We start from the raw sequence: 66,629 nt of genomic DNA, 5'->3' as shown, positions 1-66,629 counted from the left end.
CTTCTAGTTCCCACCATGCGTGTTCCCACTTGGTTGCATGGCGAAGACAGAAGACGAGCAGCAAGACGTTGTATCCCGCTTTACTTCGCTTCTCGCTTGTCGCTTATACCGCAGCCCCGGGGTAAGAGGCGATCGTAGTCCGAATCCATCACAGGATCAGCCAGCAGCTTAGTAGAATCCTAGGGAGATGGCATGCTCGGGTTCTGTGCTCGTATATCTCTTTCCTTGTGTGAGCTGATCCTCCTAGTGACCATGTGTATGTGTTGTCGAGGTATCATACGTCCGAGATTCCACCACAATTAGCAAACCCATACGCGCCACACCGTCTTGTGATGGCGATGGCCTCACTCGGAATCACCTGACACTGGTCTAGACAATCGTACAATTGTACAATCCAACAGTGATACTTGTGTGCGCATCATCGACGTCACCCAAGCCCTAACATGACCCTGTCGATGGTCATCGGGCGCATGCGGCATCTTCAACCTAACCAGGGGCAACGGGCAATTTTTTTCCTTCGTTTGAACCACTGCGCAACAGAAAGAAAGCAGAAACGATGGGGAAAAAAGTCAAAATAGGGCATGAAGCAGCAAAAACCCCTCCTCTTCCCTCCTTCGCGTCTGCAACAACATGCAATGCCATGCAAGTGCCCCGCCATTCCGTAAGGTGGAATGCGGTAATGGTAGGGCGGTTGCCATGGACGCAAAGAGTCGGTGAGGAGGGGCTTTCGCGCTGCGCCTGTCACATTTGCGGTCTGGGCCCGGACTGCCGGGAACAGAAAACAGCAAGGAAGGAAAAGAAGAACAACAAGGCGGTTGCAAGAGTCAATACCTATTTTTGGCCAAAAAAGGCTGTCAGTCCCAACGGTATTGGTCGAAGAAGGGCGTGAGCTTTGTAGAATGGGCGGAGTGGACGAAGGTGGTGGTGTATGATTGCTGGCCCGGCAGCATCGACCATGGATGAACATGGGCGGACTGCATGGCGGTGGGCATATAAACGAATAGACGTCAGTGAGGGCATCGTCAGTGGATATTCGATGCGTGTTTCGATATCGAGGGGGTGGGTGTGTGCGATTCGAAGCTCGCCGTCAAATGGATGCAATGCGTCGGAGGTGTTGGGTTAGGGGAGCAATACCACAGACGCCAGTGACCGGAGAGACGGAGAGTCGAAGATGACGGGAATGAATGAAGCAGTCGGGAAGACAATGCAAAATGCGGTGGACCCCTGCCGGCCGCAGGATTAGGGATGCGGATGCGGCCCTCGTTGTGCAGTAGCGTCCCCCTCCCAGCGGCCCTGGCCGTCCGGAAATCGACTTGACTGGCCGTACGAGCTGGTGCGCCGGAGGAGGAGGAGGGGATTTTGTCAAGTTCGCAGTGCGACGTGTTCATTGACACCCAATCAGGACCAAGGTCCTCCCTTGGGTGACCGTAAGGAGGGCTCCGAGAAAGTTTGATAGGTGCAACAGATGGCCGACAGCCTTGGTCTGTTGGACAGCAGTGCAGCCGGAGTCGTGAATGTTGGGACGGACGACATGAGGCTTTCCATAGCGGGCATCTCTCGCTCTTCCTTCTCTCACTCTCATCCTCCCACACCGCGCGCGCAGACCGCACATTCTGTACACCTCTTATGGTGTATCATGGCCTGCTTTGATGAGCACTCCTATGAGTCACTCCGCAGCGACCGTCCCATTCCCGCACCTGGTGCTATGACATGGTAGTAGGGCTGGCATGATGGGAGAGTGGTCTTGAATGAGGAGAGACGGGGAGTGAAATGAGACGTGCTATTCTCGGTGAAAGACGAAAATTTTTCACATCGATGCCGGGTAAAAAGCAAATTACAGTACGCACACACAGAACATTTGGCGCAACCTGTCGCATGGGCACGCATGGCACCTCGGGAGTCTTGGAGTCAGGGCACACGCGCACACACCCGACACTGACACTAGCCGACGGGGGTCAACAACGACAACAATAATAATGTGCAGGGAAGCATCAAGTCTTCCGCCTGCCACTATACGAATACATAGCACGGTTGAGAAAACAAACAAACAGACAGTCAAGGCCACGGTCAAGACTGGGGGCCACGAGCCACTGACCGAGTATTGCGGCCCGCGGTGAAGTGCAGGTAAAGGGAGGGCCATAGAGCTGTGCGATCTTCTAGAACAAAATAATAGTGAGAAAAAGGGTATTATTTTTTCTCCTTGTGGTGGGATGAAGCGAACCTAGCAAGCGAGATCCAAGATGCACCGAAGCCCTGTCGTCACAAGCCAGCGCCAGAGCGTGCGCGCGGCATCTAGCCAGACGGCTGGGTGAGAGTGGAGGAGAGACAAGGTCGGGGACTCAGAGAAGACGTTCAATGCTGGAGAAGGGAGACGCTGGACCGGTGTGGGACCGTCTCCAACTGCAGCAACTGCAGCAGGGGAGCTGGAGCAGGGTGTTCGAAATGTTGCAACCTCCATCAACTCCACCCGGCACGCTAGGAACAGTAGCCTGTGTGACGCTATCTCGCTCGCTATATGCCTGCGATGCAGGGAGCAGGGGAAAGGGGCGTGTAGGAAGAAGGGCATCAGAAGCCTGTGGCCTGGCAATATACTCTCTAGACGAGAGAAAAGGCCCATCTTCCCATACAAGTGGCTCGCACAAACAAGTGACCTGTCGATAGATGGAGCAAACCGAGACAAAGGTTATACGCGGTCAAGAGATCGGACTGAGGAAGTCGAGTACTGAAGTCCTGACCGTTGAGACCGACTGTATGAGGTACTATGGCTGGTGAAGTACGGATATGGTTAACGAAATGAACGTGTAAGTCGACCTCGGTCAGTCCTAAAGATGCCGGGGTGCCGGTGGCCATCGGTGAGAAACGAACTAGGGCTTGACTTGATGCCGGTTGCCTCTGAAGTAAGATGTTGCTGGGAGCCTCAGTCAAACCCAGGAATGCTGATGTTGAATTGGCTTTTTTTGCCGCCTGCTCTCGGGTGGTCCCTTTCATTCGGACGTGTACGGATAGTCAGGAAGTGAGTCGAGGTAGGTGTTCGTGAGACGACGGGTGGGAGATGCGAAGGATGAGCACGGACGAGACGAAAAGAGAAAAACAGACATCGGCCGAGACATGAGGCTACTTGGTTCAAGACAAGACAGACACGACGCGACTCAGGTCGTCCGAGGGCTTGTAGGCCAGGCCGAGCCACAACAACGGTAGTGCATATGCGTACGAAAGCCATGGCCGATGAGACCGCGGCGGCAGTTTCGCAGAGTGAGGTGAGTCGAGTCGATGCAAAGACTCATGGCATGCGCTGCCCTATCCGTACACAGCGCAGCGCATCGGGTAAAAGACCACATGGACATTCCAGGGGTTCAAATCGTTGCAATTGTGATCCCAGGGCGCCTGTCGCCTCTATTGCTCGCATCGCAGCGCCTGTCCGACCCTAGCTAATCCTCGACTAAAGCGCGCGTAGGATCGAGGTTTTGGTTTGCTTCAGTGGCTGCATTAGCTGGGCTTGCGACTAGGACGGGACACATCAGGGCATGTCGCTCCCGAAGGCTGACAGACGCAGAGCCGTAAACGCCCTTGCAATCCCTTGCAGTTCTCCGAGGGGACCACTGGGCTTTCTTTCGGTGATCAGGAAAAGTTCGAGTTTATTGTGAATCTGTGATAGCCAAGTGAACACCTCTGTCAATGGGTGTAAGTGTGGATAGAGTTGGTGATAACCAGCCTCATGCTCCAAGGAGAATCCTAGGACAATCCCTCCGATAGTTTGTCTAGGATGGTATGACGAACACGAGGTCAGGACTTTTGCTGTAAAATCCAGCTTGTCGACGGTAAATTCTGTTGGCACCCAATGCTTGGGTTGAGCAGCTGCTTGGGCCGCAATTGACCAGGGTCATGGTGCACTGCCTCCTGCCTGCCAATTGCGTTGCCCTCTGAGATCAGCAAGATCAATAAAAACAAACGAGGATGCAAGGTGAGAAACCAATGAATGTGGGCGAAATTGTAGATGCCGGTCAAAAATACCAGGCCCGAGAGCGACCACAATTTGGGTACGTCGGCCGGTGTGTAAGGAGCGAGCCAAGGTGAGACAGGACCATCGCCGGCCTCTCAACCAGCCACCTCCCTCCCCCTTTCACCCCTTGTCGACAGCACGTCCCAGACCAGGGGTGAGGGAGATATTTGACCGAGCACACCGTACACCGGCAGTACTTCACCGTACACCGGGAAAATTGGTCACGGTGGACGAGGTGAGGTGAGGGCGCCTGGAGGCTGGGACGGCCACGTCGCAAGCAGGGAGGACGCCATGACGAGCTGGTGGCGGACGGTCTCTAAAAGGAGGCAAGCCGTGGCGAGTAACCCCGAAATTCGAAGGGCGCTACAATCAACAGGGTGCGCCTGGCTGAAATGCAAACTTCGTCGGTAGTAGTCGATGGAGGCATGAGTGGCGGCGGGCAACGGGGAAGGTCTTCGAGTTCATCCGGAAGGCCCAAAGTTGTGGATTTGACTCCAGAAGGCTGGCGGGCTAGAGGAAACAAAGGGCTAGCGACTGGCGATGTAGTGCCGGTTCTGGGCCACTCAGTGGATGGAGTTAACTGAGGTCATGGCCAATGGCTCTGGAATGAATCCCATTCGATGGAACAGAGCAAGGAGAGTATCCACATGCGTCGTCCCTGGTCGCCGCCGCCGGTCTTCCGTCCAGTCGGTTGGTCTGCGATTTGTGTTGACGTCGAGTCAGCGCCGGCCTGTTGTGGAGTCTCGTGCAAGCAGTGCCGTGCGGTCGGAGCTGAATACCTGGCGAAAGATGGGCGCTGAGGAAGAGTCATTGAGTGTAGGAATACGGGCATAGAGACAAGAGGATGGAGACTACTACGTAGAAAGGGTGATGGACAGGAGGAGGCAAAAAGGCTGCATACGCACTGTAACTTACCATGCCAATAAAGTGCATGATTGCCATTCACGTTGGGGATGTTCTCGGGTTCATCCCAGCTGTGGCGCACACTCTAATGCAGGGGCATGTAGTTGGTACGGATATTCGTATCGACCAAGGTCATCTCGTCCGAAGATGCGGCCACCCGAGCTTCTGGCTGGGAGTCGGAACGAGGCAGCTTTACCAGTGGATGTTGAATGTTGATGTTGATGTTCCTAATGATGTTTGCCGGGAGAATTACGTTGATATCCTGAGGTGGCACCCGACGGTGGTTTACCACACGAAAAGGTACGTATATTTGGAGTATTGATAAGAGAAGGTGCACAACGTGACTCTTTCCTTCCCTTCCCTACTGCCTGTCTTTTAGTTCGTGCTAGTCGCCTCCTCCAAGGCAGGTGAGGGAGGAGTCAAGGTGAGGAAGGTGAGGCAGGCGAGGTTCACAGCAAACCTGGAAAGAGCAAGCGCGCTGTACTGTAAGACTGCTTCCAATTGGCTCTTAACAGGAAAAGCGTGGGAGGGCAGGGAAGGGACGGCTGGCCCAATGTGATTTCCGTTCTAGAAAACCAAGATGGGGCCGCCTTGCCGATTCTGGCCATCACTGGGCTCTTGCTGCATGTTCCGCTCTCCCGTCACCCCGCGTTGGGGGACTTGGGGTGCATGTGATGGGCGAACTCCTCCACTCAATATGCGAACCTCCGCAATGTCACTCCGTCACGCATCGTTCCCTCCCAATCGTCATGCTCCATATTCTATAGGTGCTCACCCTCACGTTTGACGGGCGCTTGTTCGCCAGTCACTTGACATTTCACGTTGGCGAAGAGAGGAGCGTACAGGCTGCAATAGATGCCACCCGTCACCTGCCATATCACACTCCAAGTCTCCTCTTACTGGTGAATCTCACGATGGTGTGAATATGTGCACCTCACTATCAGCCATCTATCCCCCAAACTTGAGCCTCTGCTTATCTTTCCCTCTTATCATGCACGCGCCGACTATCCAGCCAGAGTTCCAGGTGACTAGCGATGCGGGGGAATTGAAGTGGGAGGAAACAAGCAGCAAATGGCATCACAGCACCGGATCTGAGAAAAGTTGCACTTTGATGCCCGTCATCCCCGAAAGCCACTCGTACCCCTCCCCCTCCCATGCCAACGTGATCCATCATGCATGCAATGCCTGGGTAGGGCTCAAATGTGTATGAAGTATCCGTAGGTATTCGTACCTTGCTTAGATCGTTGACGCAGCTTCAACCATCAGAATGTTCCTCATGTTCACTTGCCTCTGACTTGCTCCTGCCTCATGCTTCTTGTTTGCTGTTCCGTACCTTATCCCGTGCCTGCTCTACACGATAGCCTCGTTTAAATACAAGAACGCTCCCTCTGACTCCTTCCCTTCTCACAGGCACCGCGACTTCCTCAACCCTTGCTTCCCCCTGTTCCTTCCTTTCACCTTTCGCCATCGACGGCATCCCCTCCGTTTCTTGTACTCACGCTCCGTTGGTCCGTTTGCGACTTCGTCATCCCCAGGACACGCACCTGATACGAAGCAGGCGAATGACGGCGCCGCCGCCTGGTATCTTTGTCACACAACTCATCCAAACATAAAATCAATCCGCTGTTGCACCACACAGCCGGCACATTTCTCCAGAGAGCTTCCAAAGTCGTCTTGAGCCATCGACTGACCAGGCTACCCAGTTTCGACTGCGCTCACTCGCGGTCGCGACAGCAGTCAGCACCTAGTCAGCATTCATTGGCGTCGCACCGGATTACCAAGCGAGCGGCCCGATAATCCAAACCCCAACTCTTAGCTTGTTCGCGTCGTTTGGCGTGCAACCACCAACCGTTTCTATCGAGTTCCAATCTTCCAAGTTCCACCCCATACGGATACAAGACACCACGGTCCGAACTTGCTCAATTCGAGCAACGGGAGATCTCGTCTGCCATCAGGACCGAAGCATCGAATCAACCGCGCCTCAACGTCGACCAGACCAGACAGGCGTGCAGCGGCCGGGGTTCGAGGAGAGGATGAAAAAATTCTGATCTATCCTCCATGGTCGCGACCGGGATTCATCCTTCATCAAGCCCAATACCCCCGTCCTTCTCTACTACAACGGCCAACCTTGCCTTGCTCGTCCGAACCGCCTCACCGAGGGCGCACGGAGCACTAGTAGCAGGCAGCACCCGGCCACGACCACACGAACATTATCACCACCGCCAACTTCAATTACACGCACCAGCCTCACCCAAAGTAATTCGGGGGCCGATCCTCTTCTTGCCTCTGGTCGGGCGGATGGTCAAAATCAGCGACAGCTTACTACTGTCGTACACGACCCCTTTTTGAATCCCATTGACCCTTTGTGGAATCCCGTCGACATTGCAACGCCAAATCACCAAATCATCTCCATACCAGCAGTTGCATTTGAGTTTTCCAGGCCCTTTCGGCTCGTCGTCCGCTGGTGGGCTCGTGTTTCGGTGGCCTTCACCTTGACACGGTGTGATTCACCCTCGGAATCCCAACAATTGCAACCCTGTGTTGGACGATCAAGGACCAAACTGCGGCCAGCCGCGTTGCGCCAGGGGAACGAGAAAATTTTTCACCTAGGACGCTCTAGCGGCACTGGCCCGGTGAGATTCCCCCGTGGCACCGGCACCGTTGGAGACTTCCCCCCCTCTCTTTTGGTGTGGTGGAAGCCATCTCCAAAATTCAAATTCCACGCCTGTTCGTGCGAAGACCCAATTTCGCTTACCTGTCACCGGTAAATTTACCCACACGGCAGCGCCTACTTTCACAAGGATCGCTGGGCTTTATCTCTGGAACTTTTTTTTTTCGGTGCCCCTCGCCCCTCTTGCTCATCCACGAACAAGTTGCGCCCGGGGACTAGGAATCGGCAGCCGGGGATCCCACGGACGTTGGTGTCGACTCATTGAAACGACAAGGCCTCCCAGTCCTGAGTCCGCCTGTGTGGTCAGGGTGTTAAGCGTTCCCAGCCGTTAGGGCGCCGGAGTCGCTATCAGAAGCGGTGACCGGATTTTGATTCTAGTGTGGCTAATCTCAGCGTCAAGGTGTGAACATCGATCTTCACCTTTCAGCGGACGAGGGCCTGCTCTGGCTCATTCCCATTCCACCCCTGGCGAAGGACCAATGTGGAAGGTTGAAATTGGTACATCGATCAGAATCAACCTGGGCCGAAAGAGAGGAAAGAAAGTGTGTGTCACTGCCCGGTGACGGTGACTCGAACAATCAAAAAAGCAATCAAAGGGGTCCAGCGCGCCAGTGCCCAACGTTGGGAATCGAGTTGCTACTTGCACAGGGCGACTGCAGGCAAACGCAAGTGGCCTGGACGACGAGGTGCATTCTTCACTGCCACCCCTTATTTCCACGGACGTGCCTTTGAGGTGCGATCGTGTGTGTGTGTGCGTGTGTCTCCTATTTCCAGGAGCTTCTCTCGAGTCAGCAACAAACCAAAGCGCGTTTAGGTCAAGCTGTGCCACGAGTACGCTACACGACGGTAATTGACATATTCTGACCGGGCGCGTGGCCAACCAGACTGGAGACATCATCATCATCATCATCATCATCATCGTTTTGCAGCAGTAAGCGTCGATTACGACTACTGCAACTTTTTAAGCCCCAGTAAAGCAACCTAAGCTGGACTGCGCATTGGTGCGTCGCGACAGCTGGCTGAACCACGGACTTGACGGGCTTGGACAGTCTGAGGATCTGAGTCGCCGCTTGCTTCCGCGCGATTTTGAACAAACGCACAAACGAAGGACGAACAGCGACGCAAGGCCAGACAACGGGCTGTTTATTGGTCTATCGCCGAGAGGTGAACAAGCCAGGGAGAGAGACAAGCACTCACTCAACGTGTAAAAGGGGTCCAGTCAATACCGGACGGTGTATTCGCGCGGGTGGCTGGTGTTGTAGAAGGGAGCACCCAGCAGCAGCAAAGCATCAGCAGAAGCCAACGGCTTTGCCATCCTCTTTCTCTTTGGGAGCAGCCATCCACTGTTCTCGATCACGTAGCATCTATCTCAGCGGCGGCCAGACCGGGATCCCGAGGTGTGAGTAATCCCCCCACTCTCCCTTTACTCACCACAGGAGCTGAACAAGCAGAACAGCGGCGAGCACGGAGTACTTGGTTAAAAGTAGAGGAATAGGGACACCCCTCCCTCTCAGGAACTTGTCGTCTGTGTTCCCTCCCAAGAGGGGGCGCTCTAAATTGGACCCAGGTTCCGTGTCCTCGTACGCTAAGGCAAGCCAGCCACCCCTGCCACCCTTGTCCTTCTCTGCAGCAGGGGACAGGGATCAGAAAAGGGAGCTGCTTTGGTTCCTCCGGCTAGGCCACCACGCCCCGGTGCGAGACTTTGGACTACCACCCCCTGTGGGCCTTTTTCGCGCGCATTCCCACTCCTCCCTTCTCCTCTCCCACAAAATCACACCAAGTAATTAAATACCACGCTGCCCTCACCACCACTCTTGAACTTCTCCTCTCTTCTCATGTTTTTGGCTTCTGCCATTCAATGAATATTCTTTGACACTCACAGCTTCGGCTTCGGCTGCCAATCACTTTCAAAACAACCTCAGGAAAGAGACGTCATTCGTTGCTTCGCTGGCTCCCTCCGAGAAGCCTCCAGCAACTTCCATCCAAAAGACACTACCGACGTCGAGAAGATTCCTTCCCGCACTCGGTAATCTGGTTTTGATCCTTGGTCATCGAGGGTAACCTGCAGCAGTTATATCAAACTTGGTCATGTTCGGGCACAGAAGACAACTTTCCTCTCCTCTATCTTCCGACCGCATACCAAGGTGACTTACTTCACCTTTTCTTCGCGCCTCGACACCGGCGCGACACCCTGGCCCTGGAATCAACCATCCGCATCGACACACTATACCGACATTTTGGGGGGAGACGTGAGAACTAGCAGAAGAAGCTGCTAGAGAAGAAAAAGAAGAAGACAGATTTGAAGAATATCGTGGACGCCTCCCATCGACGACGCCACAGAGAGCCATCAGTCAACATGGCCTACCCATCCCCCTACGCATCTACTCCCAGCGACGAGTACTACTACACCCGGGAACGGATGCAGTCAGCAACGCCAACCCCATCCCCTCGTGGTCCCGCCAGCTACTACTACCCGCCCGGATCAACCCCCCAGCGCCCGGCAACCCGCGCCCATTTCCGGAACGCCAGCAGTGGCTTCAGCGAGTACAGTCCCCGTCCGCCGACGGCGTCGCCTCGATACACGAGCGATGGCTACTATGCCACGGCAAATGTGAGTAGTGGTCATCATTCGCGCAAGCATTCATGGGCCACTCCGTCGCACGAACCGCGCGAGCGCCGATCTTCTTTTGTCTATGTACGGGCCGCAACGCCCCACGGAGAATCCGACGACGAGCTTATCGAAGTGGATGGCCGTACTTACTTGGTGCCGGGCAAGTCGTCACGGGCGAGGAGCAAGAGGCATTCTATTCAGGAGACTTATTACTTTGAGGACGGAGGATATCCCACTGATTACCGTTCCCACACACAGAGCGGTTTTGCCTACATTGAGCGCGATGTCCCGGCTTATGAGCCTCGACCCTCCCGCACCCCTGCAAACACCCACTCCCGCCGTGCCTCGACTTCGGTTCCCCAGAGGCCCTCCACCGTTCGCCCCGGTAGCAGTTCTCAGTCCTCCAAGAAGGCCCAATCCCAGCCCGAGACCAAGAAGCCCACACCCCCTCCTGTATCTCGCCCGGCCAACGAGAACGACGCCAAGAAGCACAAGATCCCCCCAGGATATTCACTCAAGAACTGGGATCCCACCGAGGAGCCCATTCTTCTTCTAGGCAGTGTCTTTGACTCCAACTCCCTGGGCAAGTGGATCTACGACTGGACCGTCTACCATCACGGACCTGCCACCCCCATTGCTGATATGGCAGGTGAGCTGTGGTTACTACTGATCCAGCTGGCTGGCAAGATCAAGCGCGGAGAGGAGACCATTGAACGCGTGCGCAGCACTGAGAAGAAGGAGATCCTCGATGACTTCATTGATGCTGGTGAGCGCCTGACTGACAAGCTTCGCAAGCTTCTTAAGACCTGCGAGGCCCCTATGCTCAAGGCCAGCAAGAAGTCGTCTTCTCTCGGCAAGAACGCTGGTGTCCAGTTCGTCGAAACCCTGTTCGGTATCGAACGCGAGTTAGACAAGACTGAGCGATTCATGCAGGGTGTTCGTCTCTTCATCCTTCGTTTCGACGCCAACTGTGATGATATTCTCAAGAACCCGGCGAAGTAAACGGACCCTCTCTCTGGACACTTTCCCTTGGTCTCCTTTCTGTCTATGCTGCCATATTCCATGGACGGAGTTACCTTAAGGAAGCCTACGGATGAACCATCGGAGCCGAACCTCTCATCACCCAAAAAAACAACAAGAAAACCCAATATCGAACCGACGGATGGAGTTGCCAATTGTACGATTAGGAATCTGTTTCCCGGATCTCATTTTTTTCCAGGGAGTTTCCTCTTCCATGTCACTGAAACACGACGGATTTGGATTTCCCTCTATTCATCACCATAAACATAATATGGCGCGAGCTATTATGCATCGGGGATACACACCAAGGACTTTTTTCTTTGCGATACCCAAGATACCACACGGACCTGAACCTACACGGGACGAGAACGACACGAACGAACGAACGCACGGCATCATCGACCTTGTGTTACAGGGATGGACATCAAAAGCATGCTTTGGTTGCGAAATGATTACCACGGGCGACTGGAACACGTTTCAGTCATGGAAAAGGACAGCGTGCTTGCGCTTTTATCAGGAATGTTTCATTGTTTACTGGGCTTGGTTCTTTGGAACCTCGCCATCGCAAAGCTTGTGCGCACAACAGGGAAACAACAGTTATGTGTAATATGGTCGTCGATTTGCAAGGATGCAGCGACGACAAGTTGAATTTTATTTAGACGGATGCTCCGGATCTGATTGCTTGCTTTTGTTCTTTTTCTGGTTTGCACTACCGCATCCACAACACGCCGCACTGGAAGCGCTGCTCTTCACTTTTACTTATTATTGTTCACACGTCTCGATCAATTCGAGAGACGAAACGGTTTTCCTTTCGAACTGGCAGGAAGATAACGGAGGAGCTGGATATACCCCTTCCTTTCCTTGTTACTGGCTCCGTGGGTGAGGCGAGTCTGAGAAATAGTTGCAGAAATCAATTAGTATCATTCTTAACATCTGTGCCTTTTATGTTTTGCAATGGGACATGTGTGGTCGACACCATGGTGGTTGACCACGAGCGATGAGAGTGACATGGGCCGTGGTCGACACCTCCGTCATCTTCGCGCAACATCTACTACCAGGGTCCTGATTTCCCACGTGGCTCCTCCAGGGAAAAGAACCAGCGAGTGAGAGCCATCGTGAAAAAAGAGACCCTTGCTCGTCCGTGCGGTTCCTTGGAATTTGGCGGACGGTGGTTCGATCGTGAGGACAATTATGAGGTCATTTTCGCGACCAGCCACCCTTGTAAAACTTGTAAGCGAAGGGCTCCGCGCGGGGGAGGGAAGGTCTTTTCATGCGACTAGGGCCTTGCCATGCGCGACATCACGCGGGGACGATGTCTAGACTAGGTGACTAGGTATATCGGAGGCTGACAATTGTAGCATGATGCGGCGGCGTGAGCGGGAGAGGGGAGCGGACACGGGATCGTGGTCTGTGGATTGTTCATCCGGTGTGTGCCCTTCTGAAGATTTTTTTTCATGATGAGGGCGTGAAGATTAGGGTTATGAGGAGTGTGAGACACTGAGACTGAGACTGAGACTGAGACCGAGACTCTGAGAGAGAGAGAGAGAGATAGAAATGTCAAGTCATCTGGGCTGTGATTACTTGCATATCATCAAGCCCCCGTCTGGTTTCTTCAATTCCACTTTTCCATGTTTGACCTTTTCTTGGTGTGGAATTCTGCCCTCTGGATCTAGGTAGCCTGTACATTCTTCGCGCAGCAGCAGCTCTTAGGCGGGGAGATATTCGTTGTCTTGAACTCAATCTGTCTCTTGTACAGACACGCCGGGACTCACTTGCTTTGGAGACTCTGGAATGTGTCGGGTTGGGGGCTTGGAGAGCTTGGAGAGCTTGGAGAGCTTGGAGAGCTTGGAGAAACAGAAACCATGATTTGGAAATGTGTCAATGTTTTGTGTTAAAAATCCCTCAACGGGCTTGCATGAGTTGGTGTCAAATGTCTCTTGTTGATGTGTTGCAATGTGTGAGGACTGTGAGACTGAACTATGAGACTAAAGTATGTAAGTGTCTTGACTCGATGCCACGGAGTCAGCCAGCCAGCCTTGTTCTGATGAGTGGGAAGAGGAAAAGAGTAAGACGCGTCGTCCGTCGGGAGGTGTCTTCCGACTAGCAGTGCATAGGCAGTTTTGAATCAGAGAAGGATGAGAAGAAACGGGTGGGCTTTGCCGGACTGGTTTGTATTCGATGCACACGCTCCGGGTCTCACGAGTTGCGGGAAACACTTGTTTTTTTTTTTTTCTTCTTCTCCTGCCAGCCTGTGTTTCTTCCTCAGGGACCTAGGTAGGCCAGCGCATAGGGGTCTGAGCAAAAGCACCTCATGGAAGACCAGACTGATGGATGGGACGGGAGGGAACAAAGACCGGCCTCTTTTTTTTTTTTTTTTCAAATTCAGGGTTCGTTTGGGGGGCACGGTTACAGTGTCAGAGTGTCTGAACTCTTGAGGTTGCAGTGGTTCAGATGCTCCTCTCGAAAAAAGGGTTTGTTTGCACAGCCGGTTTGCTGGGGACGTGCGTTTACACTACACTGGGGCCCGGGAGCATGGGGGGCTTTCAGGTTTGGACGTGAGGATGAGACGGACGATGACGGCGCGTCTGTAGAGTGTGGTCACGGCCACGGGTTGAGTCATGCTTCTGTCACTATGTCTGCCTACTTTGGCCTGTTCGTCCGTGTAGAGGATGATGGCGAGCGTGAAGATTTGCACGAAGTTGATGAGACTGAGGCAGCGCATGTCATGGGAGCAAACTTACCTCGGGAAACAGGAAAGGTCAGGGGCGACAAAGCAGAGAAGGTGATTTCTCAGGATATCACATCTCAGCAGTACACAGACTCAGGTGATGACTCCTGGTGATGGCTTCTTTGCTTTTTCCATACTTTTTTTTTTTTGGTGATACATGCAAGTGATTGAACGGCATCTCAGGCAAAAGACAGAACGCCGAGACGAAACAACGGCGGCGACGGGGGAGGTTTAGGGGGGCGTTTAGCCGTTAGCGTGGGGCGGCCTTGTGCGGCAAATACTCGCTGTTAGGAAAAAGAAGACGCGCCGGCCGGCCGGTGTGGCACACCTCCTGGTCCGGGCGGGGGTTTTTTTATCGGGCGGTGGTGTCTTCTAGGTGTAGTAGAAGCCATCTCTCGGTTGGTTCTAATTTGAGATATAGCCATCAAATGGACAAATGCTGGCTGGCAAGTAAGAGCGCTCAAGAATCTGGCAACTAAGGTAAGTAGATCTTGGTTAGATATTCGCCCCCCTTGGAACGAGGGTACTCTGCACTGTCTGCAGCTATGTGAACTTTGTTGGAAGGAGGATAGCTGGGGATGTACCGATAGATGCGGTGGGTATGGTAGCACACCGGCCCCTCCCTGTCACGGAGGGGGACCATAGGCACCGAAAAGGTGAGCAGGGGAATTATTCAGGTGGGATGGGCTCTCTCGGTGTGACGAAGTGGTGATGGAGGCGCCCTTGTTACTCCTCGTGGCGGGCGTCTGGGCGGCTGGTCGTTTGCTTCCTCCCCAAAATCAGTCTACTTTGAGCCTGGGTACCTACATCTAGGATGATGATTGTTTCCTCCGAGGGGAGGGGGCGTGCAAGTCTCAGGTGGTTGGTTTGCGTGGTGGTTTGCGTCCAACGAGGAAAAAGGAATATGGCAAGGCTGGGGAATCAGGGTGGCCGGCAGGCCGGTTGGAAAGACGGGCAGGGAGGATGAGAAAGATGTGTGTGTGTGTGTTATGTTGTACCGTAGGGATCTGGTGTTGTAGGTACGTGAACGTGTGAACATGGGAGATGGAAAAGTGTGCACCAAATCCAGGTTCGCTCATGTCGGGCTCAGCGCTAATCTCGCCAATCAGCGGCGCGGGAGGTGTGCATGGCGTCGGCAGTCTCAGTGATACCACGTTTTCCCCCTCTTGGGATGGTTTGCTGCTTACTTTTGGTGTGCTATCTGTGTTATAGGTAGGTAGGAGAATAGCTTGCTCCCCAGGTTACAGCGGTGTTCTTTTCTTGGGCGCGTCTGTCGTTGACGGGGGCTGATGTTGTGACAAGTCTCAGCATGGGTTACGTTCATGAGTGTGACGAATCTACTTTTGGCGTTTGGCGATGCCATGTACCTGGGGGTTAAGAAGGCACCGAGGTACAAGAGGTGCGTGAAAGTGCAAGGTACTCCCGTGAGCAGGCTACGACACCCAATGTGACGGTGGCACGGGTGGCTTGCGTTTACCTTTTCGCCTAGCGAATGATACGATGACCGCGTTTGGTGTTTGGTGTGATTCGAGAACAAGTGCACATCTTGGATCGGGGAAGAGGGTAAGGGGGATCGGCGGTGCGGGCGGGATTGGGGGCCAAGATGGGCCGCGCGCGAAGGGGCCCGTTGGTAGCCTTACGAGGCGGAGGATTGTAGGATGGCATGATTCCGAGCAGAGTTGTGACGGGTGAGTGAGTCGCTCTTCATGTGAGATGGGTTTGTGAGATGAGACTCATGTGAGATGTCAGGTGAGAGGCGGGAAATGGCAGGTAGGCAGGCATCCGTACGTGTCTGAGATGGCGGCCGGCTGACGATCGGAATGGAATTTGGAAGGATGCTGCTCCTCCTGCTACAGAGCCAGTGGGAATTTAGTACGAAGTGCTCGAATCGTTGGTTCAGCTCCCTTGCGATTGTTTGATGTTTCTGAAGCTCCCTTGCAACGGTGTTGGTTGCTCACATGAGGCTGAGTAGTTGCGGAGAGACAATGGTCGTCAGCGCTATGGATCCCTTGATTCTTGCTCCCTGTGGTTGATGAAGAACTGTCATCCGCAGGTGCCCTCTCTAATTCTCAGCAAGTATGATCCGAGTCAACCTCTTCAAGCGTAATGCCGGATCTAAGATGTTTCCGAAATCTTGAGCACGCGCTGAGCCATGATAGCGTCAAGTCTAGCGGCCCATAACTTCTTGGAGGAGGTTAAAGTTGCAGTGAAATCGGGGGCCAGTAACAGACACCACGTGATCAGCCTTTTTGTGAGTGTCCAACCACAGGTACGTGTTGTTCCTGCCTCACAAGTAAATTGCTGACACACATCGACTCTGGGTGGGTTAAAATCGCAGTGAATTGAGATCGGTGCAGAAGATGCTAACATGCCAAGCCAAGAAGGCGGGAAGGTCGATGGCCCATGACCCATGGCAAGACCCGTTTGGACCCGTCAAAAGGAAACAACGATGTGATTGAAACGAGGAGGGGCAGCAGCAATTGAGGGGTCAGTTTGAAAGGTGGGAGTGGAGGATGTTATGATACTGCCTTTCTCGTCCTTACTCGTCAGATCACCCATGGCTATCATTCTGATACTGCTTTCTTGCTACACACCTCTGCCATAAGGGTTCAATAACTGCTGCTAGTCCGTCATTCAAAGGAAGCAGTCAGAGACATCGCGTCTAGCTCAGCCTCTGTCAGACATCAAGTGGGCATATCCAAACACACCCCGAGATTGACCTGAATAAGCTGACCACTGCTTTACCTTGCACCACAGGAAGCCATTCAGCCCAGTCATGAACGGACAGTCTCACTGGTACTACCCAATAGACAGCGGGATACTCAAAAAACAATACATTTGGTGCGATCGACAAGCCTCCCGACTGGCTCCCAGCGCACATCCAGCTCCCAGCAACACCAACCGCGAGTGCATGAGGTGGTGCAAACGCACCAGTATGCACAGCGCGGCACAGTCAACAACCATCGGCGGCTCGTTATTTTTGGGGATTCGATAGACACCTCCTTCAACCCTCAGGATGTCCAGACTCTGCGTCATTTCTCACAGCGAACCCTCCAAAATGCAACCCACCACACCCCTGGGAACCCAGGCAAGGGTAGCCCATGAGAGGAAGAAACGCCAGTGCTGGTAGTGCTGTGTCGGCCCGTTCCAACTTGGGACCGTTCGTCGCGACTCTTCTTTACGGTTTACCTTGTTTTAGCGACCTGTCACTGGTCATTAATCACCACGAGTGGTAAAGTCACCTTTGCCCGGCCAGTCATCCTTCGCACTCCCCCTCCCTCTGCCCACGTTTCCCTTGCTCTCGCAATTCCCTTTTGAGGTCTCGATGAGGGCCTCTGGGCATGCTTCGGTCAAGATTTGAGTCAAGCAGTTCTGGGCATGCTTGTCTGTTGGTCATACGAAACTCCGCCTGTATAGCGGCCCGTTCACTTACCCTCAGCACGTTGTCCGATGTCTGGAATGAACTGACAGTGCGCGTGACATTATGTCTAGGTATCTCATCACGACTTCCGTCTCTGCGGCTGTCGCGCCGCCGTGTGCAATCTCACGCTATCATAGCGGACGGCTGTGCTGACACACGGCTGCTCACTGCGTCCTTTTCCTCTCCCTACCCGCCGGGATACCACGGATGGCGTCCGTACGCAACCAACGAGGAGGGGGTTTCGAGACGACCAAGCGATAACCGGGAGGGGGAAAATGGAAGAGAGAACCCTCACCCCGCTAGCATGCGCGGGAGGGGCGGCCGTTGCGGAGACTTTGTCCCATCATCATCATTCCTACGAATACGGATACCTACACTCTCTTGCCTGCGTCTCTCGGTCTTCAGCAACAGCAGTGATGTGATGCAGTAGCAGCGACGTCTGTCTCCTGTTGCTGCACAATTACGGATCCCCTTGGAGTTCACTCCATCCATTCTAGCCGCAGCCTGCAATGATGCCTCGCGCTGCCATGCCATGCGCTGCAACAACCAGATGACGGCCATAAACCCTGTTTCTCACCCGCGCACCGCAGTATCACCAAGCAGTTCATCTCGAAAAGACCGCTGCCTACTGCGTCAACTATACCATACTCGCAGACATCTGCACTGGTCACCCAGGCCGGGAACGATGCACGCCATGTCCGGCCGATCCGGCAAAGGCCATCATCTTCTTCCCAAATCCCTCCCCCTCTTCCCCTCCCGCCCATACCCATGGCCCGTTAAACCCGGGCGACTCTGTTCCGCAACGTGCTCCCCACGCCGAAAAACGGCTTGCGTAAGAAACCTCTTGCATGTGCCTAAAACGAACATGGGCCACATGGGAAAACAGACGAGCCCGGCCAATGATGATGCTTCAGACCCCCAAGAAAGGGGAGCCCTTGGAGAGGGGGGCGTGAAGAATCTAAATGTACCTTATCGACAGGGGGTGATGAGGTCCTCACGCGTCCTTTAGCTTGTATTCCGTACCGCCGTGCCGCAGCCTACACGCCCCGGTCTGTCGTTCTTCTGCTTACCCCGCGCATGCATATCCGCCTTCGTCTGCTTGGTCCATAACCGCTGCACAGTGCGTTGCATTGGACGATGTTCTGCCCGGCGCAGGACGGCGGGAGAGGTTCAGCTTCGGGGGCCGAGGGATCGTGAGCGTGCAGGATCTTGCTGCCTTTGGTACGGGCCACGGCCACGGCCACAGCCAGGAGTAAGGTCGGCCGCCTCCCCCTCCCTTCCGATGGTGAGTGCCGTCTGCGACGTTGATCGCTGCAAGCTCTTCCTTCCTTCCCTTGCCGTTGCGGAGGTCTCACCCCGGCTGGGCAACGGACGGCCGGCCGAAATGAAAATTCCACGATTCACGCCGGGTTGGACTAGGTACAGTCTTCATACAACTGCACAATGACTCAATGCTGCGAAAATAGTACACACGATGGGCGTGGCTTGGAAGGCGATAGCTGAAACTGGAAACGAGTCTCTTCCTAGTGGTATCTCTAATCCTCTAGGTTAAACACCAGTCATCGCCGGCGGCATTCCATATCGATGCTAAACCATGACGCCAGCTTCGCCAGCTCGGCCCTCGACTACGGGAAATCGCCCGGTCTCATCACCGGCGCCGATTCCACCCAGCCACTGCCAGCACCAACAAATGCGGACTCACGCGTCGAGCAGTATCCGTGAACCAAACACCCCCCCCCCCATTGACGAATCATCTACACCCGCCGTTCGCTCACTCGCTCTACTTCCACACACTCGAACTCTCCGCGCCAGCCTTCTTTCCCTCCTGATATGTCTCACTCAACGCGTTATACAGCCCCTTCACACGCTCCATCTCACCCCTCCAATGCTCTCTCTCTCCCTCTTCCTTAATCTCCTCCACCAAATCCCCTAGACTCCTTGCCGTGAAGAACTGGTTTGTCCGGTTGTACAACTCCCGCCGCTCCAACGCCGCCTCCCCCTCCCCCTCAGCCGGCACGCGGAACACCTGCTGCAAGATATTGATATCATGGGGAATCGCGAATAAATCGCGACTATCCTCGTAGGTGAAGAGGTAATACACCTCCCTGAACCCGGACCAGGCAATGCCCGAGAGGCAGAGGGAGCAGGGCTCGTGGGTGGCGAAGAAGACGCAGTCGGTGCGGGGGGAAGGGCGGGTGGCTGGGTCGGGGAAGTCGCGGGTGAAGAAGGTTTGGATGCAGTTTATTTCGCCGTGCAGGAGGGGGGAGGTGCGTTCGTCGTTGGTGGAGACTGTGTAGGGGGATAGGGCGGTCCCGGAAAGGTTGGAGGGGGAAGACGGGGAGGAAGAGAGGATTGCGGCGCCGAAGAGTTTTGAGCCGGAGGAGACGCCGGCGGCTGTTAGGGGTACGATGCGGGTTTCTGTGAGGGAAAGGAGGGAGGAGAGGACGGTTTTTGGGTCGCGGGTTGGGAGGGGGGTTTCTGTGGCCATTGTGTGTGGTGATATCTTGTTTTGAGTTTCAAGGTGTTGAGTGGTGATGGAGTCAAGTAAGTGTAGATGTTGCTGGGGATGCTTGTGAGATGTGTACAGTCAATTGTTGGCCGTTGGAGATTTGTCTACGCTGATATGGAGCTGGGATTGGGGCCGCGATTTTATCAACCCCGCGACGCTTATCGCAACCCACCAGATGCTCTCCGTATGCGCATATCAAAGGTAAGGCAATTACTTTAATGTGTGCTTGAGTGGGCGCCGACCTCCTACCATCGGAGGCGTCCGTAGCGCGGGATGGCGGGATGGGGGTATGCTGTTTCCGGTTGCGGCGGGCTGAGGCGGCGACCTCCGATCGTTGCGGTGTTCAAGGGTTCGGAGGTGGGAGATGTTCCGAGCGCTAGTCTGCGACTGCAATTTGGTTTGGGAGTGAGAAGCTGAAAGTTGTTTACGCGGCGTGCTTAGGGGATTTACGTGGAAATATCTGCAATTGCTGAGAACGTGTTGGGTTTCGGTCGGGGATGGTGGCCGAGCCCGGAAGCTGGGGTCCACTTGTCGCCGGTCTCCGATCGGAGGCCGCGGGGGGTTGTAGGTGGACATTGCTGGGGCAGATTGGTATAAATTCAATGTTTGAGCCTGACAACTCCAACTCCCAACCAGAGACAGCCTGCGCTCCTCGAGGCATGTACGTCAACTATCTCAATGTGCTCGAGTTGGTAAGTAGTGCTCTCGCATTCTCAACGGCTACCTACTTGCCTACCTAGTACGAATGCGATGGTGCATCAAGAGTACCGTAGACCGCACGCTAGCCATTTATGCTAAGTGGTATCCTTGGTATGTTTTGCGTGGAATATATCACGGAAGATTATGTATGGGATCCGGTGGATTGACGACACGAAGTTACTCCCCTCAAGTCAAGATACCTTATGAGATTACGGAAACTTGACGGGCTGGCGATTGACATCGTCGAAAGCTTGGCTTCAAACACAGAAGCAAAGACACGCCGATGAAGTGCGTTCTTTGTGTTGAATTGAAATGTGCTGGGCAGGTGTTCCAAATGAAGGGGGCCTAGAAAGCTAAACATAAAGGGCGTTTGTCAAGCTCGCGGCAGGTTTGAAGACATACCCTTTCCGGGCCAGACAGGCAGGTCCCTCCAAGGAATAAAAGGTGCTAGCCCGTCACGCAAAATAGACTCTGATTCTAGCCATCATTTCTGAACATGAAGGATGGTGCCCTGGAATCTCTGTTCCTCGGGCGATAGAGCCATCTGTGAGGAGGAGATGCTTCGATGCTCATGTCTCAATGTCTAAGCACCGGAACTGTAAATGAGCTATGGTCACCGCTGGACCACAACTTATAGCTGGTCTTACTGCTGTCTAGAAAAGTTGACAAGCTGCTTGAGGACGCAGCAGAACCAGGATCGGAACGCATCGTTTGCCATTGGCGGAGATTGACGCGGAAGAGCCAGCAGATGAGATAGTGGCTGTCTTGTTTTGGTAGGGCCCTCGCGGTGAAAGCTATGGCAACTTGTCAGAACAGCTGCCATCGACTTCTCGAAGCAAGGGACAACGTATTCAATACGGATTATGCAATGGACGGTGATGAGATGGATAACTGAAGCGGCAACATGTATGCCAGAACGATGGGGTTCAGCGCTCTGTTTTCCACAAAGCCAACCGTTAGAGTCGGAAAGAGCAGAAATGCAGCAAGTTGCCCTCATTGCGATGCACTAACGCTCAAGAGCAAGCATGAATGGTGGGCAAGGAGGTTTCATTGAGCTCATGGTGGTTCAAGTTTTATTGGCAGATACTTCTCGCCAGGCAAACCTGTCTCGCTCCTGGCGTTTGGCATGCTGTGCTCATAGAGTGAAATAGTATGGGCCCAATATAAGAACTACTGAACAAATTGGCACGTGGTACTTCATCGGCGTCTCCTGTCACAAGGCTTGAGCGGTTCTTTGGGAAGTTTTCTGTCTTATCCACCATCTCGTGTCGCCATCAGAATTTAACTCAGATCCCAGACGTCTCTCTGGAGGCGGATACCATATGGCACCTTTGTGGAGCTAGCATTGCCAAAGATGTAGCAGACATCCCACGACGCGCCATACACGTATGGTGGCCTGCATCTTCCATCTTCCAATAATCCAGCTAAACAATATTCATCGAATGATTTCACATGAGTTGAAGGAACCGCCGGGAAGCGAGTGGCCCACTATATTCCCGATTAGAGAGCTCTGACTGGTCAATGGCAAATGACTAAGCGTCTTCTCAGTTTTCGTCCCTCATCCGCGAGCTCATTGACGCCGTCTCATCGACACCCGACGACATCATCAAGAGCGAGTAAGTCAGCGGAAAATCAGATTCAGTCCTCGTACCGAAGACTCAATGCATTATATACGGCTCCTCCGAGCACCAACGCTCACGCGCGAGGAGAACAGGAAACACCCCTGGTCCCTCAACGTCGTCTTCACCATCACAACCGACCTGGGCGACTCCTTCCTCACACCAGAAGATGATGACCCCGTGAAGATCAAAGTCTCCGCCGGCTGGGAGCAAACAAGACAGGAACAAAGGGACCAGTCGCCGAAGAAGCAGAAAGGCGAGCCCATGATGCTGGCCGCCGAAAAGGTCTTGCGATGGACCCCCGGTATGCGCGTCCTCAAAGCCGACATCCCAGCGCAACACCTGCCCGGACGTGGACCCCTCCCCAACACCAGCGGTCTCGGTCCGCTAAAGGTACGCATACGCGCCGAGGGAGACAAATCAGCCGACACAGCAACGAGCGTCAGTTTCGCGGGGTACGAGAGAGAGTGCGGCAAGATCTTGCCTCTCTGGGCTGACGTACAGACGCCAGGCTCGGAGGCGCCCACGACGTGCGTCCGGAGAATTGAACACGGTGATCGCCCGCCGGATCCGGTATTTGAAGTTGAGGAGGATATTGGGGAGAGTATTGCGCGGCATATCTGGGATGCTGGGTTGATGGCCGTTTCTGGCCTTTGGCAGGTGAACACGCGGGAAAGCTTCGCTGCGGAGAAGCACCCGTGGCTCATGAAGACGTTTCATAAACTGCTCTTCGAAAACGGGCCGGTGAATATTCTCGAGCTAGGCTGTGGCGTTGGGATCTTGGGGAACGGGCTCGCGCAGCTCTTGTCGGGTGCGGATCCCAAGGGTGAGGGTTCCGTCCTCATGACGGATTTACCTGAAGCTGAGCATCGCGCTTGCGCGAACATCGAGAGGCTTGTGGCGAACGGGGTAGCGGCGATTCATCCGCAGTACGAGAACCTCGACTGGGACGACGGGCGAAAGGGAGTATTTGGGCCCTTGGTCAGCGCCAAGACGTGGGACGTCGTCGTCATGAGCGATTGCACGTACAACGTAGACTCGCTGCCTTCTCTGGTGAATACCTGGACGGCGATCCACGTGCACAACATCTCGACAAGCTTGAATGAGTCTGCGAAGACGTGGGTGTACATTGCCTGGAAAAAGCGGCACCCGGACGAGAATGAGTTTTGGAACCAGGTCGATAGCCAGGGGTGGACTCTACACGAAGAAGATGTGGTTGACTTGCCCGTGCTCGGCGGCGAGACGGAGAGGATCTTCACGTACCTCTTCAGCATGAAGTCTACCAAGTTCGAGCTGGATGAGGAGAAGGGAGTCTGGAAGTGCTCCTAGTCGCCAGCATCAGGCCACTTGGAGAGAGATTTATTTCTCTGGCGAAGCAAAGGGGTCCCTTCTGACGGTACTCAAGACACCGTCAAGCGGTGAAGGCGGGATAAGCATCGCGTACAGCGACCGTCGCGTTCGAGGTGAGAGCGACCATCGCGGTATCACACAGCTCGAAACATGCGTAGGTCCGACCAACGACCAAGGTAACAGGCTTCATGTTCAATCACAATCGTCCGGCCGCTTCTCGACAGGCGGAGACAAGCGGACATACGCCTCGATCCTCCCAGAAACACTGCGTTGTGGTGGCTGGATACTCCACGCTCCAGAGATCCCCATACGACACATATGCGAAAATCAAGTCGATCAAATCTAGCGACAACTACAATAAGCCTCAGTAATAGACAGGAATGCAAGGCATTTCCCCACTAATACAGGTCTTCATGGGTCAACACACCCCAAGGAGACTGGCTGATTGCTGCAGGATGTGATACCGGCTTGGAGGCCTAATCAAGGAGGGATACCGGAATCTGGTACCCTTGAGCGATCAGGATGGGCCCGTGGGACTACCAGCGATGGCTCCAAGGCCCGCTGGAACGTCAGCCGACCTGCCAGCCCGCTCAGGCGAAGAATACCGAAGACGAAGATAATGATCACGACCTATATCGTCGCCAAGTCCGCAGCTTTGGAGAGTCTTGCCTTGCTAGAGAAGCGGCCCAACGTATCACCACCGGCACACACCTATTCCTCGTATATAGACCCAATCCTGCAGCGCGTGACATGAGTCCGTTACACCATGCTTCTTCGTCAATCCATATGGTCTGTCAGTACCCGGCCGAGCCTGGAATCGGTCGAATATCCTTCACAGCGTTTGTAGAGAACGACAAAAAGCAACTGCGGGCGTCAAGGATCAAAAAAATGGACGATCTGGGAATCGAACCCAGGACCTACCGCATGCTAAGCGGTCATTATACCACTAAACCAATCGCCCAGTGGATGATCTAGCCCGGACTTGAACCGGAGACCTTCAGTGTGGCAGACGAGAGAGGTGAGGCTCTCGAGCTGTTAGACTGACGTGATAACCAACTACACCACCAGACCGTTTGTTGTTGGAGACCCGCAGCACCAAGACGAATATGACGCGCGAGAACCGACCGACTTGCATTGTGGTGAACGGGGCGCGAGAAGCGAGGGTTTGGTTGCAAAATCTGCTGGTTGCGGGTGAGTGTTCGAATACCGCCAATCAGAGATTTGCGCTAGAGGTGATGGGAAATTGCAGGCTCCGCGCTGTCGGACGCCGTGGCGGGCCTGGTGGAGCTCCGGCAAAGGAGCCGCTGACGCCCCGCGAGTCTTCCGCAAGTCTCCCGCATGTGTTCCGCAAAACATCCCGAGCCGGTATTGCTATCCAATGGCATCATTTCTGTAATAGAGAGACCTCCTCTTGACAGGTTCGAGAAAGGATGCAGACAAGTTCCAGACTCGGACAATACACGAATGGCTCTCGCGTTCTCACGAATAGCGGAAGGAATCAGCATCCGCAGGGCCACCTATCCCGCAGAGTCGATCTGGTGCCGAACAGTCGTGATCTCACATCCTGAACATAACGAAAACGTGCGGTTCCTTTCAAAGTCAGGCTCCCATCCCGTATACCGTACTCGGAGTGATCAATCTAAAGCAGGCATAGGATCGGGCATTTGGCTAGTGCTTATCTTCCTCGCCGGCTGAGGTACGTGCCGTACGGAGAATACCGCCAAACCCGCGTAACGTTATATAACCCTTGCCTCTGATTCATCACACCTTGACACAGCCTTGGATCTCCGTGATTTATCTGCATCAAAGTCTGGTCCCATGCCATCTTGGTACTAGATGCCCATACAAGCTTACCCTTCTATGACAGCAGAAACACAGCATTCATCCAGCCCTTTCCGAAGCAAGCTTTTCCTTCAGATACCATGGCCTCAACCACAGTAATCATCACCGGCGCAAACAGAGGCCTAGGAGAAGGCCTCCTGAAACGCTACCTCGCCCTCCCGAATCATATCGTGATCGCAGGCAACCGCGATCCAACCCATCCAACCTCAAGGGCCCTCGGTGACCTACCCAAAGCCGAAGGAAGCAGACTGATAGTGGTCAAGATCGATGCCTCCGTCGAAAAGGATGCACACGACGCTGTGAAGGAGCTGCAGGAAACCCACGGCATCACCCACCTCGACGTCGTCATCGCCAACGCTGGCATCTCGTACGCCTGGCCAGCTGTAGCCGAGCTCAGGATCGCCGACCTTCAGGCGCACATGGAACCCAACGTCTACGGCGTCGTCGCGCTGTATCAGGCTACGCGAGCGCTGTTGCGGAAGTCATCCACGGAGCCTATGTTTGTGCCCATGGGTTCGACCGCTGGGTGCCTGGAGTGAGTTACACGCACATTGTTTAGGAAGATCAATACAAGTTCACTGACACTGTCGAAAGGAATCAGCCTCCCATACCCAACGCCGTCTACGGCCCTTCCAAGGCCGCGGTGAATTGGCTCACGATCAGGATGAACGCCGAAGAGGACTGGCTCAATGCCTGGGTTCTGATTCCCGGCTGGGTGCAGACAGATCTCGGCAATGCGGGGGCTCGGGGCCTGGGGCTGGAGAAGGCTTACATTGGCGTCGATGAGTCGTGCGATGGTATGATGAAGGTGCTAGCTGCAGCAACGAAGGAGAAGTATGGCGGCAAGATGGTGGCGTATAATGGTAACTTCCCGGGTTGGTAGTCGGTTCATCTTGACATCGAATCGTGTTTGAGACCATCGTGGCATCTTATCAATCTGAATAGGTTCTTCGGCCCGGCGTGATCCTAGATGTTTCACAGGGAGAAAGTCGCATCGTGATTCTCCCCTGCTTCGGCGCGAATGCGGCAACGCCATTGAGCGTTCCTCGGCTCATTGAATCATTTACGGCAACTTTGTCATGGCTTCACACTGGTACCTTTCACTTCCCAACATGTTCTTCCGCACGCCACAGCCACATAGCGCCCAATATGTATTCCTCCATAGGCCCGCAAGTCTCGTAACGTGACAAACCCGGAGCCGAGAAACCCTTTCATACAGCCTGGGTACAGTACCACTGTCTCAATTCCCATCCAGCCAGCATATCCTGGGCGAGACATTCAAATAAACAATTCCGAACTCGAGCTACCCGTCTCCTCATCTGGCCCTCTATATTTCCTTCATTTCTTCTTTCCTTTTGTGCGCCTCGTGTTTCTGCAAAGTTTTCCGATAGATTTGGCCTATGATCAACTTGTGATGCCGAGCCCTGCATAGTTGACCATGAGATGGATCGAGCAGGTCGCCGTCTTGACGGCCTTAGCTTTCTCTGCTGCCGCCCAGCAACCCTCCGGCCAGCCGACCACGACTCCGATTCCGGCCAATATAGGCTTTGTACTGACTGTGCTGCCTCCTACTGCTTCTAATACCACCATCTCTGCAATCGCTTCGATCACCAGCATCTCGTCCTCGCTGAGTTCATCGTTGAGTATCACTCTTAGCTCTACCAGCAGCAGCATCCAGTCAGAACCTATAAGCACCAGCTCGAGCAGCTTATCCTCGTCAATTCTCTCATTGTCTACATCATCCTCGGCCAGCATATTGAGCGGTAGCTTGTCCATGTCCAGCAGCAGCATCCTCAGCAGTTCCTCGTCTTCCACGACCTTTGCCACAAGCTCCCTGAACCCACCCCAGCCTAGCTCTACGACTAGCACCGGCACGTTCAACTTTGGAAATAGCAGTACTTCTAGCACGGCTTCCACCTCCTCGACGAGTAGTTCCTTGAGCTCAATATCTACCATTTCGTCATCAACCAGCAGCGTCAGCAGCACGTCTTCAAGCGGCAGCAGTACCGCCGCAACTTCTACTACGACCGGTACGACAATCGGCAGTAGCTCGACCGATGGCTCAAGCACCACCAGTATCAGCTCGGGGAGCAGTTCATTGACTACATCCTCCCCTTCGTCTACGGATAGTATCACCTCAACTACCATTTCAAACACCTTGACCTCGACTACAAGCAGCTCTTCGAGTTCAAGCAGTTCTTCAAGCTCGAGTACCTCCTCTAGCTCCATCAGCTCGTCAAGTTCTAGCAGTTTCTCATCTTTCAGCTCGAGCAGCTCTTCAATCACTTCAACTTCAGCCAGCCCTGCTGGCGCTAGCGTGAGCACGACCTCTATTGAGCCCGGTGGGCCGTAAACCATACTGAAAAAAAGCCTCTCAGGCCATTTGATAGACCAGCTCCGCTAAACCAACCATCACCGGCGCATGCTCTGTGCTGATCGACATCCTCATCCCCCAAGCATCCAAAAAGCGGTGACTTTACTGCTAATGGCAATTTTGCACAGTTGCAGCAAGCTTTTGGCTCGGGCTACAGGCTTTTGTCCAGCGCCAACAGGCAGAACCCGCAACTATTCAGGCTCCGAGCCGACTACTCGCTCATCACTTCCGACGGAGGCTTGCCTTGTCGATAATTGTCGATAATACCCTCACCTGTGTTTGCGGCTCTTCGAGTATCTTCCAATCACCCGGGAAGATCCTACCCTTGAGATCGGTAAGCAGAACTTTGGTGAGAAGATTACACTGAATATGGTCCCTATACCCTGAGCCCACAGCATGCGGGGTGTTCATGTGTATCGTTGCGCTGAAAGTTGGAGGATATTATTAATAGCTTCAAGGCAAATCTAATTATGGCACCCTGTCATGAGGTACGTTCCTTCTCCGTGTATCCCGTTTTTGTCTCCCCCAAGTCCCATATACCGTCGCATATCCAATGCCCATCTTCTTTTGTCCACAAGAAGTCTGGTATCCTGTCGAATCTAGCGTCGTAGCGGTCCGAAACACCCATCCAGAACCAAAAGTCATCCCACTTCATCGACATGGGCCGCTGCGTCTCCGGGCCGGAATGATATGCCGGCGGCGCGTCCTTGATCCCCTGCTCGTCAAAGCAGTCCGCCACCTTGAACCACAAGCTCTCGTCCTTGAGTTGATGAACTGCAATGGCTTCGTCGCCGACCAGCGCGTGCTGGATGGCGTCCGGGTGTGTCTTCCTCCTAGCCCACGCCGTACCGTCGTGCCGTGCGTCTTTGTCATCGTAGTCGAACTTTTCTGAGCCTCTGAAGTTGACAAAGTTGGCCTTCTCGTGCCCCTTGAGCATGAGAGTCGCTATGGCCATGTCTTCACCCGTCACCACGCGGTACTTGTTTTGGAGTTCCGCAAGCAAATTCACCATGTCCCAAGTGACGGTGTACATGGCGCCGTGCGGAAAGACGAGATCCCAATACTTTGAGTAGTAGAGCTCTCCGATGACAGTCTTCTGGATCGTGCTCTTCATGAGTCCAGTGACACTGTCAGTCGTAAGCCTTGGTGACAGGAAACGATCCCAGAAGCCTCGTGCGTTGAGCCACAGATCGGTGTCCATCTTTGATACAAACTCGTACTGAACGTCGTGGTCGACGAGCCACTTGTAAAACTCGAGGGTCTTGATGGTGTTGGCGGTGATGTCGTCCTCGGCGATGTTGTCGAGCACAATCATATCTCCAAAGGTGCGGTTCTCATTGGCCACCACCTCCATCCACTGCGGTCCAGGATTTGATACCACGAAGCGTCCGTCAAATGGAACATCGCTAAAGATCTTCATCCACGTGGATCTGATAAGCATCCGACGCTCAACATCTGATGCTGTAGAGATGACTGCCGCCAGCCAGGGTTTCGGTAGCTCATTTTCATCGGTGCTGTTGGCGTCTGCTTGATGAGGAGAATAAGGGAAGGGTTTGAGTTCGTATGAGGGCTCTGGCAGCCCGTCTACCGGGTTGCCATGAACGATAGGCTTCGTGATCGGGGCCTTGAACGGCTCGTGGTGAGGTCGTTGGGTATCATGAGTAAGGTGAAAAGTGACGCCGAGAAACAAGATGAAACAGATTGCAAAAACGCGGAAAAACCTCCTTTGGATACATCGACTCAACGACGTCCATATCGCCATTACCATGGACGAGCATGAGGCTACCGAAGTCATGTTGTATCTCTCGTTCTCACACACACTCTCTTCTCTCAGTTGCGCGAACGCAAACAGTCTGCAAAGCAGTAGCAAGCAAGAGGAAAATCTGGTATGAGTACAGCTGTCAAAAGAAAGAGAGAAAAGAGTTCAGAAGTTGAGACGAGCTGGGGTGGACGGGAAGTAACCCCAAACCCCCCTGATACACGACATTGCAGACAAGATTTTTGAACCACTCTGCAACTATATCGGGCGAAAAGTCATTGGGGGAACGGTCACGGTTGCCTGCTCGGTGCTGGGTCAGCCACCACCGCCATGCTGGGGGGCGCGGTAACATCCCGAAGAAACGAGCCCACTGGAAGGCAGGCAGTGATGTTTTGGTTGGCTCGTGAGGATCCCTTCATCAGATGGTAATCATCGTAGCGGAGGGATGCGCAGGCCAACCTGCGCTGCGGGCTTCTGTTTGGACTAGGCGGCGCCGCGGGCACCCGGTTCTCTTACATGATCGGCATTTCCGCCGAGACTTTCTCTGTCTCTTTCCTTTTATTTTATTGTGTGAGTCTGTGTTATCCCGTAATGCCATGGCTTTTCCCGCCCGGGGGTTTCCAAGGGTGGTTGATGGAGACAATGCTTTTCGCGCCTATATGCAGATCCCCATCATCCTTGTTCCTTCGCTCGGGAATATGAAGCCACGCGACATGTTACCTCTCAGTCGTCGGGCGTTCCTTCGCGCCATGCACTGCCCTTTTCCGCAGCGGAGGCTTCGTCTTGGCGGATCGTCCAATCAGCCTCATCAATACCGAAGTCCCTCATTTTGGGTTCCGGGATGATGGAATTGCGAAACACTCATCAGCTGCCAAAGTTATAATCTGCCAGCGCACCGATGGAGCCTGATTTTATTGTCGGGTTTGGAAAGTCTCCAAACATTAAATTAGTTTTGGTGTAATAGCGCTACGTTGGCTTCTATATTACTGATACAGGCAATTGTATCCATAGTCGACACGCCTTTACCGGGCGATTATTCTATCACCCGAGTGGGGACAGCGTGTACTAGAAAACTGTGAACGTACATGGAGCGGGACTTGGAGGAAAGAACTTTTGCAGATGATGATGTTCGAGTTGACATCAAGGACGGACCATGTGCTACTCAGTGCTGACGATGTGCGTCAGGGGCCGCCCCGAGGCCACAAATTGGAAGATTCACGTAAATGTCATGGAATTTTCGTGTACAGGTGGGATTTTCAAGGCTGAAAGCATAAAAGCAATAACGTTGTGACACATGGCCAGCCCACCTGAAGTAGGATCGCCTCAACTTCGCCCGGCTGTGCTGTCCAGGCTGCGAGCCTGCGTTTGGTGGAGGCAAGTCAACTTACTCAACGGAAACACAAAAAGGCGAACCCAGAGACAACGTGTGACATTGACCACTCAAGTAGGGATTTATCAAATCACGGATTTTCGTCTGCAGAGCCTTCAACTATGCCTGCCCCTAGTTTATAACCTCGTCATTTAAACTCGCCTACAGAGCCAAGCTTAGCCAAGCTTCAGAAACAACATGGGCTTCATACTCTCCCGCTGACTACAGAGAAATAAGAAATGACCGGCTACAGCCGACATACGGTACCCAATCAGATTCGGCTTGGAAGTGCAATAATACACATAGTTCACGGGGCGTCTCGTAATACCTGAGCAAAAGATGCTGAGCCGCTGCCCGAGGTTACACTGCGACTACGGGACGGGTCAAGCCTCTTGGTGATTGGGGTCATTAGGAGTATGTGTACGGAGCATGCGCCAGCGATCAAAGTCAGCACTGCCTTCAACTGGCTAAGATCTGCGATTTACGTCGGCACTTGGGGCCTTTCGAGTTTCCTCCACTTCAGCCCCTTATTTACGGCATGGCGCAGATGGCGATAACTACACGGAGGCAACCCTTCCGCTCAGAGGCAGGCAAGGCTTAAACAGCGGGGAAAGGATTTAATCAACCCATGCTTGATAGCACTTTAAAATTCAGAGCATGAGCGTCTCATACCGTATGTCTTTACTCAAGCCTGCTGGCGCACTAGCAGGGCTGTGAATTCAGGCAGCAGAATTTTTCTCGTCCTGGTAGGATGAACCTCAATGAGAGAGGGGTGTAGATGGACATGTACTGACAGAAAAAATGGAACTCAACTGTCGAAAGTCCCATAATCTCTGTTCCTTCTGGAAATACGAAGAAGTCCTATCTGAGTCCAGGATTGGACGAAGTTAATAGTCAATCTTAGTTTGAGTGCGGAAAGCTGATGCCTACCACTACCCGGGCTTGACATAATTCTAATCCACTTACTGTATCTGATTACTTATTCGGAGTGAACAACACAGTTTTTACATCTAGCGATACCTACCTTCTCTATTGAATAGGTACGTGTGTAATGATATTCGAAACTTCGTTGCTCGGCCGCCTCTCTTTCAGTTCATGTTCCCTCCTGTCCTCATCTTCACTTCCTCCTTCTCCTTCGCCTTGGGCAACTTACTTGAGAGCAACTGATACATTGAATTAGAACTCACGAACTCCTGGGTCATGGCATTGTTCGAACAGCTTAAAAGCTGTGTTCACACCTGAATGCCTAGACGAAGCTCGGAAGCCAGATGCCATGCAGTTGGGAGTTGGTCACGCGCCACCCTCAAAATAGCTTCTCTGTGAGTGGAGTCACAATCTGATATGATGAACAGTCAGAGCCCCCCAGTTGCCCGTGTGTCCCGGGGGAATGGCATTGACAACGTGAGTAAACAGAACGGTCCGTTCGCACATGCGTCCCATCTTCCGGCATGGCATTGTCAGCGATGAGCATGAACATAGTGTTCAACGAACCATTATGGTGCTGCGAGAAATAAGGGAAGCGAATTGAAATTACGTATCATGAGGCGAAATATGGCCTTGATGCAAAAAGCCGACCGACTCTGACAGGTTGGTTCAAAACAAAGTCGTGCAGCTGTTAATTCGCCTGACGGTCTCACATTGCTCAACATCGCGACTAAGAAAGTTGAGTAATTGAAGGTAAATTAAGAGCGACGTGAGAAATGATATGAGTCTTCAATTTAGACTTCACAATAACATGAACAGCCATGAAGAGTATTGAGAATACTCGGCAAACGGAGTGAGAGCGGCTGAAATAAAGTTGTTGTGATCAGACCCATCCAGGTTATTAGTGCGCGACCAGGCGCCGTTGCAGTTGCCGCCGCGGAGAGCAGGGGTTCCGGGCGGGGGAAAGCACGCCAGAGCGCAGCGGCATGACATCACCAAAGAACGATTCTCCCCGCGGAAAGCAAAGCCGACGGCGGTGGCGGCAGCGGCTGAATTCTTCAACGCGTTTTTCGCATCAAACGTCAAAGAAGAAACGCCAACCAAACATAGCAAACTTGCTTGGCCATTCTGCTGCCCAATCTCCACCGTTTCACCCAGTGTTCATCCACTGTATCGCAATTCGTCTCGAGGACGCGCAACGTGCATCAAAACCCGCTACCCGTCACCCCGCGATGGCGGGCTCCCTTGCAAGCAAGTTCCTGGCCGCGCTGGCTGTCTGCGGCACCGTCGTTGCCGCTGCTCCGACGAGCCAAGATCAATTCGTCTTCAGAACTGCTGCGGATCTGACTCGCGTTCACGAAGAGTACGTGTCTCTTTCTCTTGCTTCGCGCCCATCTGCACCTTTGACAGCTACGCTGACTTGCAGACAAACAGGCTGGACAAAGCCAAGGTCATCCCTACCGTCCTCGATGACTTTGAGCCCATCATTGGCGTCGCGGCCGAGTGGTCCTCTTCCAATGTCGCCGATCTCGGGAACACCCTGAATCCTGCCGATCTCCAATCTGCGCCTACCGTTGCCATTGTCAGCGGCTCGTCAATGACCAGCGTCATTGCCACGACGTACGTCTTGACTCTCACCGACCCGGACGCGCCTACTCGTAGCAACCCCATCTGGTCCGAGTTCTGCCACTGGATTGCCGTCAGCAGCTCTCCGACCATCTCCTCTGGCATCGAGCCGGCGGATCTGGACGAGGTTATCGAGTACAAACCGCCGGGACCTCCACCCAAGACCGGCAAGCACCGTTACGTCTTCACCGCATGGGTGCCGGCCAACGGAACCAAGGAGAAGTTGGAGCTTTCGAAGCCGGAGGAACGCAAGCATTGGGGAGGCCAGGAGGGTCGTGGGGTTCAGAAGTGGGCCAAGGAGAATGGCCTCGTTGCCGTCGGTGAGTTAACGCCCAAGCTACATACTTGAAGCCGGGAGGGCTAATTGTGAATCAGGTGCCAACTTCATCTACGCCCAGAATGAAAAGCAGTGATGTCTACAAGCAATGCTATGTTTTGATAGTTCAATCACCAACGTCATCGCCGCCCAGCCTTATGTCAAAATGGGTATGGTTATGACCGCCAAGAGGAACTTCATTTATGAGAGCACCTAGCTATTAATACAGACTATATCAAGACTACTCGGGAAGCTGAACAGTCCCGCAAATATGTCCCAATAAGAACCAATGCGGAGGAAAACACGAATAATGCATGCGCGCGAAACGTTGACTGAAGTCGTGCCAGTCAAAAACCCCATCATGGAAAAGAAGTATCCGCAACCAAACGCCTCCCACAAGACGCCTTCCACAACACACACATTTATCGACCAAGGCAACAACAGAAACAATGATCCATGTTGGTGAATTGTGGCGATAATCTAAGCCTCTGTCAGTTGTGAGTCTAGTAGCGATATTGTAATTGCCGTTTCTTCCCGTGTACACACCTATCGATCGCCCTAGATATCGACGTCTTTGTAGATGATGCCGGAATATCTCACCAGAGAAACTCAAGCTTCGCATTGACCTTCATAGTCACTTTGGGTCGATACTGGGCCCGGTTCTTGTCGACATGGCGAGACTTAGAAGAGCACCTGCAACACGGCCTCGGTCTCAGCCTTGGCCTTGGCATCGACGTGTTGACAACAGCTTCAATGATAGCGGCTGCAGGCCTGGGTAGCTTCGAGGGGAATCCTCCGTAATCTCCTCCCTATAGCCTGTGTGGGTCTGCTTGAAGGTTTACATGATGCCCTGGTTGTCGATGCATGGGTTGCGTGGTCGTCTTCCTGTGTGGGTTCATCCACTGTTCTGGCAAACAACATCTGCAGGATATCTGGTTCAGCACGAATGTATTGGCCAAGTGGCGTTGAGGATCTCAATACTTACTTTCGAGGGAAAGCAGTAGACGCAGGAACATAGTGTCGACCGTCATGCAGCCATAACGACACTGCTCACGGCTGCTCATTGTTCCCTGACATCTTCCTCTCTCCAGTGCCAGCTCAGTTGGGTCCTCTGAGACGATCAATCGGTCGTGTCGTTGGCAGCCGGAACTGCTTCCGTACGAAGTCTTTTCGGCCTCGACTCAGGAAACTCGCCACCATCTTCCTCGACTTCGCCCGGCCTCTTCTCGACAGCAGGTGGGGGCGAGGGACAGGGAGGTTGGGCATCTGGGGTATTCGAGCCAGCCTCGAGCGTCCCGCTCGAAACGCTGTTGCTCTCGCCGCCCGCATTCTCATTCTCGCGATCGACGCCGAACTCTTCTCCCTGCTGTCCGGGAACGAACAAGTCAGGAAGTTCGTCGTCATATGTCTCGTCCTCGGAAGACGACTCTGACTCTTGCTGCTGCTGTGGTGCCTGTTGAGTTGCGGGACTAGGACCAACAACGGAAGCATTGGCAGTAGCCGCCGCCGCATTGCGCGTCCGCTTGTTAACCTCTCTCTGTCTCAGAGATATGCCCGTGAAGGAACATTTATCCGACATGCGCATACAGACGCTACACGGGCCATTTGTCCTCCGAACACATCGGTAGCCTCCCGCATGGCATTTCCCGCACTTAGGATCCTGCGCAGTTCCTGTTCTATCGACGTCGTCTGCACGTTTGTGCTCCTTGAACGTCTTATCGGCCATCATCTTGCCCTCGGGCCCGCGCTTCCTTACACAAAATGTGCATCTGCAGCGTACTTTCTCTTTCTGCTTACCCCCCTGGTTGGAGGCCTCGACCGCTGGTTGCGCAGGAACTTGATCGGCAGCAGGAGCCAAAGCCGCGACCGAGGCTGGAGCCGGAGCTGAAGCCGAAGCCGAAGCCGCAGGTCGATTCAGCGCCGAGGTCAAGGATTGTGCACCGTTCAGAGGCGTCCTCGAGCTCTGCGCATGGATCTTCGGACGGGCGTTTGGAAGTAGCGTCCGCCCGGCGGCGTTCTTAATCTTTCTGGGACTTGCCGGGGGAGCATTTGTCGATGAAGGCCCAGGTAACGCGACCTCAGGTATCGAAGGTGCCTGCACTTGTGAGGCCGCTGCCGGTGCCGGGGCTACGACCGGGGCATCAGCCGGACGTACGGCCGGACGTACGGCGTCAGTAAGACACCACATGGGCATCAACTGCACCGGATCCACATCCGTCGTCAAGATGGAGGAGATCGGACATAGCTGGTTTCTTTCCCCGGACGCCGGGAACGAGGCCGTATAAATGGGACCCGGCGCACCCCTCACCTGCTGCTGTTGCTGCTGCTGCTGCTGAGCAGATCCAATGGTAGAGCTTGTGGCAACCTGAATTGATGCCATCTTTTTCTCTGAAAACCCCGTGTTAGCAACAGCTTCCAAGCACTCCGTTACGGTTGGGGTAGGTTAACTAGAAGTACTCAATAGATGATCTTTTTCGGGAAGTTTTCTCTCCTTAGTATCAGCTCAACGCCGTGAGGGTATTTGACGTGGAATATTCCAGGAAGAGTGAGGTGCCTTGTGGTAGGTGAATGGATGGATAGGTAATTGGAAGGCTGAATGTCTTTTGAAGAAGGTGTGCTGGAAGGTTGTTCTGTTCTAGATCGTCTCTATCACTTACACGTTGAAATGGAGATGAAATTGATGAGGGGCTTTGTCTATAACTTGCTGTTTTCGAGCCTCTTCCTATAGTCCTGGAAAGATCTCCCGGAGATAGCCTGGCTAAGTGGCGCCTGAACATTGTGACCTAAAGTACCTCTCTGGTGTTTCTCCGATGCTCATGTTGCGCGTTGGGAAAAGCCCCCAGTCACTTACCTCTTCAGACTTTCTTCGATGTCTATATTGGGCGGTGATAGACCATAACTCCTACCTCTGTAGTCTGTCTCCGGTGCCAACGTCGGCGCGGGATAGACCAGAAGCCTTTCGGATATCTACCTCTGTATACTTTCTCCGATACGTGTTCGGCCATTATGGATGGCCTTCGGTCAGCCTCGACGAGCTCCCAGGAACACTGACCGACGGGTTTGACGCAAGCATGCCCCCGTCCGGAGCGCCAGTTGATCGTCTTCGTGGCATCAGCTTATGGGCATACCAGGACAACAGTTGACCATGTCTGTTTCGTGCTGTATCTGTTGGCATACACATCAGCAGGACAGTCCGAGGGCCGGTACGAAGCTCAGCAATCTTGATACTGAACTTTGTATATATGTGTGTGAGAGGAGGAAGTTGGTGGGCGTAGCCAACCATTTCTCCGTTGGGTGTAAGTACCTACGTTAGGTATGTTGGTATACACATAAACAGGGGCGACCGTACGGTTGAGACTAAGGTCGATAATCTATTGTATTACTGCGTGAGGTTGAAGGAGGAGGAACTGGGCGAAGCTCACGATTCCTCTAGAGGTGGTATGTAAGTAGAAGGGCAGTTTGCACGGCCCAGACCACCTTCCAAATGCACCCTGCTCCGCCGTCAATATTCCGGCAGTTTTCGATCCCAAGTTCACGATGTGTTTGAATGTATCTGGTCAAGCGATGTTTACTGGTAGTCTTGTTCTAGATTTCTATGAACCTACTTGAACATGAACGACTACCTGAGGATCGTGGAAACTAGCAACCACAAAACTCCTACTTTACACGTAACAATACACTCCGATACTATCTGCATGTACTGCTCGCCCGATTCCTTCCCATCCTAAGGTAGGTCTAGAAATCAGGCGGCCCGAGACTCTTCTGCTCCGGGGGGAGAACCGGGCGTTCCACTCGAAGGCGACTGCCCTCCCTCGTCCGCTGTGCCGGAGGTAGCAGGAGAACTGCCATCGACGGTCTTAGACCCATCAACGCTGGAGCTACCTTCGCGACTACTGGCTCTGGGCGGCTCAACCTGCTGCTGTCGTTCAGGTCGAGAGCTCCTCTTGTTCACTGGTCTACGCCTGGACGTCGCCTGCGGCGGTTCCACAGCCTCCTCATTGACAGGAGGAGGTTGCGGATTCTGAGGGCTATTCCTACTCGCCCTTGTACGCCTCTGCTTCTTCTTCGGCGGCTTCCCCACCTCCAATCTCTCCTCCGCGTTCGCCTCGTTCTCGCCTTCGCCATCGGCATTGCCCGGTGCCTTCTCCTGCCTCACTTTTCCCTGATCTCTCTTCCTTCCCTTGGACTCTTTCTTGGAGAATGAGCACTTCTCCTTCTTCCGAACACAAGCCGAGCAAGCATTCCCGCCGTCGTAAAAGCAATCATCGCCGCGAATGCCTCTGGCACACCCCCTGCAGGGTACCTCGGCCTTCTCGCCCTTTGCGATGATCTCGTCGGCACGTATGTGCTCGACGATCGTCTTGACGGCCTTTATAAGCCCAACCCCGTTGACTGTGTCGAGCTTTTTGCACGAGGAGCACGTGCACATTGCCCTCGCGCCAGTCGTGGCCCTCGTCTGCCGGTTATTCGCCACGGATGCCGCAGTTGTCGTCTGCGGAGCGGGTGCGACGGTATTTGATCCAGTCGCTGGGTTTACCGCCGGTGGTGGTTGGGGTTGTTGATTCTCTGCATTGGGCCTACTCGTCGGCAATGGACGCCGAGCTGCTGCTGGTCGACCCAAGCTGCCACTTGGTAGCCGCGCTTCATACTCGATTGGTTCGTTGATGCCTCTGAATGGGAGCACCAGTAACGGAGTTTGAGTTGCTGTTGACGAGCCCAGGTTAGGGCCGGGCACAGCATCCGCATCTCGATGACCTTGTCTGGCGGGTGCATTGATAGCAGTCCAGTCACGAATTCGAGAGTGCTCTGGGACTGCATCTTGGACAAGACGGGCGGTGTGGGCGGCGAGCTCCTCATCTCTTTTCAGAGTGAACATCGCCACCAGTGCCTCTGCGGCGATGCTTCTAAGACTCTCCTCCTCTCCCTCCGCGAACACGGGCTTGAACTCAATAGACACAGCCATTTTTCTTAGGTCAGGCTATTGCGGTGTTATTCAGGGATAATCATGTACTAGGGAGACAGCTATCAAAAGGCCACGGGAGTTGAACTCTTACGATATGGTTTAATGCAAAGCCGAAAAGGTAGGTAGAGGATGATGGTTCAATCAAAAGCCGAATAGGTAGGTAGATGTCAATGACAAAGATAAGTTGACGGTAGAGAAGGAAAACGTATGGCCTACCTTAATATAGCTATGAGAATTTCCATTGATGATAATTTCTCACGCAACGGAGATAGGTTCGGGAAGGACATTCATGTTGTGTGGCTAACTTGTTGCTAGACGCATCACAGGTTTGACATGCCATGAGGTTAACGGCGGAAGCTGTTAACGGAGAAAGCTTCTAAGCTAGCTTGCCCGCGAGCAGTACGCTATGGGATATTGATACAAGAAGAACCCCTTCAGAACCATTCCCCCTCGCTTCTTTACTCCCAATGACATGACTCCTTGTACCTGGTGCACTCTGAGCAGGAATTGGACTTCTCTGCCCACTGATAGCATTTGCGCCCATCAGTCTTTTTGCACCTCTTGCACTGGCCCCATGGTTGTTCTAGCATGTTGCGTTCCTCAATCTTCTCGGCTAGTATATGTGCGTGTACGGTGCTTTCGGATTTCGGCTTGCTGTGGCCACGACATTTCGAACACGGGCACTTGCGCTTTTTCCCTCTTCTTTGGCCCGATGTCGGGGCCCTCAGAGTGGGCTTGTCGGCCATCCCATCATCCAATATGCTGTCACCCAAAGAGCCTGGAGTAATAGCATTCGACATCCCAGTGTCTGTAATCTCATCGGGAGAAGTCTCAGTATTAGGGGCCTCGGCGTCGATGGCCTCATCATCTCGAGTGGCCTTGCTTGAACTCGCAGGGCTAGGTGTATCGTTCTCTGGCTGGTTCTCAGTCGAACCGAAGTTCTTCGACAAGACAGACTCTGGGGAATTAGTGTTAGATGTTTCATCAATTGAAGCCTAACTCATCGAAGCGGCATCGTCGACGGTGTTATTCGCCAAAGTAGTCTGCTGTAGGTTGCCGAATGGACCATTGGTCTTCTTAGACCCATCCGCCCCGCCGTTATTTGACTCGTTCTCCATTTCCAAGCCTGTAGGTACTTGCTGACCATCTTCGGGCGCAGGCTGAGGATTGAACGGGCTCACCAGGAGGACATCGTAAGGGTTCACATACTGCGGGTATGAGGACGAGTCGCTGGAATTGGACATTGTTTGAGAATTGCGTGGGAACCTTGTTATTGTTGAAGAAGTAGTAGAATGATGGTTTTAGCGGTGCTGGTGGACAGTTCTGATTGATACAGAGGATACAGAAGGTGGCGATGTTGTTTGGTGGAAGTGCAACATTTCTGTCCACAAGCCAAAGAATGTCGTTCTTCACTCAACGACGCAGTGCCTTCCTTTATCTGGGTACACGATGGCCTAGGAAAGAATTGCTGGGCCTACTCGGCATCCGCGACGAAGGGTGTGGCAGGAACTTGGCCACATATGACAAGGGTCGCCGGCAAGAGCAGCAAAAAACACGACTATGGCTTTGCGGTTGCTCGAACTAGACAGAATCTATTTGGGAGAAGGCACCGACCTTGAACTAAGAGGGATCACCTCCCATCTCCATGAGGAAGTCGGACTCTTTCCATATCACGAGGCTTCTGTACTTCACTAATCTCTCTTTCCCAACGACAGGCTTCGCACCCCTTTCCCTTGCCATTCAGCAATGCAGAAACATCAGTAAACTGAGCGAAAGCTCCAGGTCATACCTCACTCTGCCAGGCTATCACCCGTTGAATTCGCACCTAATATATGGGTATGTTCCAGCACTGACATAGGCAAAGCCACACCTCTGGTAGGTCAAGGCCTCACAGGTCTCATTTTCCGCACATTTCGATAAGCACATATTAGTCAAAATTCACGAGAGATACCTACCTAACACTCAATATCACACACATCGGATATAATCAAGAGGTCTTCATAGAGGAACACAATGTACATCTCAAAGGGATTCGGGGGAACAAGATGGCCAAGGTGACACACACGCACGGTCTCTGTAGCATCGCATATATCACTTCTTGCCTGGGCAGAATCACATAATCCTTCCCGTAGCCCATCAGCCGAGCTTTCATCTACCTCCGGAATACGAAAATATCTTTGCCAGTGAGGTAAGCTGACGTCCCCATCCCACCTCCGGCCGTTTCAACCACTTCGTCGGGCCGCGACATGCGACGAATCACAGCTTCCCCGCATCGATCCTGCGCCGTACTTTACTTGGAGACAGGGTGGAAAAGCGATCCTTGGGAACCCCAACAACGAATGGGGAGTAGTTCCGTCGCTAGATTCGGTCGGAGATCCTGAAAGATGGTGTACCGACCCTTGATTGAGGGGTACGGTTTGGGCATGTTTACTCGACGGTGCCTCGGTCTTTCTGAAATATTCCTCGGCCGACCGATTGCAGCGTTTCCTGAGAAACTATCAGCCCGTCTGAGGGTTAATTAACATCAACGATTTACTCAAGTATATAAGCAAACTGACAAGACAACCTGATGAAGTCAACCCAACTTTCATTGAGACAATCCTATCTAACTATTCCCCAAAACTTTTCACCATCCCAGCTTGATCTGGTTTCACAAAATGTCTTCCCCAGCACCGAAATACAAACCCCTTCCGGCCCCCCGGCGCATAGTCACAACCCACAACGCCGAAGGCCAAGCAGTCCTCGTCGCCGATCTCGTCCCCGAACTCCCCAAATTCTCCCTCCCGGGAAACGACCTCTTCCTAGCCTACACCTCCCCCTCCCTCCCCGTTCCGCTCCCCCAAGACGCCGATCTGAACGCCTACAAGACCGACCTGACCCTGAAGCCGCCCCACGAGATCAGCATCGCCATCCCGGGCGGGCTCGCCGTTCGCATCAGCGACTTTTTGCCTGGCGGGCCGGACGCGCCGATGCATCGGACCGAGACCCTGGATACGGGCGTGCTGGTCGAGGGCGAGCTGGAGCTGGTGCTGGATAGCGGGGAGACGGCTATCCTCAAGAGGGGCGACGTGTATGTGCAGAGGGGCACGATCCACGGGTGGAGGAATGTGAGCGAGACGGAGGTGGCGAGGTTGTTTGTTGTGCTTACTGCGGCGGAGATGCCTGTTTTTGGGGGCGAGAAGTATGGGCAGGTGTTGCCTCTTCCCCCTACTGAATCGGGGGCCGAATAAGGGGGCGAATTGAGACGTCTTTCTCATATGGCTTGATGGCGGCACTGGCGAGGGGAGTCTGCTTACGGGAGATGAACGTTCATGAGGTTAGTTTGTACATGTAACTCAAAGGGAGGTTCGGACCGTCGACAATGGGCTGCTCCGTAGCATTTGACACACTACGGGAGCTTGGCGTAGCAACGGAGATGTTGAAGCAAGTGTTTTTGAGTCTCTTCAGACGTCATTGGATTTCAGGTGTTGCAACATCGACAACATCTTTGGTCGGACTACATCATGCATGCGCCATAGATCTTCACGACTAAGTGTCCCGTAGTTCTGATCCGGGCCCATCCTGAACGGCCTGTGAGATATTGACACGGTTGGTGGCGATGACACTGCAAATTGACCAAGTTGAAGTAAGCATTACTTGTATCATTATCTCGAACTTTGAGGTATTCAAATCTTCTCTCGGCAGTATCCAGTCGTGGCACCAACCGATTGGCATTTCTGTGTGGCATCAGTCAGTGACTTGTCTCCTCCGAGATGATCATGTTAACTAACCTTGGTCCAATCGCAGTTGTTAATAGCCTTGGAAGGGATGAACGCAAAGAAGGACTTCTTGTAGCGGTGGCACTCCTTAAAGTTCTGCCCGTAGTATCCAGCCGTTCCGGGATCCACGCAAGCCTTGACCGTGTCTTCGTCCCAGGGGATGTTGTCTTGCAGCCTGCCCTCGTACATGAAGTTGCTTCTCTCACACCTTGGATAGTGGAATTCAGTACGTGGTGCTCATAAACTTTACAGGGTGATGGGTGTTACGTACCAGCAAGTCTTGTACTTGGCACATGCTTCCGTAGAAGTGATGGCGACCGCCACGATCGTAGCTATGATGGACAACTTCATTTTTGGCTTCTGGTGGTAGAGCAAGCGCGTAATAGGGTTGACGGAATTAGCTTCAATAGCCAAAGTCTGCTGGGAAGGGGGACCGAATACGAATTGATATAGCTTCGACTATTCGAGATTATGAGACAGGCGGAACCGAGTCAGCGCGGTATCCAGAATCATCCTCATTTGAGCGGGTGCAAATTACACCATGTAGTGCAGTGGGTTAGCATGACTCGATACGAGATTTGGTTGCCTGCCGTACCTGCGTTTTTGATAGTTAAGCTTCTAACATAGATTGCTCTAGATGAGAGAGCCACTGAAAGGACCGATGATCCGGCACCTATGCGGCAATCGTAATTCTACGTGTGCGAACGGATGAACGTGTTGTTGAAACGCCGTTGGCGCTTCCGTGCGGACCATGCTTACCCTTGCACCAGATGGCCCTCCGGCACGGTAGGCCGGGCGGCGCGGACTTTGTCTAGGATGAGGCGAGTATCACGAGTCGTGAGGTGGCCTTCATTGGCTCAATTGTGCGCCAAGCATCACGTTTGCGAGGATTTCGCAGAATTCGTGAATCCAAGGAGTGCTTGTTGTAGTATCATTCGGCGCTGAGTATCGCGAAGGAGATCAGTTGGCACAGATAGGATAACAAGTCATTAACTCTATTAACATAGTAGTTTGGTCATTATTGAGGTTCATGTCTACTCAAGAAAAACGAAAGAAAATTCTATCCTTATCTAACCCAAACATTTCATAGCCTTTTTCTTCTTTTTAAGGCTTGCTAACTTGCTCCTTTCTGAAGAACTTGAAGTATCCAAAGCAGATAAACAGGTTGAGCAAAAGCACAACCCAAAACCAGGCGTTGGCAAACGCGATGCCCAATCCTTCGCTGATATCAGGGAAAACAGGGCCCGGACCGACGTTGTTAGGCGCGGTGGCGCGGGCCAACATTGTAAAGATGGAACCAAGGACCTGGGCGGCGACACAGGCCGCCGCGACGTGCACACGGGTGAGCGTCAGCATGAGAATCATACCAATACCCGCGCCCTGGAGACCGTCGAGGATGCCGAGCCACAGCCAAAGGACACGACTGAGGACGGCACCGGCGACGGCGCTTCCGGCCCACGGCATCCAGAGACCGATGCGGGAGGTACCCCACCAGATCTGGGCCCAGCGCGGGGCGCCAAGACCGACGGCGAACATGGGGAACAGCCAGGGATGGCTCTCGCTGGCCTTGGCCAGGCCCCAGAGGACGAGGGCCCATACGAAGATGAAGAAGAAGAGGGCAAGGATGACCATGCTCCAGACGGGCACGTGCTGGGACGCGAAGAGGAAGAACCAGTTGCGTCCGAAGAGGGTGCTGAGGAAGTAGTTCTGGATGCAGACGGCCATGAGGTACCAGGCGATGGTCTTGCGCTTCATGAGCGTCTTCCAGAGCTGGGGGATGGGGCCGGGGGTCTGGCGGTAAAAGTCGGGCAGGCCGAGGTAGAGGATGGCGCCGATGGCCCACAGGAGGACGGCAACGGGGAGGCAGATGCCCAGGAGGGCGGGCTTGCCGGCGAGAGTAGGCTTTGCAACGCTGTTGGCCTCGGCCTCGGAGACCAAACTACCCCAGGCCCAGAGACCAAGGGTGTAGAGCTGGGTAAGGCCCTGAATGATGGCGAGACGCTGGATCCACTTGGGGACGGTGGAGCCACCGTCGGTACCAAAGTTGAAGGCGAAAGCGAGGGATCCAGAAGAGGAGGCGAAGGCGTAGAGGCCGGTGGCGGCGTTCTGGAGCCAGACCATGGTGTTGTTGTCGCCAGCAAAGGGGGAGCAGCCGAGGACGAGGAAGGCGACGCCGTAGACGGCGTAGGGAGCCGAGAGCGGGTAGAGCAGAGGCATGGTGCGCGACAGGACGTACCAGAAGACGGACGAGACGAGGTAGATAGTGGCGATGATGTAGAGCTTTTCGGCGGTCTGGCCAACTTCACCAGTGAGCAGAGTCACCTGGTAGGAGTTGGTAGCGATGACCTGGTTGAGGGCCAGAAGCATCGCATAGACGGGCCAATCGCCGACACGGTACTGGAGCCACTTCCTGACACCAGTGGGCGCGACGTAGTCATCGGGGAGGTCGAATTGCGCGTTGTATGAGCCGGGCGAGTCGGGGGGTGTCCTGCTGTCGTAGGCGCCGTTCGGGTCGTCGGCAGCCATGCTGTTCATCAATCCGGACTTTCTGGCGCGACCACGCTCGAGAGGCAAGCTCAACTTGGATGAGGACTTGTTCTTGAACATGCCAAGACTCAGGCGGGAGGCGTTGGGCGAAGAGGCTCTGGATCTGGACTGTCCTCTGGCCGATGAAGGGGACGCCGAGCGACCCAACCTAGCGTCGAGGTACATGTCGAACCACTCCTTCTCGGACTTGATGAGGTAGTCCTCAATGCAAAGCTCGGAAATAGAGTTGCCGGCGTTGAGAGCCTTGAGCTTCTCCTCAAAGTGCTCGTAGAACTCACCCTTGGAGTCAGTGAAGAAGGGGTCGACCTGCTGGAGCTTGTAATCGTGTCTGTCACCGACGACGTCCTCAACACTGAGCATGGAGGCTCGCGAGGAGTTGTCCTGCTGCATGCCGAGACCTCCACCCGGGGGCGGGAGAGGCAAAGTATCGGCCATAGAGAAACCAGAGACATTGCGGCTGTGGGCTCCGTCCTGGCCAGCCGGTCCGGGAAGAGAGAAGTTGCGGCTATGGGTATCGGAGATGTTGCGACCATGTTCCATTTGTCTGCCGAACGGGCCGGGAGACCCGGCGCGAGAGCCGTACGGTGAGTCGACATAAGCGGGAGACGGTGACATGGAAGGCGATCCGGGGGTGCTGGTGTATCTCATCGGAGTCTGCATGCCGGCCGGAGTAGTGCGACCGGTGTGAAGGGTAGTGCCATCGTCATCGTAATCGGAAACCTGGCGCATCCACGCGGGGGAACGGTCGACAAGCTCGACTTCACCGCGAAGAGGCTCCTGGATGGAACCGGGGCGGGTCTTCTTGACGAGGACGTTGCCCTTCTTGAGACCCTTCTTACCGTACTTTGCGTGGGCGCTGATGACACCCTGCTGGAGCTTCTCGAGCTTCTCAAGCCACTCGGCGACGGGGAATCGCTGCTTGGCGGACCAGGCACGCATCATGGCTCTGGTCTTGGTATCCGTGTCGAGGGCGTCCTTGATGGCGTGCTTGAACTGCTTGGTAAGATGGGCGGCCTTGGTCGATTCGACCGTGTACCACCAACCGGGCATTTGACCGAGACCACCGACGCGGGCACCGACACCCAGAGCACCCTTTCTACCGAACTCGACGGCGACCAAACCGAAAGGCTCGTCTCTGGAAGGGATAAGGGCAAACTCGGCACCGCTGAAGATGTACGGCGGGAGAGCGGTGAATTCGGGCTTGGAGAAGACACGTCCGGGGTAGAGTTCCATGAGCTTGGCGAGCTTAAGAGCAGCGAAGCGTCCGTAGAGATCAATCATGGGGCCAATGGTGATGAGCTGAGCCTTGGGGTAGTTGTCGAGAACCCAAGGGAAGATATCGGCGATGAGATCGACACCCTTTTGCAGCGACCAACGTCCGACGAAGACGAAAAGCTCGGCATCGGGATCGACGTTGAGACCAGCCCATTCCTGGGCCTGGCGTCTCAAGTCACCACGGCCGGCCTCATAGGCGGGGTCGACCTCGATCTTGGGCTGGTTCATGAAGTCGTTCTTGTCCCAGTCGGCGGTATCGGTAGGATCGGGGTTGGGCAGCTGGCCGACCTTGGAGAGACCCCAGAAAATGGGGTAACGAGCGAAGGAACGATCACCGTACTTGCGGGAAACACCGACGGCACCGAATCCGTTCTGGTGGACGCGGAGGTAAGAGGCACCGGCGTGAAGCAGGTTGAAGACTGTATGGATGTCAGCAACTGATCGTGAAGTTATTAGTCCAGGCGGATTATCTTACCTGAACCGTATTGGACGTATTTCTTGACAATTTCGATATCCAAGTTGTAAGCCTTGCATACTTCGGCGCTCTCCTCGGGCGTACGCATGGGCCAGAGACCCTGGAATTCGGCGTTGTGGAGAGAAAGAGCGACGGGAATGGTCTTGGGCAACAGGTACAGAGGAGCGATGGAACCGTGGTAATCGTTAATGTGGTACATGTCGACGGGGAAACGGTTGCAAGTGTCGGCGATACATTGGTTCCTTCAAGGCTGGTTAGCATGCAATCTTCTAGGCGGCCAAACCATTGTGGTGGAACTTACCAGGCAGAGTAGTAAATAGCAGACTCCAAATCGTCCATACGAGGGGGGTAGGGCTCAGACTTGGTCTGCTTCCTGAAGACGGGCGCGTCGAGCAGAACGTAGGTGATGTTGTCCACAACGTGGTACTGTACCTTGATCTCGTACTCCTGGTCCATAATCTTGACGTACATGCTCGGCGCGATCTGATCGATGGGGTACTCGATATCACCGACGCAGGGCACGACCCACACGAGGTCCTGGTGCTTGAGAGCCTTACCCATCAACTGGGCCATGACACCCAAACCACCAATCTTGATCTTGAGGTTCCAGTCATCAATGTTGTACTCCATAGTAGCAATCAGCACCGTCTTGCGCTTGTTGCCAGCGGTCGCGGCCGCGGCGGCGGAGACGAGATCGGTCGAGCTGCGCATGCTGAGGGGAATGGCACCGGCGGCGCCCATGAAGACGTTGCGGGTCTTTTGGACCATCATGTTGAACTTGGACTGGTCGTGGACACCGTGCTCGTTGAACTTGACCTTGTAGAAGGAGCGCTTGAAGGCCTGAACGGCGGCGAGACCGGAGAGGACGGGGACGATGAAGAGAAGCAGCCACAGGAAGAACTGGATCCACATGTTGCCCTGGGGGACGAGCTGGTACTGGAAAGTGGCATCGTTCAGGACGACCTTGTAGGCGAGGTACGGCGTGGGAGGGTGGCCTGTGATATTGACGGCGTTCTCGTACAAGGACGAAGGGGGCAGACGCTCAACGACGTTGTCTCCGTCGACGTCACCGTAGACGAAAGACTGATCAGGCAGCTTGTCCGGGTTCATGCCCCAAATGCTCATCTTGAAATAGTTTGGCCACTCGTCCATGTAATGCCACGTCCACTGCGACTCGGTCGCGTGGCTCATCTTCTTGAGGAGACCGCTGTCGTAGCCGAACTGGTTGAACTTGCCCACAGCGTACATGTGCGGGATGCGACGGGGAATATCGTAGTCGATATCGGCGTGCACCTTGTACGCGCTGGAGCCGAGAAGCTTGCTGTAGTACTGAACAATGACGTGCTCGCCATCCCATTCCTGGTCCTTGGTACCGTTCCAGGACTGCTTGACGACCTTGGTGGAGGTCTCGTAGTTGGCCCAGTCGCTCCAAGATGATTCGAAGTTGGTAGAGTAGCGGAACTTGCTGGCTCCAGCCGAGGTGTGCTTGATTGTGATCGTGCCGTCATCAGCCTTGGACAAAAGGTTGCTGGAGTAGTTCGCAGTGTGAGGCCAGACGATAGCGTTGTCCTGGGCACCAATGCGGAACAGGAAGCGGTCGGTGGCCCCAATCGTTGAATTGCCAGTGGCGGTCGAGGTGTTGGTGACAATCACTTGGTGAACACCGTGCTTTACGTTCAGCAGGTTGGCCTTCCAGGAGAAGGATGAGGCCAGGGCGCCGGTCCACTCGGAAATCGTCTCGGAGATGTCCTCGCACTTGACGGAGCTCGTGTCAATTGTGGGGACGCTGTTGTCGTCGGTGTGAGACTTGAAAGTGATCGACTCTGTCACGCTGTCGCATTTCATCTTGACCGAGAACTGGAGCTCGATAGGCACGGTGTTTGAGGGGTCAGTGGACTCGATGCGGGCGTCGTGGCCGGGAACGAACTTGGTGATAGCGATGGGAGGAACCTTGAAGTCAGCCTCGGGAACGTAGGCGCGGAACTCGAAAGGAGCCATGGTGATGTTCTTGAAGCAGCCGTTGTAGCCAGTGTTACCGGCATAGGTAAGCTTCACGGGTGAGTCCTCGAGCTTCGTCGTCTGATGAGGGAAGAACAGGTTCTTGACCGTGGTGCCAGAGGTGAAGGGGGAGATGATCGCGTCATCCTCCTTGGAGCAGTCGAAAGTGTAGGTGGTTGTGACATTCCTGTTATGGTAGACGAACCAAACGGGGACGAGGTCATCGCCGAGGTCCTGGACACCGAGCTGGTAGCGCATCACACTGAAAAGACCAGTGACTGTGGCCATTCCAGAGTTACCGGGGTAGAAGAGCTCCTCGGTTTTGTTAGAAAGCTGCTCGAGCCACATGCCGTCCTGAAGAACGGGGTAGATGGTTCTCAGATGGTACATGTGCTTCAGAATGTTTCTAATGGGGTGACTGGGGTCGCGGTGATCCCAGGAGACGGTGTCATCGCGGCATCCCTCGCGGGCCTTTGAGAGGGGCATTTGGAAGTAAAGGGTTGCCTTCATGGAGTAGCAACCGTGTTGTTGCCAGGCGGGAGCAGAGGCCATAGGTTGACGACCGAACATGTAATTCTGCGCCGTGTTATCGAGGACATAGTATGCCTGCTCCTCACCCCACGTAAGCATGGGAATACCGGGCAGATGAAGAGTAGTGACGAAGAGTCCCATCAAACTGCGCTCGTGGCCAACTTCGATGGCGGGCCAACGGAAGGTATCCTGGTTCATGGCACCGAACATGTGGCGGGGGTCGACCTTGCCGGTGTTGGCGTTGATCATATCGTTGGATCTGAGAACCTCGTTCCAAGCCTCGACGAAGTTACTGGGGACATCGTAACCGGCGACACCAGTACCGTCCATACCCAGGAAAATGACCAAGAAACGGTAGAAAGAGTAGTGGAATGCGGCAGAGTCCAGGGCCTGGTGACCCTCGTCGCGCAAGAAGATGTCCATATCCTTGGCCGTCTCGTTGGTGGTGTTGTAGGCCGTATTGACGTCCTTGAACCACTGCTCGGGAGTTCTTCCGCGACCAATGTAGATGGAACCCATGGTGTTACCACCCGTAATCTCACCGGGCAGGAAGAAGTTCTCCTTGCCGAGATCGCGAGCGCACTCACGAATCTTCTTGGAGAAGAGACCCTGGGCATCGACCGTAACCTGAAGAGCTTTATCGAATCGGAATCCGTCGATATCCAACTGCTGGATCATGATGCATGAGAAATGCGCCAGCTTCTGGTTCACGGCCGGGACCCATTCTCTCAGTCTGTCTTGGACGGAAGCGAATTTGGTCAATTGACGTCGGTAATCGGGGTAAACGCCGAAAGCCTCAGTGTCACCAAACTGTTCACAGAAAAGGTTAGTCAGATTTCCCAGAATTCACAAACTTATGAAAATGGTGATAGAGCGTACCTGATCGAAGTCACCATCGTAGCAGCCGCCAAACATGTCGTAGACCTCCTGGCCAACCTCCTTGCCCTCCTCGAGGTAAAGACGGGGGAAATGCTCGCAGGTCTCGTTGTACTTGGTGGGGAACGTCCAGTCAAGGTATTGGCGGTCAGTCTTGTAGATGACATCCATTTCATGGGGCTCGAAGGGCGCTGAAGAGTTGAGGTAGTCCTTGTAGCCGATCAAGTCTCCCAGAGTGGCCATCGTGTTGTCGAAAACGATGTACTTGCACGCAAAGTTAGTTCGCATATTCATCGAGGTACTTGCCAGACTCATTCAACTTACCATTCCACGGTCGTGGACCTCCTGGATGGCTGCTTGCCATTCTGTGAGGTTGCCAAAGTGGAAATCCAGCAGTGTGTGATCTAATGGTGAGTAGGAGTCGTAGTTCCACGGCGCATTGATGAGCATTGATCCTCCAAAGTAGATTCCCTTAATGCCCATTCCTTGCAGGTAATCCAGTGTGTCGACCAGGCCGGCGATATCACCACCCCATCTCAGTTGTGTGCCTGTGATGTCTTGCTCGAGAACTGTTCCGTTGGCGCTGTCGTTTTCTGGATCACCGTTTACGAATCTGTCGAGCATGATTGTGTAAAACGGAAAGCGCCAGTTGTCTGGCGACTTTGTGAAGTCGTGGTTCTCCCACTTTCCATCGTATAGGATAGGATCTGTCGCATCCTTATTTGTGTTGAGGTTGTAATCGGCGAACTGTTCGTCGTATTTGAGACCATTAACATTATGAGACAAGACGCCCAGTAGTAGGAGCGCCTTTAGCCTTCCGAACCACATGTTGGGCGGTTTGGTCTGTGATGTTCTGATGGAGGACGCCTTGGAGGTGCGTCCTCGAAGCGAGGGTGGGTAGGCGCTGGCTGTGTGATCAAGCAATGGAAGACGCCAGAGATAAACAACAATACTTATCAGAAAAAGGGTAAGAAAAGTAAACAAAATGTAACAGCATTCATGGACCGGCGGGAAGCGAGTGATGCCAGTTTGGGGGTTTGAGCGAGAGACGAAAGATGGGAAAGATGGTTGAACGATAGTAGAGCCGTTTCCCTTTCCCACAAAATACACACACCAGAGCAAGAACGAGAGCTAGGCAGGAAATGCAGAAGCAACGTACGTCAGAGATGGGGAGGGGAGAAGGGACTACGGGATAGATGGACTTTACTATGGAGACGGAAATCTTTGAACAGCACAGCACTTGCTTGCTTGCTTGCCTCTTCTGGGCGTGTCCACGGTCCACGGGCGTGTGTGTGGTGGTAAGGGGTGGGAGGATACATGGAGTGAGAGAGGCAGACCAGACCCGCCCGGCTGCTGGGCATCGCCTCACGAAAAAGGGTCATCAGAATCCGTCATGCCCGCCGCCTGCGGAGCCCACCATTCTAGGATACGAGCTCGAAGTTTACTCATGTCTGCATCATAGCGGTGACCTCTCGGTGGTGTCTTCGGCTTCGCAGGCAGGGTTGCGGAGGGTGGCCGATTGGGTCCTAAGAATATCCTCACCAGGCCATGGGCCCGGCCATCGCGGGTGGGCTGGAACCAGCAACGCAGATCTTCCCGGTCGGGAACTTGGAGGAGCCCTGGAGGAGCCTACCCAACTACGGATAGACGTCTAGAGAGTACTGAACTTCCTAGACCTAGAAGCTAGGAAGGACGTTGGGGGTTTCTTTGTTCCACTGTCCGTCCATTGTTCGTAGAGGAGTTCGGACGGCGGTCCCCTTTCGCGCGCGTAAAGTACGTATCTCAGTATCAACGACGACCATTCTCTCCTTGGTCTGCTTTTGCTGTGTCCGCGGGCTGGACTGAGCTCGCACTGGCAAGCAAAAGAAGTTGGGAAGCGGAACCCGGGCCAAGCAGGGGTGGAGCCGCAAGAGTTGAAAAAGTCGAACTTTGCAGGATTTCTGGCGGACATGGATGTTTTCCCGGGAACCCAATCGATCCTGGGATCCTTCAGGGATCATTTGGCTTGTGTCGGGCGTGGTTTGTCCATGTTGCTCAGCCGCCGAGAGAAAGCTTCAGTAGCTTCGACGAGATGTCAGCTCAAGTGGTCCCTAGCCCTAGAGCGTTTGAAGCCGTTTATTCTGCATGTCTTGGGCGAGCGAGCTGCGAGGGGCTGGTTGACGGTCGGCGGCGGCGAGCATGGCCCATTGAATGGAGGATGCATTGCATTGCATATTTCTCTCTCGTGTCAGCAACCCGCAAACCCGCAGCATGTGGTTCTGGGCCTGGGGCTGCGTTGCTTGGGTTAAGGGAAAAGGGACCCCTTATTTTGCGTCCGAGCGGGCATGCGAGAAAGCACAGGCGAAGAAGAAGAAAAAGAATTTTCGGGAAGACTGCGATAAGGAGAACACAGCTGCCAAGCGAGTCAGGAGATGGTCCCACTAGTTACAACACGGCCGCCGGGATGTGATGGGATGGGGATGGGGATGGAACGGACTGAGCGTGATTCTGTGCCATCTGTGGATGTTGTGCTCGGCCTGTCGAATTGTCGAATGTCGACAGTCAGAAAAGAAGTGGACAGAACATCAACTTGACGTCACGGCATTGGCTCAGATTTGAGAAAGCCTGCAGCGGCACTTTTGGTGGCGAAACGTTGTGGCTTGCCTTCTCTCTCTCTCTCTCTCTCTCCTTTACTGTGTGTGACTCTGTATCCTTACTATCGTCCGCCAACCCAACACTTCATTGTAACGGCACAACTCAGTTTTGGCTAGGTAGCCGATGAGGTTATCAGTCACCTTCCTTTTTCCATGGCCCGTCAAGCCATTATCACTATCACTATCTGAATTGGTGCTACGCTGAGTCTCGGTCTGTAGCACACACTCCTAGATAGCACCGCAAGTCATACCTGAAGCCCGCATACCCATATCTCTGTCTCTACCTTTTGCCCGTCGCTTCTCGAGCTTCTCTCGGAAACTTTCTCGAACAACGAAAAAGAGACAAAGCCAACGGTTCTGTCATTCCCAGGAACTGCCCTGACCAGCTCGATGACAGGGCGGTTATACTTTAGTGCGCAGATTAGCCAGCGCCTCTAGCGCACAGAGGCTGCGGATAGTGCACAGAGAAAGGGCCAACGGCGGCCAGCGGGTGTCTGTTCCTCGTCTGATGTCTCGTATTCCGTCCGAACCGCTGGCGGACACGCGCGGGAGTGGCAGTCCTTGCAAGCTGAAACTCAAACAGCGAGGTTGGGAGAGCCTGGAAGAGGTCTGTCAACTTTGTCTCTTCAGTATGCCCAATTGCCCGTAACTATCCAATAAGGCAAGCAAATGTCGGTGAACAGTGGGGAATCAGGAGGTTTCGCAGCTCGTTGGCAGGGCTATCGTGCTTGGTGAACAAATTCTCGCCAAGGTGACCAGAAGCTTGTTTAGTCACCCCCCTTCTGCCCCTATTCCAGAGTTGGCATGACGCGGCTGCGCGAAGAAATACGGACCGGTAGTGGAGTGCCGGCTTTTTTGTGCACTCGACTCAGCCACGGACCTGCATATACGCCGCCGCCGTCATCATTCATCGAGCCGTTTAATGCAGACTATTCAGATTTATCCAGACTATCCAGACTATGCGAGGACGGTTCGAAAGCCACCCGCCGGCCCCTAAAAGCAGGCACACAACGTTCGAGCTTTTCCACCTCGCCTGTCGTATCCCCCTATAACCCCCCTTAGCACACACCCGACGGATACACATAGTACAATAAATTTCATAATCGGTAGACACCGTAATAAACTCTCCTCGTGTAAAAGGATATCGGCATATCGGCATGTCCGCCGCGCGACGACCCCCACTCTCAGCCACCAATTGGGGGAAAAGCCCCTGAGCAAGACGCAACCACACCTCCACGCATCTTGGTGAACCATCTATCTCCCCCCGGCCAGCCCGGAACGCACAGCATGAGCCCATAAACCCATAAAGTGGTCAAAATGAGCCCGGATAAAGCGATTGTGGCTCGGAGGGGGAAAAAAAAAGCAAATCCTTCAGCTTCGTCTTTTGAATACCGGCACCAACAGACATTTGCGAGTAGCTAAAGAAATTTAAATCTCGTCATAAAATGCCCGAATCCGAGCTGCCGTTAAGGCGACGGTTGCACGACGGCACCACACCTCTCAGCACCCAAACCCGATCCGTGTCCCCTGTGGTGATCGTTGCTATAAATACTCTCTGTTATCGGTGACGGAACGGCAGGGAAGAGCGTTGTTTGTGTGATTTGTGGCGTCTGCCATTGGCTCGTTTACTACACAGTCTCGCTCTCTCACTCGCTGTGCCAACTTTTCTCTCGTCGTATCGACAATTCGCACAATTGTCCGGTCCTGTGGCTAAGTGACTGTGCCCATCATTTTCTTCTCTGCTTCTTCCTCTCGTTTCTCTGTGTGTGGCGTCCCTCGGCTGCCCACTATCGAAACGGAGCACAAGGACCGCCGCCGAGCAATTCTGACTGAATTCGAGACCGCTTGACCTTGCGTTTGTGTGCCACACCCCCCTTGTCCCGGTGGGTTGGGACCACATCACTCCCAGCCTCCAGGTTCAGGAAACACTGGAGCCAGTGTGGCCCTCGTTGGCGTTGTTCGCCAACTTCGCCCATGGGTTCGAAACCTCTGGACGGGAATCACGATCAATCTGACACATCTCAACCCGTGCGATAGCGTAGGCGAAGTCGCAGAGCAAATTGATGGAGTCGAGAGAGGGAAAATATCTTCATCCGTTGTCGTTCAACCCCAGAAAATTGAGCCCCTATTTCGTCTCCTTTTTTCAGAGTTTCTAACGGTTTTTTTTTTTTCTCTTTGCTTTGCTTTGTCTTGCTTTGTCGGAGAAATCGTTCCCTTTGTCCCCTCCGGAGTACTCCCCCTTTGCCGCCCTGAGGCTCTGAGCTGAGCACAAAGCAAGGAGTTTGTCAAAGCTTCCCCGCCAAGAACCAGATGGGCCCCGCGGTCACCGGAATGCCGAAGATCTCGATGCCCTAAGGCTTTAGTGTCCAGCGGCTTGTCTCAACGAAAATTCGACGTTCAGGCTTCAGCTGTCACGAACCGTGGATATGGAAAAAGTAGTCTCTCTCTCTCTCTCTCGCTTAGATTCTCGCATCCAACATTTCGGTACCCAGTGATAGTGTCGCGATTGTCGAGATGAGTATTGTCAGAAAAGAGCTCGCACTTACATACACCATTACCGTCTAAACTTCCGTATTATTGCCCAATATTGTTACTATTTTTGCGAGGAATTATTGGACCCAATCACCCGGGAACGGCGGAAGCGCCCCGACCATCACTCTAAATCACCGTGTTCATTCCACACGTGCGGGTATATCCTTCGGGACGGTGCCACCAGCAGGCAATTAAATTTGTCGTCGAGCTCGACTCCTTTACGAACGAACTGCGGCTCTCGTTGTCAGTGTCAGTCCAACAGCCACGGCAACTTGGCAAGCCCAACCCGCGCTGCTAGACGCCCTGACGCCGCCACCTCGTTTTCCTTCCCCTCGCCTCGGGTCGTCGTCTGACATTGTTGATTTGAGAATGGCAGTTGCTGCCTGGCACAAAGAAGCGCCGAAATCTGTTCAAGCTACTGTCGAGCTACTGTTTGTCATCTCCACAACGGTTTCGCCCCGAATACTAGGACCAAAAACCTCCACACCCGCCCGCCAGCAAAGAAGACTATCGAACAGCCGCTCCAAAGACGTGACGTGGGTCTTACTCAGCAGAGAGGCACAGAGGCTGCAAGAGCAAAGAGAAGAAAAAAAAAACCCCCCGGCGGGCCGCGAGGTGGTGGCTTGCAAGTTACGGGACGTGGGATTGCCAGCCTGTCTAGCTAAAAAGACCCGAACCTCGGACTCACTGACGCGAGCCCTTCCTAACTACGAATTGCCTAGCGGGAGCCTCGGAAGGATTTTCTGCCTTCTGGTTTCTGCGACGGCGTCGGCGGTCATCTTCAAGGTACAGTATCTTGAGTACCCAGATACGTAAGTCATTGTTTCCCCTATCTGTCCATGATGCCAGAAAAGACTCGCGCAATCGCGCAGCCTTGCGGCCGTGGAGCGCACGCAACGCCAGCGTCCGCGCAAGCAACTGCGGCTTAGCGTCCATCATGAGCTGGTTGATTGACGGTTCGAGTCGTTCGAGGTCCCCCGAAATGGCCTGAATGGGCCTTCAAGGCTCAAACGGGATGAGAGTATTTCGTGGCCCTCGCTGCCGAAGGTGAAACTTCCAATGAGAGCTCCGGCTCGATATTGTTTTATTGATTGCTTTCCGGTGAGGGTAAAGATAAAGTGTTTCAATCGTTTCTCTTCCAATCTTTCCTTTCCCTATTCCGTACCGCTACCCGAGGGCATGGTGCTACGTTGCGGCGTGTTGCGGCTCCTTGGCACTCTGTTGACGTTGCCTCTTTGAGCCTTTTCGGCTCGAGGGTCGCAATCCTTCCGTGTCGCAATCGAGGAGCAACGAGCCCTTTTCGGGTTTGTTGCCCTCCCAGGGCCACCTGCCTCCCACGCTCCCTCGAGGGCCTCTGCTCGTGAAAAATCGCGCGCGCCGCAACCCTGCAGGACGCGATGTTGCTTCAGGCGGCTAAGCGGGCGTACAGCACCAATGCCTTATCTTCATCCCGCAACAGCATGTGTGTGACTGTGTGTGTGCCGCCGTGAAGTATGTGTGATGTGGCCACGAGGTTGGCCAAGCTGCCCTGGTATTGTGAGACCAAAAGGCTGGGAGCTGACTCACCGCCCGACCCCCATGGCCAGCAACTGAGACCGCGGGTTAGACTGCCGCTTCGCTTGTGTGCGATATGCATATACGAAGGCTTTAGCTTGCTCAAGAGGCGCGACTCCGACAAGCCAGATCAGCCCAGCGGCGGGAATACGGCCAACCACGATTTATTTGCTCTTCGCTGGTTCATTCTATTCTGAGTTTCTCTGCCAGCACAGCAAGCCGTTCAGACGATACGAACTATGAGTGGGCGCCCCCGCGAGACAATGGAGCAGATGGGCATGCCGATGAACCGCGGGTTGCGCGGGGTGGTAGCCTGTCATCGTTCGTCGAGAGAACTTCTTGAATCCTGCAAGTTGCTTATTGAAACTTTGATCCGAAGCCTTACCGTTCCTAGTAGGGCTACGTGTGACGTGAATGGCACACATTGCGTCGGGTAGGTCGGAGCCGTGATGACGAGCTGAAGATTTACAGTACATCATTTCGAGGAAACTCGAGAACAATCTCTCACTCCTGTAGCCAACCGACCGACAAACGCTACCTTGTATCCCATACTCACGGCACTTCGTATGGTCGTACCATCTTCTGGTCTTTTCTCTTATCTGGGAGGTGTTCTCTCATGATCCTAGCTCCTCCATCCGGGCACTAAAGTTTTCCTCGTATTAATTGCGCTGCCTCGGGAAGTGAAGATCATCTGCACTCTAAGACGGCGAACCCTATTGGAGGGGACTACCTCGTCGACAACGCCAGACCACCCCGCCCTTGGAAAGTCTGGGGATGATGGTCTGTTCATTGTCTGCCGGCCCACCCGGCATTGTGTCCACCTTGAATCACGCTCATTGTCTCTGTGAGGCTGTGAGATGCCATGAGACGAACACGCCAGGAATACCATTTGAACCTTCTCTTTCTTCAAAGCTTCAATCAAAGTCTAAAGCAACATGGGGTAAAGTCACGATTGACAACGGGGTCATATCCGTTACTCGGCGAATATGAGATCTACACCTTGGTTTTGAAATATATCCAAATGACTCCAGTCAATCATTGGCTTCGGATATACGTGATATGAGAGGCTCTCTCTTCAGTCTATCAGGCTATCAGCTGCACGGCTCTGACATGCAGCACTTGATGAGTGTGCGAAACTGCAACGAATCCTTCGTAGCATCAAGCAAACATTCGTAGATCTCGAAGAGTCATCGCCAGTTTAGAAGCAAGATCCCAGCCTTAGAGATGGATGACATATCACTCCATGCAACCATGAGATAGTGCTAATACACGGACTAGCCGTTCTGGCATCTCAACGAGTGCCCGGATCTGTGGAGAGAGTTTCCATGATGTAACTGGGGTAAGCGAGACGTCTGTCTGAGCGCAAGTAGTACGTGATGTTTGGTTCTACTACTCCGTAGCTGCAGAAACATTTCATCGGCATCCAATCCAACACTCAGTTATCATTGACTAGACTGTTAGCGCCTTCCCTACCAACTCGTATTACTCACCCTTTGAACAAGATAACAGAAGTGCGGGTGACTGCTGATTGTTGAGTTTGAATTTTGCCATCTTGTCACACCCTCATCCATTTGTTCTGTGTGGAGTTAAGCGGCCTAGACCAGCCTGGTCTCATAATATCAGCCACAAACCCATCTTTAGCAACTCTGGACACCTGACACGTGCTCAAACCGCTTTGATTGCCGTCATGACTTCAGAGTGATGCAACCGAGTACATGTTCATACCAGCCTCAGATACGTGTTAGTGAAACTAGATGACAGAGTAGAGTTATTAGGTTGTTTGCCTTACAGTCAAGCCTAAACCAATAGGAGTTGGTTCTCGCAGCGCATCTTAGCAATCCTACACGTCATCAGACCCAGACTTTGTCAAAGGTTGTTCACTTCCCATAGAGTATGATGGGCCAAACTCAGAATGTCTGTTTTGTCTTGGGACATCGCTAGCAATCTACAATATCCGTAAGGCGCTTCTTTTCTACTGGAAGTCCACCATGTGACCTTCGAAGCTATTTTCAGTATTTCAGAATCTAAACTTTCAATTGATGTAACGCAATAATCCTTCTGGCGTGGAACCAGTTCTTCAAGTCTTTCCTTTGGCGTAGTTCAGTTCAGAATGATAAACACCACATGCTTCCCATTCCAACGGACATAGTGTAGATCTACTTGATATCCTGTAGATCAATCCATATGATTCATCCGAGTGGACCACAAATACACGCATTCACAGATAGATTCCTGATAGGAATTGCTGAACACCCAATTCTCGGCAACTGGTTATTCGGATCTCGGTTCCAAGCGAGCAATGGTCATGATAGGAATCTAGAGATTGTCATCGTCATTTTGCATTCGAAGGAATACAGGCCAGAAAACTCTTTGACCAAGAACGGGTCAGATGCGAAGCAGTGCAATCAATACAAAGCCCTTATCCATTCAATACTGGCTTCTGTCAAAGAGAAACAGATTGCAATCCGGACTCTGTTGCCCCTTTACAGACTGAGTATGCGGCTGCGTGCATTGACTCGAAGGGTCGCGAATAATGCATGACTCGCCCGTTCAACAAAAGCGCTCCATATCTCGCAAAATCTCAGGGGAAGGAAGGGGCTCTATTACCCAAAGTCTGAAGTATAGAGTGCCGGAACTTTATTGAAGCTTGGGCTCCGTCGCATCCTTGGCAAACATCCGATCCGCTTGCATGATGTGCCCGTCAAGGTGCCCTACGGAGACCCACTGAGAGGGTTTTCTGGAAAGAAGGGAAGAAAGGAGTAAGTATCGGTAATCATAGGATGAATGCTAACTTAAGAAGTTTCTGATAGCAGGGTAAAGTATGGATAGGTACCCTGCTGCTTTTTCTGAGTTGGTTGAAGGCACCGTGGCCAGACTTTGCTGCACCCCCGGATTACGAACTTATGCCCCATAGCCATAACACTTCGCCAAACTCCTCGGCACATTATCATCTACCTCAGTCATGAGTTATAATTGTTATGGGTTATAGTTGCATATAACCTCAAGATATCGCAGTCTTGGTCGACTTCAAATAATTAACATACAGTTCCATGATATGTGAAGTCTACCTATGTCCTGTCACTGCAGATTCTCGACATGACATAATGCGGTAAAGTTTTCAGAGAAAAGACAGCATATATGAAGAGTAAGTCGAGCGAGTTGAATGGATTGGGAGCTTTGCAAGTAGGCTGCTGAGTTTATTGACAAAACCTCAGCGTAGAACTTTTGAGACCCAAGTGAGAGCGTTGACACTTTGCCATGTACTAAGTGAAAGTTCTCCAGCCTGCTTTATTCGCAACTGATGTAAGTCTGTTCGATGAATTAATGCTACTTCTTCAAAATAAGCCAGTGACTTCAAGCTACTTCATACAGAGCTTGTTAACTCGGTGATCAATGTCCTAAAGCCAGAGCACCAAGCGGGTGACAAGATCGTATGATGTTCAACGAACATCAGACAAGTGCTTTCCTGCCAATTAGAGTATGTTCTCACTGGAATTCAAAGTATATAGCTTCATTGACTCATAGAGAGGGTGTGAAATAATAAAAGTGAAGAGAAAAAATAATCTTGATGATAGGTAGCCTTGGTGCTATCGACTTAGAACTCAACTTCTATTACTGAGCGATAGATCATGTCACGAAACAGGAATGGTATCAGCACTTGTCAGGCACCTTACCACGTGCTTTCTCACGTGGATATCACACTCTCTTAGTATATAGACTGCTCTCATGTGCCCATTCTAGATGGGTTACTTCAAGCCACTTTAACCCACTTCATATGCCCATTGCTGCGTGCCATAACTCGTGACAGATCATTTTGTCATCCACTCGAGCACTTGCCAGGGGTATGATATATGTGTTTAGAGCAGGTTGTATCGTCGGGAGTTAAGATTCAGAATCATCAAGTCTTTCTCCAGCGCAAGAGGGGGGGATACAAGAAGATACATCTGGCAAGCTGCGGCCATTCACAGTTTCATGCTATCAAATGAGGGTCTTCACAACAGTCTTCGACTCCAAGCCGGAGTCCAAGATCAGATAAGGGGGTTAAACTCGAAAAGTAATGGTCTACGCGGACTATGTGAAAGACAATCATAGAACGAATTTTGATTGTGTGATCCTTTCTCGTTTGCAGCTTTCTACATTTCTCTCCGGCCTTTGATTGTCCACAAGCTCAGCTCATTTCCAGTCTGCATTGGACAAAGACATGGACCTGAATACCTGTAGGGAATAAACCTTACACTCACAGACCACATCGTCTACGGGCTTATTATCATCGCAACGACGAACGAGCAAACATCAATATTCAGAACACGTATCTCTGATGGGAATATAACAACATAGTCCAGGATAGAACGGCTACGTAAGATATCTTAATTGTCCACTTAGCCAACTACTCAAGAATGCGCAACTACTTCACCGAGCTTATTGGCGTCCCAATAGCATCAATAGGCATGTCAACTTCCGTCATGCTGGTGCGCACTACGAAGGCAGATGTCAGGTTGTAGTCAGTCATATCCCCTGTATGAACCGCCGGGCATGGTGCGTTGCGGACAACTTCACTGCTCAGACTAATGAGATTGCAGCTCGATCGAAGAACCCGAAAATAGCCTGGGCGGTTGGTCAAGCCTTGGTTAAAGACATACATGAAGGATTAGTTAGTACAATGTTCTATCGAGCGCATATACAACACCACCATCCGCAAAACCAACATTTATGATAATTATAGTCCTTGATACATCCCAGACTTAGCAACACTCTTTTTTGACGCCTCTGCTTCTCGAGACGTAATACTGCTTTTCTGGCGACTCAAAACTCGATTGGATACAGCACAGGCCGGATTTTGAGAATCGGATTGCTGAGAAGTAGAAGGTAGAAGTAATCCCTCATGAATGAGAGACTTTGTAAGGTATTTTCCTAGGTAATATGGACATACCACCTCCGCAATATTCGTCCGAACCCCGGGGATTTCTCCATGAACCCTCGTGTGCGGACTACTCCAATATGACGGGATGAACCGGTAAGATACACTAGGCCTCTGAAAAACAGAAGTAGTCAAGGGAGGCCGCCATGGTCCTCACATCATAATCTCATGACTTCCTAGAAGTAGAAAGTCGACAAAAAACTCCCCCATCGCCCGCTGCAGCCCAAATATGATGACGGCATGCCAAAGCCGTAGCTACCTCCCGCTATCCGTAGACCCCCAAGCCCACCGGAAGACCCCAAAACCGATGCAGTGCCGTTGTTGTGATAATGATAATGATGCCAGCCCGCCAGCCGGACCCTTTGATGCAATGCCCCAGGTACACCAAAGCACGTACAATGTGGGAAAAGGAAGCGTCCAGTCCCGGGAAAATCAAAAACCCAAATCTGAAAAAACCCCTACATCGCCTTTATCGGTATGCGGTGATCTGATTCGTACTCGTCGCCTCCTCGGTTCTTATCGTCGGTATTCGTTCGTGTCATCCGATCTTTTTCTTTGTAATCTCGCCACTCAAGACTTCGGTGAGTCGAGCGGTTTCCTGCCATAAACTGTCCTGTGGTTGAGATAGGAGTGGAAGTCCCTTTCCTTGACGTGTGACCGTACGTCCAACAGGAACATCTCGATCTGGATCTCAGTCCATCCAAGGGCTCTGAAAGGCCGTGTCGCGAGACCCTTGAGGCCTTCCAAGATAGTTTCCCGCATCAAGATACCACACTCGCGCAGCTCAGGCCTTGCTGGCCAGTCGCCGATGGGACATTTCCTCCTGTCCTCTTCCACATTCTCAAAACCAGCGGCCCGCATCTCATCAGCGGCGACGCGAATCCCATGCATTTCTGATCCAAGTACCCTCAATCCCGCGTCGAGGTACTGCGTGAAAACCCGGAAACCGTAGCCATCTCCATCTGGACATGACTGATCATCGCACAAGGGAAAGAACTCGAGTTCCTGTATCTCGAACCAACCGCCGGGTTTGAGGTGCCTGCTAGAGTTTAGTCTCTGTCTAAAGGGACCATCATTCGATCGATTGCTTGGAAGGGGGCATGGGACATGCGATGAGATGTTTACCTATAAGCTCTTTGCATGAGGTCGTTACGATCGCGGATAGAGTGCAAGGTATGTCGTAGATGGATGAAATCAAAGTACTCTTCTTCTAGATCCCATCCATTTTCGTGTTCGATATCGTCGACCATAAAATGACAGTTGGGTGGGACTTCACTCGGTTGAATCGGAGATAGATCGATGCCGAGAAATGTAGAGTTGGGATGCATATCGGCGACTACAGTGTCACAGGTAAGTTATACGGCCTGCCATGATAGGAGTGCTATTGGCAATGGAGTGAAAAGATCCGTGATTGAAGAAACTGAGGTATATGACGGGGAAGAGAGCGCGTGCTTGTGGACAGGAAACTTACGTTCAATAGGCCAGTGACCGGGACCGGTACCTGTGAATGAAAATGTTAACCAGATACGTTGCAATGAATATGCCAACATGTAAACAAGCGGCTAGGTGGTGACGTCGTAAGATTCTGGTGTCGCTCTGAGCAACGCCGATGTATCATGAACCACGTCTTGATGTTAACTGCATGAAGACAGCATTACGTGGCGATAGCCATTCGTCACGATGATCTCAAGTACGTCACCACCATGGTGCCTCACATAAAAAGCTCTCACATACCCAAATCCAGAACTTCGGCGCCTCCTGCCATCAGGTCATCGACAGGGGAATAGAAGTACCTCCCACTCAGCTCTATGCTGATGATGTGCTTCATCTCGTCGCGGTCTTGCTCAATGGCATCATTGGGAAAAGCATAACGTCCTGCGCGGTAGGCGTGGTATCGCAGTCGGTTCTCGTACATGTGCTCTCTCACACTGTCGGTCAAGCTTTCGGTATCGTACTCATCGCCATTATGAGAACCGACAGTGATAGTTGTATCGGTGGAACCGGGCGGTGACATGACGGCCGGGCCTGAGGTTGCCGGAGAAGGGGGGCCGCCGAGTTTAAGCCGCTTTTCGGGCGGTTCTTGGTCTGTAGGCGGACCGCGAGCGGACTTCACCAAGAGGTCTCTCAGTTGTTCTTCGCGTAATGAATTTGGCGGCGAATTCATTGTGGACGAGAATGATCTGCTTGGTGCCCCTCGTACCCAACAGATACCAGTCAAGTCGACCTGCCGAAGCCAAGCGCACACGAAGTCCACTGTCGGCGGGCGTGGAGAAAGGTCTTCTGCGACAGGCGTCCAGATTGTCGAGAAGTTGACGACGCACAAATGGCAATGCGAAGCGATCCAAATCTAAACCTTGGCTTGCTCAACGTCAGAAAGCTTCCCAGGGACGAAAAATTCAAATCAGGGACCCCTCCACCAAGACCAAAATGCCGGCGATGACGTCCCTGATTGGCAGCCAGGCTTGTCTGTTTCCAACCGTCAGATCAGAAAAGTCCCGAAGCGGCGTGGGGAGCGGTCGAGCCGCTTGTGGATAGAATGATCTGGATAGGGAAGATGTTGGACGAAAACGTCGATCTGTTTGGAGGTGTGGGAGCGGGGAGGCGAGAACGAATGATGGGAAAGCAAGCTTTGCGCTGCTTGTCTCGGAGAAGAGAAGGATAGGTACTGGATAAGGAAAAAGGGATAAAAAAAAAAGTAATGGAGCGGATGGCAAGGAGGAACCCGAGACAATGGGAGAGGGTTATTTGGGGGTGGTGTGCGTGCGCTTTGTTCGGGACGAGTTAAATCGCGGACGCGAGCAGCGAAGAGAAAGATGGAAGGGGACCAGGGTTCGATTTAACAACTGTTTGTTCGGGAATTCTGGCATGTCTTGCGACGGGACTGGCCTGGTGTTAAGAGAGGAAGGGTATGGTGGTTTGGACAGCTCGGCATCGACTTTGACAATGGCCCGTGAAGGTGCCTCAGAAACCGAATGACTTCGACGACGGGGGGAAAGGCGAAGGGGGTCATCCCATAGACTAATAAAGTCGTGAAGGTACGTACCGTCAAGGTAGCTGAAGGAGCCCGGTACCAGAGGAGGCGGCGGATGGCTGAGAATGAGATGGTGTTTGTGGATGACCTTTTGGTATCAGGGGTGGGGGATCAGGCTTCGTTTGTGTGTAGAGCTATGTAACCTGCAACCTGTCTAGCAAACTTCGACCGTCGACTAGCGTCCGTCTAGAAGAGCGGTGTTCAGTCTGACGCGACAAGACTTTGTTCTCGGCCGTCGTCGTCTTCGTCGTGGCTAGGGTGTGAGCAGCGACGATTCGACGAAGCGGAATGTGGTGAGATCGGCTTGTTCGCCGAATGCCCTGTGCGGGGGAAAGAGGTTGTCGACCCTGGTAGGTATCTCGAATCCTTCGACTGGCCTTGTCTTGACAGTTGATCAGCAACTCGACAAACCTCCCGGCCGATTGAGCAAGACTGGGAGTGAAGGTGACGGGAGAAGTCGCAGGAGGAATCCTGGGTTGGCAGACGATGCCGTGGAGAATCTCGAGGGCCCGACAGTATGGCAACGTTGAAGAAGACGATGGCGAAAACAAAGGTGAAAAGGGAGCGATTATGTATGTGTTTGGTGTCAGTGGTCCAAAGGCAAGGGACAATGAGAGGCAGGCAGCAAGCAGAATGTATGTAGACTTGAAGGAGAGCATGGATGCTTGAGTAGTGTGCTGCGGTATGGAGTAAGGACGACTGGCAAGGTCCAGGTCTTGCTGCTCCGCGTCCCTGCACGGGTTGCTGTGGCCCTCTCTTGCTCTCTCAGGAAGTACTACGTATGGAAAGCGAACCTACGGATACACTAAGTACCGCAGTAGGCAAATAAGGCAGGGAAGGAAAGGTACATGAGCGGTCGAGGCCAATGTATATTGCTTCGCCCAGGTACAAGTAGGTAGAAGTGGCACTTGCGCTTCTGCTTCGATACTTGAAATGCTACAGCAAGGCTTGGATGACTTATACGTGCAGGGGCGGGTAATGCTTTCCCGCTCGATACCCGGGCTGTGGTTCTCTGCAGGCCAGGGTCTACACTATGATCGCAGCTACCTGACGACTGAATAGCCATCATCTTTGACGACTTTACATGTTCACGACGACGATAAATACGAAGATGAAGATGAAGATGAGGGATGCTCAACGAGTGTGTAACCAGTCCTTGGCGATGTTTGGCACCAAGCAAGCTTACCATGCCTACTGCGCAGACAAGACAGCCTCGACAGCTCTAGTGAGCTACCCGTAGGCAAGACGCCTCGAATCCGGCTAGCTCGTCAGCCGCCTACTGTTCCCTCAAATGTGCCTAACGCCCATCAATCTGCCCCGGGGGGCTTTGGGCCTTGGGGCCTGGGGTGACTAGGTGTGTGTGCGTGTGTGCGTGTGTGTGCGTCTCCCGTTCAGATACGATGGGCTGGGCAAGGAACGAAACAGGCAGGGTACAACATACAGACGACCACTGTCAGTGGGGTGGCTGCGCACATCAGTGGTGCGGGCAGCGGGAGAGGGTAAGGGCATCGGCGTCGGAGGGGAGGGGAAGGAATCCTTCAAAACAAGCTGTCGGGTCAGACCTGAAGACGTGGGGACCCGGGAATGAGGAACGAAGGCGTCGTGATGGGCTTATGATTGGCTCAAGTCAGGGATTTGGGGATGAAGCACGTCTGTTTTGCACCAAAATTGGCATCACCCTGCCTTTGCGTGCGTAGGTAACACAAGCACAGCCCGTACGGATACATACTCTGTACCTACACCGTGAATACAGCAGCGGGACAGACAGGAGGCACGGCGGGAAGAAGAATTAACGAA

General features: G+C 53.2%; 17 protein-coding genes and 2 non-coding genes across 19 annotated transcripts; 6 read left to right on the top strand and 13 right to left on the bottom strand.

The window, feature by feature from the left end:
* Nucleotides 1-8,022: 8,022 nt before the first annotated feature.
* BDP55DRAFT_663742 (uncharacterized protein) lies at nucleotides 8,023-8,490 on the bottom strand (the record flags this gene model as incomplete). The annotated part of the gene is made up of 1 exon (XM_060574907.1): nucleotides 8,023-8,490. The coding sequence occupies one exon, from the start codon at nucleotides 8,488-8,490 to the stop codon at nucleotides 8,023-8,025; it is 468 nt and encodes a 155-aa protein (XP_060429797.1).
* A 1,440-nt stretch (nucleotides 8,491-9,930) lies between these two features.
* On the top strand, nucleotides 9,931-11,187 carry BDP55DRAFT_552116 (vegetative cell wall protein gp1; the record flags this gene model as incomplete). The annotated part of the gene is made up of 1 exon (XM_060569177.1): nucleotides 9,931-11,187. One exon carries the CDS (start codon nucleotides 9,931-9,933, stop codon nucleotides 11,185-11,187), a length of 1,257 nt encoding a protein of 418 aa, XP_060429796.1.
* Nucleotides 11,188-18,967: 7,780 nt separating this feature from the next.
* Nucleotides 18,968-20,059, bottom strand: BDP55DRAFT_150111 (cytidine deaminase-like protein). The gene has a single exon (XM_060565608.1). It carries the CDS (start codon nucleotides 19,840-19,842, stop codon nucleotides 19,135-19,137), a length of 708 nt encoding a protein of 235 aa, XP_060429795.1. The 5' UTR covers nucleotides 19,843-20,059; the 3' UTR covers nucleotides 18,968-19,134.
* A 406-nt stretch (nucleotides 20,060-20,465) lies between these two features.
* BDP55DRAFT_728607 (putative methyltransferase-domain-containing protein) lies at nucleotides 20,466-23,510 on the top strand (the record flags this gene model as incomplete). Its single annotated transcript, XM_060579464.1, has 3 exons — nucleotides 20,466-20,555; nucleotides 22,111-22,178; nucleotides 22,277-23,510. The coding sequence occupies 3 exons, from the start codon at nucleotides 20,466-20,468 to the stop codon at nucleotides 23,508-23,510; spliced, it is 1,392 nt and encodes a 463-aa protein (XP_060429794.1).
* A 910-nt stretch (nucleotides 23,511-24,420) lies between these two features.
* BDP55DRAFT_t168 lies at nucleotides 24,421-24,492 on the bottom strand. Its single transcript has one exon. It is a non-coding gene; the product is annotated as a tRNA-Ala (tRNA).
* Nucleotides 24,493-24,498: 6 nt separating this feature from the next.
* On the bottom strand, nucleotides 24,499-24,602 carry BDP55DRAFT_t167. Its single transcript has one exon. It is a non-coding gene; the product is annotated as a tRNA-Val (tRNA).
* Nucleotides 24,603-25,453: 851 nt separating this feature from the next.
* BDP55DRAFT_693870 (uncharacterized protein) lies at nucleotides 25,454-26,256 on the top strand (the record flags this gene model as incomplete). The annotated part of the gene is made up of 2 exons (XM_060577276.1): nucleotides 25,454-25,908; nucleotides 25,968-26,256. 2 exons carry the CDS (start codon nucleotides 25,454-25,456, stop codon nucleotides 26,254-26,256), a joined length of 744 nt encoding a protein of 247 aa, XP_060429793.1.
* Nucleotides 26,257-26,777: 521 nt separating this feature from the next.
* On the bottom strand, nucleotides 26,778-27,731 carry BDP55DRAFT_631970 (uncharacterized protein; the record flags this gene model as incomplete). Its single annotated transcript, XM_060572352.1, has 1 exon — nucleotides 26,778-27,731. One exon carries the CDS (start codon nucleotides 27,729-27,731, stop codon nucleotides 26,778-26,780), a length of 954 nt encoding a protein of 317 aa, XP_060429792.1.
* A 262-nt stretch (nucleotides 27,732-27,993) lies between these two features.
* BDP55DRAFT_663713 (uncharacterized protein) lies at nucleotides 27,994-29,765 on the bottom strand. Its single transcript, XM_060574906.1, has one exon. It carries the CDS (start codon nucleotides 29,540-29,542, stop codon nucleotides 28,229-28,231), a length of 1,314 nt encoding a protein of 437 aa, XP_060429791.1. The 5' UTR covers nucleotides 29,543-29,765; the 3' UTR covers nucleotides 27,994-28,228.
* Nucleotides 29,766-32,814: 3,049 nt separating this feature from the next.
* BDP55DRAFT_715457 (phosphatidylethanolamine-binding protein) lies at nucleotides 32,815-33,838 on the top strand (the record flags this gene model as incomplete). The annotated part of the gene is made up of 3 exons (XM_060578306.1): nucleotides 32,815-33,162; nucleotides 33,234-33,745; nucleotides 33,777-33,838. Exons 1-3 carry the CDS (start codon nucleotides 33,032-33,034, stop codon nucleotides 33,836-33,838), a joined length of 705 nt encoding a protein of 234 aa, XP_060429790.1. The 5' UTR covers nucleotides 32,815-33,031.
* Nucleotides 33,839-33,859: 21 nt separating this feature from the next.
* BDP55DRAFT_150027 (uncharacterized protein) lies at nucleotides 33,860-34,473 on the bottom strand. Its single transcript, XM_060565606.1, has one exon. The coding sequence runs from the start codon at nucleotides 34,361-34,363 to the stop codon at nucleotides 33,983-33,985; it is 381 nt and encodes a 126-aa protein (XP_060429789.1). The 5' UTR covers nucleotides 34,364-34,473; the 3' UTR covers nucleotides 33,860-33,982.
* A 107-nt stretch (nucleotides 34,474-34,580) lies between these two features.
* Nucleotides 34,581-36,229, bottom strand: BDP55DRAFT_150040 (uncharacterized protein). The gene is made up of 2 exons (XM_060565607.1): nucleotides 34,727-36,229; nucleotides 34,581-34,662 (listed from the first exon to the last, which is right to left on the bottom strand). The coding sequence occupies exon 1, from the start codon at nucleotides 36,119-36,121 to the stop codon at nucleotides 34,862-34,864; it is 1,260 nt and encodes a 419-aa protein (XP_060429788.1). The 5' UTR covers nucleotides 36,122-36,229; the 3' UTR covers nucleotides 34,581-34,662; nucleotides 34,727-34,861.
* Nucleotides 36,230-37,483: 1,254 nt separating this feature from the next.
* Nucleotides 37,484-38,704, bottom strand: BDP55DRAFT_728601 (uncharacterized protein; the record flags this gene model as incomplete). Its single annotated transcript, XM_060579463.1, has 1 exon — nucleotides 37,484-38,704. One exon carries the CDS (start codon nucleotides 38,702-38,704, stop codon nucleotides 37,484-37,486), a length of 1,221 nt encoding a protein of 406 aa, XP_060429787.1.
* A 458-nt stretch (nucleotides 38,705-39,162) lies between these two features.
* On the bottom strand, nucleotides 39,163-39,948 carry BDP55DRAFT_728600 (uncharacterized protein; the record flags this gene model as incomplete). Its single annotated transcript, XM_060579462.1, has 2 exons — nucleotides 39,163-39,662; nucleotides 39,705-39,948. The coding sequence occupies 2 exons, from the start codon at nucleotides 39,946-39,948 to the stop codon at nucleotides 39,163-39,165; spliced, it is 744 nt and encodes a 247-aa protein (XP_060429786.1).
* Nucleotides 39,949-41,361: 1,413 nt separating this feature from the next.
* On the top strand, nucleotides 41,362-41,934 carry BDP55DRAFT_631965 (uncharacterized protein; the record flags this gene model as incomplete). The annotated part of the gene is made up of 1 exon (XM_060572351.1): nucleotides 41,362-41,934. One exon carries the CDS (start codon nucleotides 41,362-41,364, stop codon nucleotides 41,932-41,934), a length of 573 nt encoding a protein of 190 aa, XP_060429785.1.
* A 217-nt stretch (nucleotides 41,935-42,151) lies between these two features.
* On the bottom strand, nucleotides 42,152-42,991 carry BDP55DRAFT_150006 (uncharacterized protein). Its single transcript, XM_060565605.1, has 3 exons — nucleotides 42,734-42,991; nucleotides 42,475-42,670; nucleotides 42,152-42,420 (listed from the first exon to the last, which is right to left on the bottom strand). The coding sequence occupies exons 1-3, from the start codon at nucleotides 42,811-42,813 to the stop codon at nucleotides 42,370-42,372; spliced, it is 327 nt and encodes a 108-aa protein (XP_060429784.1). The 5' UTR covers nucleotides 42,814-42,991; the 3' UTR covers nucleotides 42,152-42,369.
* Nucleotides 42,992-43,566: 575 nt separating this feature from the next.
* On the bottom strand, nucleotides 43,567-50,992 carry BDP55DRAFT_728597 (alpha-1,3-glucan synthase; the record flags this gene model as incomplete). Its single annotated transcript, XM_060579461.1, has 5 exons — nucleotides 43,567-46,703; nucleotides 46,760-47,001; nucleotides 47,061-50,098; nucleotides 50,168-50,428; nucleotides 50,489-50,992. The coding sequence occupies 5 exons, from the start codon at nucleotides 50,990-50,992 to the stop codon at nucleotides 43,567-43,569; spliced, it is 7,182 nt and encodes a 2,393-aa protein (XP_060429783.1).
* A 4,706-nt stretch (nucleotides 50,993-55,698) lies between these two features.
* On the top strand, nucleotides 55,699-56,320 carry BDP55DRAFT_631962 (uncharacterized protein; the record flags this gene model as incomplete). The annotated part of the gene is made up of 2 exons (XM_060572350.1): nucleotides 55,699-56,141; nucleotides 56,179-56,320. 2 exons carry the CDS (start codon nucleotides 55,699-55,701, stop codon nucleotides 56,318-56,320), a joined length of 585 nt encoding a protein of 194 aa, XP_060429782.1.
* A 6,051-nt stretch (nucleotides 56,321-62,371) lies between these two features.
* On the bottom strand, nucleotides 62,372-63,815 carry BDP55DRAFT_552118 (methyltransferase domain-containing protein; the record flags this gene model as incomplete). Its single annotated transcript, XM_060569178.1, has 4 exons — nucleotides 62,372-62,840; nucleotides 62,927-63,137; nucleotides 63,273-63,302; nucleotides 63,536-63,815. 4 exons carry the CDS (start codon nucleotides 63,813-63,815, stop codon nucleotides 62,372-62,374), a joined length of 990 nt encoding a protein of 329 aa, XP_060429781.1.
* Nucleotides 63,816-66,629: the final 2,814 nt, after the last annotated feature.

Source organism: Colletotrichum godetiae, assembly GCF_030913485.1.
Source record: "Colletotrichum godetiae strain CBS 193.32 chromosome Unknown BDP55scaffold_20, whole genome shotgun sequence".
NCBI lineage: Eukaryota > Fungi > Ascomycota > Sordariomycetes > Glomerellales > Glomerellaceae > Colletotrichum > Colletotrichum godetiae.
This window is presented reverse-complemented; position numbering and strand designations above follow the sequence as displayed.

What these genes read in the sequence shown, in the direction of transcription:
- BDP55DRAFT_663713 (XM_060574906.1), bottom strand. Translation starts at nt 29,542, where the DNA reads ATGACTTCGGTAGCCTCATGCTCGTCCATGGTAATGGCGATATGGACG.
- BDP55DRAFT_150006 (XM_060565605.1), bottom strand. Translation starts at nt 42,813, where the DNA reads ATGAAGTTGTCCATCATAGCTACGATCGTGGCGGTCGCCATCACTTCT. An exon ending in GCCAAGTACAAGACTTGCTG is followed by an intron (nt 42,671 to 42,733) that starts GTACGTAACACC and finishes CCACTATCCAAG; the next exon opens with GTGTGAGAGAAGCAACTTCA. An exon ending in ACAACTGCGATTGGACCAAG is followed by an intron (nt 42,421 to 42,474) that starts GTTAGTTAACAT and finishes GATGCCACACAG; the next exon opens with AAATGCCAATCGGTTGGTGC.
- BDP55DRAFT_150027 (XM_060565606.1), bottom strand. Translation starts at nt 34,363, where the DNA reads ATGCGAAGCTTGAGTTTCTCTGGTGAGATATTCCGGCATCATCTACAA.
- BDP55DRAFT_150111 (XM_060565608.1), bottom strand. Translation starts at nt 19,842, where the DNA reads ATGGCCACAGAAACCCCCCTCCCAACCCGCGACCCAAAAACCGTCCTC.
- BDP55DRAFT_150040 (XM_060565607.1), bottom strand. Translation starts at nt 36,121, where the DNA reads ATGGCATCAATTCAGGTTGCCACAAGCTCTACCATTGGATCTGCTCAG.